The 71,780-nt window shown below is 42.6% G+C and overlaps 2 protein-coding genes across 3 annotated transcripts; one reads left to right on the forward strand and one right to left on the reverse strand.

Annotated features, from left to right (window-relative positions):
* Nucleotides 1–1,753: 1,753 nt before the first annotated feature.
* col5a3a (collagen, type V, alpha 3a) lies at nt 1,754–54,094 on the reverse strand. Of its 2 annotated transcripts, XM_068578452.1 has the most exons (66): nt 53,966–54,094; nt 39,733–39,900; nt 39,242–39,458; nt 38,696–38,858; nt 33,880–34,002; nt 32,012–32,440; nt 30,909–31,028; nt 30,699–30,815; nt 30,548–30,601; nt 30,399–30,440; nt 29,257–29,331; nt 28,988–29,071; nt 28,759–28,815; nt 28,394–28,447; nt 28,212–28,265; nt 28,026–28,079; nt 27,406–27,459; nt 27,100–27,153; nt 26,502–26,546; nt 25,158–25,211; nt 24,918–24,962; nt 24,650–24,703; nt 24,011–24,055; nt 23,581–23,634; nt 22,878–22,922; nt 22,476–22,529; nt 21,797–21,841; nt 21,627–21,680; nt 21,405–21,512; nt 20,425–20,478; nt 20,031–20,084; nt 19,881–19,925; nt 19,618–19,671; nt 18,713–18,757; nt 18,538–18,591; nt 18,358–18,411; nt 18,081–18,134; nt 17,870–17,977; nt 17,459–17,548; nt 16,337–16,390; nt 16,036–16,143; nt 15,612–15,719; nt 15,135–15,188; nt 14,874–14,927; nt 14,657–14,764; nt 14,466–14,519; nt 11,795–11,848; nt 10,500–10,553; nt 10,314–10,367; nt 10,116–10,223; nt 9,947–10,000; nt 8,666–8,719; nt 8,417–8,470; nt 8,142–8,195; nt 7,922–8,029; nt 7,715–7,768; nt 7,541–7,594; nt 7,343–7,450; nt 7,208–7,261; nt 6,639–6,674; nt 6,137–6,190; nt 5,744–6,035; nt 5,413–5,525; nt 5,077–5,145; nt 4,000–4,233; nt 1,754–3,849 (listed from the first exon to the last, which is right to left on the reverse strand). In XM_068578452.1, exons 2-66 carry the CDS (start codon nt 39,854–39,856, stop codon nt 3,703–3,705), a joined length of 5,439 nt encoding a protein of 1,812 aa, XP_068434553.1. In that variant the 5' UTR covers nt 39,857–39,900; nt 53,966–54,094; the 3' UTR covers nt 1,754–3,702. The 2 variants fall into 2 exon arrangements, with proteins under 2 accessions (XP_068434553.1, XP_068434554.1); XM_068578453.1 differs by lacking the exons at nt 30,399–30,440; nt 30,548–30,601; nt 30,699–30,815; ... (5 more) ...; nt 39,733–39,900; nt 53,966–54,094 and adding an exon at nt 29,962–30,021.
* A 3,598-nt stretch (nt 54,095–57,692) lies between these two features.
* Nucleotides 57,693–63,808, forward strand: rdh8a (retinol dehydrogenase 8a). The gene is made up of 6 exons (XM_068578638.1): nt 57,693–58,091; nt 60,214–60,375; nt 61,497–61,676; nt 62,189–62,282; nt 62,383–62,566; nt 62,724–63,808. The coding sequence occupies exons 1-6, from the start codon at nt 57,986–57,988 to the stop codon at nt 62,949–62,951; spliced, it is 954 nt and encodes a 317-aa protein (XP_068434739.1). The 5' UTR covers nt 57,693–57,985; the 3' UTR covers nt 62,952–63,808.
* Nucleotides 63,809–71,780: the final 7,972 nt, after the last annotated feature.

The raw sequence follows: 71,780 nt of genomic DNA on the forward strand, positions 1-71,780 counted from the left end.
TGCCTTTAAACATTTAAAGATGCATGCATAACTCAGCATTTCTCTGTAACATCTATTGAGGTTTTCTCAGCTGCTTCGCTTAAGTGTTAACTCTTCAACAAAAAGAAAAGATTAAATTATTACAGGACTAACATGACCAGTGTAAAAACAAGTGTAAGCTATTCATCACAAGTAACTGTTTTCACATGTCACGTATACATCTTTCTCCCGTTACAAATGATTTGTATATCATTTAAGTACATGCATAAAATATCAATTACGAAGCTGTTTTTGGGTCTGTTATCCTAGTGGCCCGACCTAAATGCCCAGTCTATCCCGGCCCGCGCTGGACCTCTGGCTTTTGTCAAATTATCCTTGCCACCAGTCCTAATAACTTTCCTGGCTGAAACCCTGCTTACTTGACAAACGTTTTGTTTTCTACAGTCAACTCTACAACAACCGTAACATTAATCAGCTTAGAGACCCCTGAAAGAAAGAAAACAGTACACATTTTCTGCATCATTTTATATATGTTTGTATTTGTGTGCATAAAATATAAATTGGTCTCACACAGGACTTCATTTCCATGGGATTTCTACAGGCTTTCACAAAGCTGAGCTACAGGATCCGCTGGATGAAGAGCTCTTCACGGTGCTTCACTAAAGCTGGTTTACCACTACACATTGGAGAGACTGTAAGTCAACGGTTTGTTTGTCATGTTTGACAACTCAATTCTGAGCGTTTATTCTGGTATATTAGTCTATCGCCGGTCTCAACAGAGGAATTAAACACATAGCACCGTAAAGCTATCTGAGAAGGCTCCGCTCTCAGCAGAGGAAAGGCTCGACTTTGGAGACACAATGTCGAAGGAATTATTGGAACTAGAGAGTAGGTCGTGAGCAAGGGAAAAGGGCATAGTGCCGTGGAAATACCATATTGACAGTCACACTGCTCTTCTGCTAGATCATTATTCTGAGTTAGTAGCAATAGATGACCTTTCCTGGTCAAGAACTTAGTGTGGTTAAAATTCAATGGAGTGGAAGGCAGCATGAAAGGAGAAAAAAAATAACATAGTAACCTTTTATTCTGCCATTGACGCTAACCTTGAAGAGTGGGCCCCGAAGGAGATGAGCGCCTTGTACTTTTATGTGAGAGAGAATAGGCTTCAGAGTTAGTGTGTGTGTGTGTTAGTGTGTGAGTGTTGAGCATGCGCAAAAGTCTGTGTGAATGGAGTAAAAAGCAATTATTGCATGTGTGTTTGTGGTATTGCACCCGAGATAAGTAGGCAGGCAGAGAGCGAGAAAATTAAAAAGGTATAAAGAAATTTGGATTGAAAATAAATTAGCCATCGGGACTTTTACTGTTTCTTCTCTTTTGTCCGTCTCACATGAACACCCATCAGAACAGCTGCACCTCTCCCAAACTGACCAAATCTCTTGGGTGCATTTCTTATCCTCAGCCATTTCACTACCAACCTCTTCTTTTGTTTTCGCCACACACGCTTCAGTCTCCTCCCAGCTCTCCCTCTTGAGGACAGAAACAGAGCTAATTGAAATAAATGAACTGGGGAGCAAATCAGAGTTGATTACATCGGCTGATTGCGAGCTTGTTGAGGGAATGTTGCAGAACCAGTCGGTAATGAAGAGCCTTGTTTGTATATTACGCTCTGACTGGACGTTGTAGGCAGCCCCATGCTCTCATAGTTATTGTTCCAACCTGGTCTGAAGAGGACAAACATCAGAGAGCAATTTCTTGTTTGTTTTTATTTGCACATTAATTTTTGACAAAATACATTTGTTTTTCATTCAGGCTTCAGAATAACTGTACAGTATATAAAATTAGTACACCAAACACTATACATAAGATGGGCAGTGCGAGACAGGACAGGAGGCGAGGAGTTAATTGCGAGAATGTTTAAACGCCATGAAACAAATAGAACAGCGGGAGTGAATTGCTAAATTACACACATTGGGCACACAGTCTCCTGTTTGAGTAGGAGGAGGTAGACAGAGCATTACAATTTAATTTACTAAGGGAAAAATCATCCATTCAATAGAATTCACATCCATATGTCCCGTCTGTAATATTTCACGTCTCCCATTTAATCATTTGAAGAAGTCTCTGGTTCAGCCGACATACAAAGACAGACTAGTAATAGTGTTATCTAAACACAAATCCTGGAGTTGCTGTGAATAATGGAATAGCTATAATGGCACCTGTGGTAATTCTACTGGGATGTGGGGACAATTCGGATTCACAGCTCTACTAATTTCAAAGGTAACCTGGAAATAATTCTCAACATGTTACACGATGACACCATTACCTCTTCATGCTGTAATTTCTAGTTTAGGTCGACAGTTGTCTGTATTCGTTTAAGATGGATTTTCCCTTTAAAGCGCTCAACCACGCTCTGAACTGTCCCTAACCTCTTTTCACTGGCCCTGTAAAATTGGCACCATCCGCCAGAAGATGTGCAAAAAATTCAGTAGACTAGTCCCCGGCCTCTGAGGGCGTCTCGTGCTGCTGAAAGAGCAATAACCCTCTCCCTCTCAAGTCCTATAATCCTGCCCACAGAGACACAAAAACACAGTGACACAAAAATAACAGAATCATCTTTAGCACCATTAAAGAGCAAATCATATCCAATGAACAGCAACATATTCCGGCAAAATTTCAACACATGAACAAGAACAGAGAAACTGGAAACCTCTGAATAGGTGAGACACGTGAAAAAAGGTTATGTCAGCAATGCTTTCAAAAGATGGGTCTCTTGGTATAAAGAACTAATGCAGTTAAGAGTATTTTAATCAGCATGCTCTTAATTCTCGCCCTGAAATCCCCAATAGTTGCTGAGGTATGTCATAGCAAGTGTATACCACAGTAGAAGGCTGTTAGTCTGACATAAACAGTACTGTAGTCCTTGAAAAGATGGAGGGCTCAAAAAGCTTATTATCAAGCCCATAGAGGGAAGCAGTCCAATAAAGGAAACAACCTTATCCGTTCAAGTAAGTGTCGGGTTCAATAACTAGCAACGCCTATTGAATACTAATCAATGTAATTCACTGAGCAAACTGCAGTTGAAGGGTAAAAAGGACAATATATCATTCCTGCACACAGGAAATTAATTATGGTGCTTGTGTGGAATTAATATGCTGGGCTAGTTCACAACTGCTATGCAATTGTCATTATAGTGAAATCTGAGCATGCAAATGAGGACGACAACTTTTCTGATTTATTCAGCCGCAGTCTTTGTTAAACATTAGGTAGCAACTAGTTCATTCAAGGTCTGAAAAGTCCCACTTAACTGCTCCATACCACAGAATGACAGACGGCTCCTCTCCGGGAACATACAGATCTGTCTCGTTTATGTCAAGTGTTGCCAAATGGTCATTGTCAAGTGGTGCTGTCCTCATAATTCTAGAGGATCATTTACTCAAACCGTGAAAGAAACATATAATAAAAACATTAACAATTAAATATATTTAACTGGAATATTTCCCTTTGGTAAATGTGCTTTGTTTCCACTGGTGCACCTCCTCGTTCTCGCCATTCTTCTTAATGTTGTAAAGCTATGGAACCAATCACATAGTCTTACATTGTGTACCACAAACCCACCACATACAGGAACATGATATAATAAATATTGCTCGGGGGCAGCGGTAAAAGTCCAGTTTCTTTAAGTGAAAACTTTGTGCAGGTCTCTTGTTTGTTGTTGGCAAGATGTTAACCGTTGAAGCATACTCGTCCAACTTGGAATCCAAACTTCTGGTTGCTGCTGCCAAAGTCTGCTGGAGCCATATCTATAATGGGAAGCAGCTCTGCTGAGGGAGAGTCAATCTCTAGTTCAGTCCTTTCCTGACCTTTGCGGAACTGAAAGAGAAAAATGAAAGCCATTATTATAATTTTCTTGGCTTAATAGGACTAACTAGCCCCTCCCCTTTCCCCCATAAACACATTAGTTCCATTCAGGCTAATTCTTATTTGTCCAGCTAGTCCCTTCCCCTGGCATGTGCCACTGACCTGGCATCCATCATGCACTGCTTTGATGAAGGGGCTTTTGGCTTGTGTCACCTCCTCGTCATTGCTGCCCCGAAAGCGGAGGGCACGCTGATAGGAACGAGAGGTGCTGTCAAACCAGCCTGCCGAGTTCTGGCAGGTGTAGGTGAAGCTCTGCCTGGCCGTGGCACTCAGTAGTTTCAGGAAGGTCAGCTGAACTACATGCACAGGGTTCTCATCCCTGTCACTGTAGGAGAACTGGATGACACAGATACAGATACATTAGTGTTGTACAAAGGCAGATATATTATGCACTATAAACCCTGAATTAAAACAGTATTGCTTTGAAATTAAATTAAATCTCAGAATGATTAAAAAAAAAGTTGTTTTGTCTGAAAGAGACAAATCCACAGAAAAACCTGTCTGAGCCTATAATCTTGGACAAATATGAGTTATAATTTGATTTGTATGACTGACATTGCAAACCTACCACCCTGTGCTGATGAAGGCCTTTACATCAGCAAGGGTAAAAAAAAGTCACAGCAACTTCTCTTCAGAATCCAAACATGAAGGGAAAGTAAGAAGTCGGGAAATTAAGGAAAGAAAAAAAACCTTCAGCAGATCCAAGGACTCTGAGAAAGTCAGTGAATTGCAATTGTGCTGGCAGCTCTATGATTATCTGAGAGTGTTATGAGACCTCTGATCAGGTGCACATGAAAGGCCAGTGCTCTGAGCGTGCTGCCCTGCATGCTAGTCAATGAAAGAGTTGACAATGGCACGTTGTGAGTCATCCAGAAAGCTGAATTCAACTGCTGGAAATAGCAAATCAGCTCTCTCATTGCACATCATGGCCTAATAAATTGATCCCAAATTATACAAAGTGCAAATATACAAGTAATAAACTAAAAGCACATGGATGGACACACGGATGCAAGCCGACACAATCATGCGAACCCACTCAACAAATGCTTGCACCTCAATCATATGGATGAATAACATTCAAGCATTCTCAATTAGGACGAGTAATAAAGATGAAAGAGACTGCCTGGCATTTGGAGCCAGCTGATATTAATATGAGGAAGTTAGACATTGTTTTTGTACCTGCTTCCCTTTCCTGTATTGGCTGTACCAGCTTCCTGGCTTCTCTTTGTTCCACGCTGCTAATTTCACCTAGAAGCAGAGAGAGAGAGAGAGAGAGAGAGAGAGAGAGAGAGAGAGAGAGAGAGAGAGAGAGAGAGAGAGAGAGACAGAGACAGAGACAGAGACAGAGACAGAGGGAGGGAGGGACAGAGAGAGAGACGGAAAGAGAGAGACGGAAAGAGAGAGACGATGTTGAGTCAATTTTCGGCTCAAGGGATATAGGGAGTGATTTTTGCTCTGATGTTATTTGACGAGGTCGGCTTTGTAAAGGCTGACGGCAAGAGATTGGAGACTTACATTCTCAATCCTCTTGTCAGGGTAGAGACATGTCTCTCCATCAGCTGTGAAGTTACAGTAGACCTTGATGGAGTCTCGGTGACAGCCCTGGTTAGGATCAATCCAGTAGTCTCCTACAAAATGTACAAAGAAAGGACATCGATCGAGCACCTGATGTTGATGTAAAGAACAAATCGGGGGTTGTGTGTTGATTACATACAGTTGGTGGTATGATAAAGAGCATTTTGACTTAAAATGGAGGTTTGCTAGAGGTTGTGTGCAGTTCTTTCATTGGAAATCTTCCTGGATAAAACATTTAAGGTGTTAAAATGGAAGCATTGTCTTTGCTCACCGTCTTTGTAGTCCGGTTGGACCATCATGAGCTCTTTGCAAGTCCGGGCAGGGCTCTCAAAAGATCCCAAGGGCCTCCTCATCACCTCTACTTCTGTTTTCATGGACGACAGGATAGCAAAGACTTCTTCCATTCCCTCGGGGTCCTCCAGAGGCTGATCTCCCTGGAGGAACTCCAGATCCACCTCCTCCTCCCTGAATGGTGCGGCTCCTCCTGCCCCATCCGAGTGCCGATGTCTCTTCCGCCTGCCCTCTCTGATTGGCAGAGGCTCAATCATTGATGCGGGGGGTCCCTAGAGGGAGCAGAGAGAGGTGAGCAAGATATGACAGGGCAAGAAAGAGGATAAAGCTGGCACTGGAGAGGGCCATTATGTGGATCACTTGCGGTACTCACTGGGGGACCTGGGGGTCCAGCGGGGCCTCGATCTCCTCTGGGACCCACAGTACCCTGGAGAATAAGAGAGGACACAACTTTGTGTCAAGCATGTCTCACCTGGAGCCTCTCTCGCACCACTTGGCTAAATCCTAGCTTTATCCCAGCAGATATGGCTGCTTTATAGGATTATCCAGCTGTGTGCATCAGCACTTTGTGGTCAAAGCCTCTCAAGACACACTATAGTGGTTTTCATAGCATCACACACAACAGAATCAAATCCTATTAAAAGGGCGCGATGAAAAAAATTCCACACAAGGAAAGCATGGCTGTACAGTGTGCTTTTCGTTCCAAATACATGCAGTAAACACAGTAGAGCATTATGGTTGTGGGTCATGGTACATTTAAGCCAACAACACACTTTTTCTCTCTTCTCTGGCATATGTTCCCAGCAGCTGCTAAACAAGCTGAGGTTTGAGTACAGCGGTGGCAATGTATAAACAAGACAGATGACTGAACTCACTATTTCTCCCTTCGATCCCTTCTGGCCAGGTGAACCCTAAGAGTGGAGAGGAGGAGTAAGTAAGCAGTAAAAACATAATAAAAGTACATACACTTAAAAACATCTAATTAGTCAAGTAAGAAATGTAAAGTACTGTCAGCTATTCACCAGGCACCTGCCTAGCAACAGGGCAGGTTAGGGTGATTGATTACTACATGATAATAACAAGACTGTGTGTTCTCTGGACACAATGGTTCTTACTTCAGTTTTTTTTTCAGATGAATCAGCTGCTAAATCTACGACCTATAAATTGTATTATGAAATTGTATTGCCTTTAATATGTTCTTCTCTTGACATGTGTGTTCTGTTTGTTTTATAACTGCAAGATATTTGCTAAAGATTCACATCAGTATTATTCGTATTCAGCAGACCACAGGTATAAACTTAATGTGGTTCACTTCAACAATTAGGATTTCAAAATACTGTTGAGTTCTATTATGAACAATTTTGATCGGCAGATTTCACATAAAATGTTACTCAAATCATACACTGATCATAGAAAAGAATATATGAACAGCTATGTGACTTACTGACAGTCCAGGTGGTCCCAGTGGGCCAGTGGGACCAGGTGTGCCGTGTGTACCCTACATATAAAGCATTTCATGTTAGTGAACTGAACATCCTGTTGTGTAGAAGTATAACAGATGCCTTGCAACCTACTGCACCTCATCTCCTTTAGGCCCGTGTGCACCCTGAATCCCAGGAAGGCCTCTGTCTCCCTTCTCGCCAAATTCTCCCGGGGGGCCGATTAGACCGATCAACCCACCATGACCCTGCAGACCGAGACATAGTTTATCAGCATTGTTTCCCAGGATTTAAACTGGTGTAGAGTTTTCTCTCTCTCTCAAGGGCTAAACACCCACTTTGTCTCCCTTGTATCCAGGGTCTCCTTTTAATCCCGGAAGTCCTGGTGGCCCCTGTTAATAATAGAAGATGCATTAGTGGGCCAATATGCACATAAAATATGGTATTTGGGTTGGGTTACAATTCAGATTTATTAATAGCTCTCCATTAACTGGGAACTATAAGGATCTTACTATTGGTCCTGGTGGTCCAGTTAGTCCTGGTGGCCCATTTAACCCTTGCTCACCCTAGAGAAGAAACACAATAATTCGAGATTAGCGTACGTACGTATATGTAAGTTTGCAGAACAATGATTAAACGCAACCAGTAACATGAACATGTTCTGAAGATTGTCAGTGATCAGACCAATGTGAACGAGGCGTTTCACATTGTGTACTGACCGCTGAACCTGGGATGCCTCGAAGACCTTCCGGGCCAGACCTTCCAGGATGTCCTTGGGGTCCCACTGGGCCTGTCTTCCCCACTGGACCCTCAGCTCCCATTGTCCCCTACAGAGCAGGGAGATGGACAGACACACACAGCTGGGCGTTATGAGCAGAAGGGCTTTGTTGGAAGGCACCACACACAGCCACACAGCTTAGCGCCAGCTGTTATCCTTACCTTGGCTCCCTTCATGCCTTGCTTCCCTTCTTTCCCCACAGCACCTATATGACCCTGAGGGTGAGAAAGACACTGTCGATTGCCATGATGACAAAAGCGACTTACTGCAAACAAACACATATACAGTAGCTACACAGCCATGTAGGCACACAAACATATAAAATATAGCTTTAAGGATATTTTGAATGTTATGTAACGTGACTTTGAGTACCAAGAAAAGCACAATATATATCAAATGCATTATTATTATTATTATTACAATATGCTGAGCTCACCCTCCTTCCAGGAGGTCCTGAAGGACCTGGTTCTCCAGAGGCTCCTGGAGATCCCTTCAGAGAACATAAAAAAGGACTTAAAACAGAAACAAGTTCCCATTCAGTCACCTAAAACTGAGAAGAATGTCAAGCCATAAAGATGAAGAAGCAAAACCTCAATATGTCACAGAGAATACTTCACGAAGCATACAACAGCTACTCGTGCTGTCAACATGTGCAAGAAGTGGGAGAAAAACAATCAACGCTTACTGCTTTGCCAGATTCTCCATTGTCTCCTTTAGGTCCCGGCCCACCATCTACTCCCTGGATATTAAAATGTCATAGAAGGAATAATCAAACAATGAGTTCATGACAATGTTGGGAGATGGTAGAAAAACATGAAAGCATAAAAGCATAAAATGTAACTTGCATAAATGCAATATGTCAAGTATTATATAATCATTCCTCAGCTAATATTAGCTTATAAGGCAAAACGGAGGAGGGAGCTCTCTCTCTGTAGTACATGAACCGCAGCACAGAGGAGAACAATCGGATTTCACAGCCCTTAGGGGCTGGACAAGAGCTTCAGGCTCTTAGAGATCAGACAACCCATTTTTCAGCTCTTTTAGACTGGACAAAAAGCTTTGTCTATTTCAGAGGACGAAACTTAAAGCGGTGAAAGCTGACTTGGAAAAATTCTGAGCAATTAGGACTGCTTGCATAGATCACTGTAACTGTTTCGTTGAACTGAAATTGAAAGTGGCTTGATGAGAAAAAATAAAAATAAAATAAAACCAAGTGTCTGAGACTCAATCTGAAGACTCTAGTTCTTTACAATAGTCTAACCTTCTTCCCCTTTCTTACAAAAGTCTGACACAGAGGTGACGACCAACTCTACCAGAGGAGCTTAAGGTAAGTTTACAGGGTAAAGGCTTGGCAGTGTTGATCATAATGGTGAGAAAAATAAAAGAGGCAGTGATAAGCTATAATCAAAATCAGAATCAGAAACCATTTTCTGCCAGAAATGTTTTCACAAACGAGGAATTTAAGTTGGCGGAAGGTGCAACATTTGATGTGAGACATGAGTCGAGACAAACAACAATCAACGACAACACAGTGCAATGTGTATTAAATTAAGTATAAGGTAAAGATAAAGTGCTCAGACAACAAATAACATGAGTGTTAAAGTGTATGTTAAAGTGACATGTGTGTTTAAGTGAAAGTGTATGTATGTATGTATGTATGTATGTATGTATGTATGTATGTATGTATGTATGTATGTATGTATGTATGTATGTATGCATGTATAGACGTTCTACGTAAATTACGTAATCACTTAGGCCGGTTGTTGGGGTTGCGTCCTAGCGAGAAGGCCCAGAGCGTACTAGCTGTGAGACATTCTCGGGAAGGCAATAATTCTGAAATCCTGACAATTAGACTGCGAGGTGAGATAAAAGGCTGAAGGCTGTGAGGGACACTACTCCCTCCGGGATGGGTTGGACAGCCGACCGTGTTGGGTGTGAGCGGGACTTTGTTAACAATAACACTCACATTGTCGCCAGCTTCTCCGGGAGGTCCTGAATCTCCGGGGAATCCAATAGGGCCCTTTGGGGACAAACAGTGAGAAGCATCATATACAGTACATGGCACAGCGATAGTAATATCTGAACTGACAACCAGGGCCAGAAAGAGTTACTGCTCCAGAGAGACAAAGACTCACAAGGTTGCCTTTGGGTCCGTCCTCCCCTGGTGTTCCTCTGGGTCCTGCAGGCCCGGCTGCACCGGAAGGGCCAGATTCACCCTTTTCCCCCACATCGCCTGCAGTACCCTGGGACACCGACATTTGAAATGGCAATTAATGAAAGGGCAAATGATGTTGAGCAAGACAAGACAAAAAGATGGAATCAGCGTGACTTACAGCAGTGCCGGGCTCTCCAACGGACCCAGGGTTTCCAGCTTCTCCATCCTCACCCTGGAAGAGAAGGAAAGTACAAGATAAAACCCCACAACACGCTGACGCACAAATCCCACACACCCAAACCACCTCTCATCTAATGTATGTGCACGGGCACACGCTGCGTTGTTGCTAATGGGAAACGCTGACCTTTTCTCCAACAATCCCATGCTGACCAACTCCACCAGCCATTCCAGGTAGGCCCTGTAGCGGGAGGAGAGAAAACAGCTTGAACCAAAATATCATCCAGCGGCAAGTTTGAAATATTCATTTGATTTTTTGAAAATCAAGTTCTTGGTGCAGTATCTTTGTGTTGCGGCTTGTCAGCAGTTCTGCTCACAGAATGCTGGAACTGGAACAGAATTATCACAACACAGGGAGAAATAATGTGTCAGGTTTGCTATAGCGTCTGAGTCACATAGAGGGGATGCTATTTCCCTCTCTGGATCGGTGTGCTTCGCGCGTGATCGGTGCACGCGTGTTTGTGTGTGCACGCACACGTCAGTCATAGTGCTTTGTCTTGAGACAAACCCAGTAAAGCACGTCTTCGGTAGAGTGCACAAACATGAGAGCTGAGTGCAGCCACGCACTACTACTACCCTGCTGCTTTCGCATGCTTTCTTTCCTCGCATGTCGTCCAACCATTTCACTCTTTTCCACAATTCCACTATCAATCCATTTATGGATCCCATCCTCTCTGCAGCGCTGCATTTCCATGCTTCCTGTGATGAAGCAGCAGCGTGGCTCACACAGATTTCTGCAGCTTGCTGCTGAATAATTGACCCGTGTGAGAGGCTGCACAAAGACGGCCATTACTCGAGGTAAATATAACTGCCTCTCAGGGATGATAGTCTAATACTTCTTAATGATTCATAAAGCAGTAAATATAACTCTCTCCCAGGGATTATATCCTAATACTGTTTAATAATTCAAGTTTCAAAAGCAGCGGATGATCTGTGGCAGGAAGTGTTCAAATAAAGAGACAGTATATGAAGATGAGAGGCTGGAAAATATAAAATATATGTTGTGTGTAAGGATAAACTATTGTTTAGTTTGAAAATGACATAATGATTTCTCCCATGTGTGAAGTGTGTAGGAGAACTACAGTGACTGACCCCAAAAAGTGAAAGGCCCTATCTGGTGCCAGCTACTGTAGAAATATGGCGGCCTCAATGATATATATATTTTTTTAATCATAAATACTTGCAAACATTAATGCATTATCTTAGAAAGGCAAAGAAATCAGAATTTTTTTTTCTATAAATATTTACAGTTTTTTGTTATGAAGTTGGATATGAACAGTTTGTTGATATAATTTGTTCCTCGCAGGGTAATTATCTTAAAGTGTTCCTTCTTTGTTCAAGGTGAATATCTATGTAATACCACCATATGCTCACATTGAAAATCAAATAAATCATTTTTAAAAGTCATGCTGTACTCTGTACCTCTCCACCAGCGGACCCCTGAGGGCCTCGTGGGCCATGCTGTCCTGGAGGCCCCTGTGAAGAGAGAACATAAATGTCTCATTAGGATACCAGTGCAGACAATAAAGATATACTGAATCAATAAAACGCACAGAGAAACACAAGCTGAATGTGAGCATGGCCGGTGTCTCTTAACTTAAGTGAGTGTTAGAAGTCAGGCCATGGAGGATTGCTTATGCAATGGTCCTAGTATCTATGATCATTATCGTAGTGACACGATGAAGACATCTAGACAGGTCATTACCCTCAATATGACACATGCTCTGATTCCTCCCTCCCTTCCATCTCTCTTATTAATAAGAAACCTCTAGTCTGTGATGTGCAAGCCTCAGTAACATCATGTGATTTGACTCGTCTGTGCTGCTCAAGAGAGAGCGGGAAGCAATTAATCCCAACTGCGCTCGGCTTCAGTTTCAGTTGAGTAGATGTTGAACTGTGCTCTGAATCACTCTGAAGTCTTGGAGGGAGCCTTGTGTTGTGAAGACACTGAGACAGAAAGACAGACAATCTGCCCAGAGAGAGACTGTGTGGGACTAGAGGAAACATATATCCTTCTGGCGGAGAGATATTCAAGCATTAGAGGGGAGAATCCTGTGATCCGCAACGCTCACACATGAATGAAACTTCCCCACTGAGTCTTCAGCATCTCTTCTTACTCTCTCTCTCTCTTCCTCTCTCTCTCTCTTTTGTTTTGGTTCCATTCTGATACCCTCCCTAATCTGGTTGTGGAGAAGAGGGGCTATACAGAATCTTGTTGAGCGTGTGTTCATGGTTGACAGCGTTGTGAGATGACTGTCACAAAGGAGGATGCTCATTAGACAGCCAAGGCTGAGGCTAATCTGATTAGCAGCTGTCACACCGTCTTCCTGCTCACAATCAGTGCTCCGCCTCTTCCTTCCACTCCATTGCTTCACTGCGTCCTCTGCGTCCTCTCTGTAACTCTCTCTCTCTTTTCTTTTTGATCCTTTTCCCTAATATTACACATAGAGGAACACCTCTTCATCCTGTGGGCTGGTCTCTCCGGCACATAAAGCCACCAACGTTCACACTCGGCCTTGAAGAACCGTCACCCATTGACGAGGCGAGTTGAGATGGTTATAGGTGTTCAGGTTTCTTTCGACATCATTACTGTGGGTATCATTAATAACCAAGGCCAACAGACATAGACAAATGAGGAACACAATTAAAGAGCAGTTGACCGAGGTGTGTGCTTTTCAACCATGGCTGTATTCTCTAATAACACAACAGTTATTATAGACCAGCAGACCATTATATGATGGTCTATGGTTGAGTAGCCTTGGATACCACAGTTAGATGTTTTTCTCAGTTCCTCAATGAGGCTGATTAGATTGTTAGCTAATGAGAGTTGTCGAGTCTATTACAATGGAAACACAACTCTTAGTCATCTGTGAGCATGGATCGTCATGTTTATGTCTCCCACTGGACGATGACCATGACTGACTTTACTCTAAATGTCTTTCAACGCCTTTTTATACAACCAGAGTTTCAAAGATATTGAGACTAATCAGACCAGAACAAACTGAGCCCCGCTCAAGACCGCTGCTGTAGTTTTAAGGCGGTGGAGGATAGGCAGAAAAAATAGGCTGATTTACAAGTTTGACACACAGCAGCAGGATCAGCACAAAAACAAAACAAACAAAAGATGGAGCACTAATGAAAGTTTAAAGAGGGAGGTTGTCTGTGTCCCAGCCATAGCTCCGAAACTGCTGATACCCTGAACCTTTAAAATACTACGCTTACATTTCCTCATCTAACGAAATAATAATCATCCATGAAATTCCTTTTATTATTTGAAGGCAGTACAAGATGCATTCTATACTACAGTGTGATTGCATTGCAATGCTTTTCTTATGACAGGAACCTCATAGTTTATGGGCTGCATTATTTAGAAGCAGCGAGCCAAGTGATTACATCTAGTAACACATACATACTCCATGTGTTATTAAAGGGGTGTCATTCAAATATTGATGTAGGTACAATTTTATTTGCAGAGTATTGCACCCTCATGATCTTGACAAATTGTGTGCATTGTGTAATTTTATTCCAAAGAAGAGGTGTTGTCTTCTTTTTGCTTCTTGGATGAAGCTATCACATGAAATATTGCATGACTTAAACGTGCACCTTGTGAGAGTATCACAACCTGTAACACAGAAACATGGTACAGGTAACAGAAAACACTGAGCTGAGTAATTACCTACTTCTCTCAGACTAACGGCCTTTGTTCTACCAATACAAATGTGTTTCCAAATCACAAACATAAATACAGTGCTTACACACGCTCTGCATTACACCCTAAATAGTCCTCGTCAATAATTCATTGTTTTTATATCCATGAATTCATGCATGGAAATGCATGTTTGAATGAAGAAAAGCGGAGAAACACATTTTTTTTTTAAAGGTGTGGAGCGCTCAAGGTTTTTGGAGAGTAAAGAGAAGTCAAGTCGATATCCAATATCAGACAAGACCAAGACAAGTCAGTCATACCAATCATGAAGCTCAATGTGCGATATCAGTAAAGTGGTGTTGATAACAGACTTGAGACTGACATTGGACCACAGCAGCACACTTGAGATGAGTGTTTTATGTGCTGGGATTGCTGAGCAGTACTCACCATGGAGCCAACATGCCCGCTGTCTCCCTTATCCCCTGGAGGTCCCGGCATCCCCTACAAATGAAGATATGGTGAGCAGCGCGGTCCCAGGCATGAAATGAAGACAGAGATAAACTAAAGTATGAATGTAAAAATAGGGCTGAACCAATGGAGATACAGTCTGTTTATTTGGAATTGATCGTAATTCTTACCTGTAGTCCAGTCGGACCGGATGCTCCCATAAAGCCTCTGAATCCTTCATCTCCTTTCGCCCCGTTCATGCCCTGCTGGCCTCGAGGACCCGGCTCACCATCTGCACCCTGGAATACACAAATACAAGGTCACCACTTTTAACACTGCGCAACCTAAACCATCTTATCACACAATGGTATGTTTCCACACGATGTATTCAGAGTTGTTGTAACATACTGGCAGTCCTGGTTGGCCCACTGGTCCTTGACTTCCAACTGGTCCTGAGGGCCCCTAGAGAAGCGGAAGGACAGTTCAGTGCACATTCCCTAAAGCAGTGACATGATGAAAACAATCCGCTCATTCTGACAGATGATGCAGAGTCCAGGCACACATTTATTACAGGGAACTGCAGCCCGCCGAGTCAGTTTGTCCTCTGCCTGGTGGTGATGCCAGGTCATGGTGTGCTGGTAGAACTATTCATGTAGAAGTCATACTCACAAACTCTCCTTTGTCTCCTTTACTGCCCTTCTGGCCTGGTGCTCCTGTCTCTCCCTATAGATGAGAGCACAAACAACGATGAGACCAAAAATCAGCAAGCACTATACAGCAGTCCAGGTTGGCTGTCCAATCGTGGAAGGATTACTTAACAGGCTTAACCAGGCACAGGCTCAGGGGGCAAAGTGTTGGGGCCCGCGCTTGCTTTCACCTCCGCAATGTCATCTTAAGTCTCAATGTCATCTTAAGTCTCATCTTAAGTCTCATCGTAAGTCGTTTTGGATAAAAGCGTCAGCTAAATGACATGTAATGTAATGTAATCTTGCATAGACATGTACCAACCACAATTAGACGCAAAATAAATACAAATATGGAGAAAAAAAACAACCATATATATATATATATATATATATATATATATATATATATATATATATATATATATATATATATATATATATATATATATATATATACTACCTTGTCTCCATCCTCTCCTGGAGGCCCAGGAGATCCCGCAGCCCCTGGCAGCCCTGACGGTCCCAGTTCCCCATCATGCCCAGCAGGCCCCACAGGCCCCTTCTCTCCCTAGGGAACAGATGGGAAAACAGCACACATCTAGCAAATGCTATATTACTTATTATACTCATATAGCAGCATGACACATTGATTAATGTTTCAAACCAGGAAGGCAACTCGCAGGCTTGATCACATTCATATATTTTGCCCCTGCTTTTCTTTCTCTCAGTCTCCTTTGCCTCCCTCCTGCTCTCTGTCGCATAATGACACATTCCAAGGCGAGAGCACATGTTATTTATTACCCGATGGTGGGAGGTGATGGGACAGTATGTGTTAACGGACATTGTTGCCTATGAAACAAAATTAGCAATGTTCCAAATCTTACTGGCTCGCCTTTCTCTCCCGTCGGCCCAGCAGGGCCCACGCCGCCGGCCCGTCCTGGCTGGCCAATAGCGCCTGCCGGCCCAGCAGGGCCCCTCTCTCCAGTGGCACCCTGGAAATAAGAGGTGATAGAGAGATGAGGTGAGGTGTCGCATGATGCACTCTTTGATTTAATGTGGTGGTCACGATCCGTGATCACCATGGAAACAGCCTCCTGCTTCATATGTCCTAGCATTTTATTGAACATAGATGCTGGCAGAGAGCAGGGGATGGGATGGATAGCAATTTTACAAAATAAGACTTACGATAAGTCCCGCGACACCAGGTAGGCCCTCTCCTCCCTTCAGACCTGCAGGACCCTGGAGATGCACATAAACAGCCTTCACAATCATGCGACAACCACACGCGTTACAAGATTTACCATCAGTGAAGTAAGTTTCCATGCGCAAAACTCTTGTGTAACAGGCTGGATTTGAACTTTGAGAACTGTGATCTGATTGAAAGCTGCACAAAGGGTCTTGTGTTGACAGCAAAGATTGTAAGAAGTGGACGTAGTCACCGTGACATCACCCACGCATTTGTGGATGACATTTTTTAAGCTCAGAGTGTCACGGGAAGCCACAGGTGGCTTCTTGTTTTATTTTGGAGTTTGTCTGTTTCCTCTGTCTCCCTGATTGTGTTTGTGCGTCTCCTCTGATTGTTTCATTCCGTACACCTGTCCTCAGCCACTCCCATGTGTGTCCCCTGATCGTTTATGCCCCACACCTGTGTTTCCCATCTCCTATATTTACCTCCCTGCTTGCCCTTGTCCCCTGTCAGGTTGTCGTATGTTATTTGTAGTTTGTCATTCAGGACCGGTGTGTTTCGTGCAAAGTGTTCCTGCTGGTTTTGGGTTCCTGTCTTTTTTTTTTGTGTCTATTGCATGGACCAAGTAAAGTGCTTTTGTTTTTTGACCTTGCCTCCTGTCTGTTACTCTGCACCTGAGTCTCTGTTCTGCCACACCCTGTCGTGACATGGAGTTTGGTATCGTCATCTTGTTATTTTTGCAATCATGGCGCGAAAAACGCTGAATACGACATTTTAGGCAAAAAAAACATCACAATTAACTGTCATGTATTCAAATGGCACAATATGGAAGGGTTAAAGTTGTAAAACTAAAACACAGACCACTCCCAGACACGGCAACTCCGTGGTAGTGACCTGTCAATCACAAGGAAGTCAAGCCCTGAAGCATACCCTGTTTTATTGTCTATTTAACTCTAAATGGGACTTTAATTGACTAAATAAACGTCATGCTGCATTGAAGAAGAGTTGAAACTAGCAGTTGAGACCATAAACTCATGTTTACAATGTTTACTGCGGTAATAAACCTCCTGGTTGACAGTGAGAGATGGTGAGGATGTGAGATGTATGAAAGTTGACGCTACCATTGCACCATGGGTCCCTCGGCTCCCTCTGAAGCCTTGCAGCCCAGCAGGGCCACTTTTCCCTGAGGCTCCTGGTGGACCTGGGTCTCCCTAGAAACCACACATACACACACATGTGATTAGATAAAAGGCAAGTAGCGAGCAGACAGCAAGCCCTTATGCAGTCATAAATCACACCAACCAGCAAGTCACACCAAGAAGCTCCATTTATCTTTTATGAGCCATAATGCACTCAACACTGCGAGGTTTCCTCAGTTATTTATTAGCAAATTAGAGGGTGGGATGAGACCCGGGAGATAATATATGCAACAGGCTGTGCTGAGAGAGTCCTTCGGCTTTATCTAATATCACAGTAATAAGGTGTTGCTGGTAAGTGATTATGATCCTGACATCATGATGAAAACTACTCACTTTGGCACCCTCCTTTCCGGCAGACCCCGGTAAACCATGCTCGCCCGGTGGTCCTGGTGATCCGGGATGGCCTCTGTCTCCAGTTGGTCCCGTCTCACCAGATTTGCCCTGAAAACAAACAAGTTACACGACACATATCACGTAACAGTTATTTAAATACAAAACTGTGTGCATGACAATCAACTAATACATCATCGGCTGATCCTCTCACCTGTGGTCCAACAACACCCGAGGGGCCGGGGGAACCATTTTTGCCTTGGAATCCCTGAAGAGTAAGATTAGCGAGTCAATAGGATGCACACGGGGCCGCTAATGTTAGAAGATGCCTCCCAATGCTCTGAAGTAATTCTGGTTTAAAGTCATAGATTTTTTACGTCTTTGCTGCGTCGACACCTGCAGTATATCATGCTGACTGTCAGCTCTCTGACAAGTGAACGCTGATAAAAAGATACTGAATATGTCGCCTCATTGAGATAAAAGTGACTCACTGGTTCCCCTCTCTGGCCCGGATGACCCGGCAATCCATCTTTTCCGGGTGGACCCTGAAAGAAAAGCCTTTTCTTACATCATTGCCATGAACTGGGCGTGTTCAAACTTGAGCATGAGGTAAAAATGAGTGATGGTAAATCACAGGGCGATCACAATACAACACATCTTAGCCCACTCACATTGGGCCCTCTAGGTCCTGATTCACCGTTCCGTCCCTGTGGTCCATGGGGGCCCTAGGAAACCGCAACACAGATTGTAGTTTCTGCTGCTTGTTCTCTACACGATTCAAGATCTGTGGTCTTGATTAGACACAGTTTGCACAATATATTCTCTATGAGGCAGGCAAAATATTACCTGTTCCCCGGGGGAACCTGGAGAACCGTCTTGTCCAGCAGAACCCTACCGGTTGGACAGGGCAAAAGACACGAAGACACAAAAACATGAAGCACTCAAGCATTTCCACTTTTCAGCCCACCAACACATCGTTAGCTTTCCCCAGACGGTCTTTGAGGGTGAGAGTGAAAGCTGAGGCGTCCCCTGCCAGACAGTCGCTTCTCACCGCACCAGATGGCCTGTCATCTAGACGCGAACAGCGACATCATCTTCCAGCTCGGCCGGCGCATTCATCCATACTTAATGAGACAGCCAGGTGTGTGTTTATGTGACTGTAAATGTTTCTGCATATGTTTTTCTTTATGTCAGTGTGTGTGCGTGTGTGTGTGTGTGCATCAGTCTAAAGGGTCTTTTATACTCAGGTTTTACGCAGAGACGCAAGACCCGCAAAGGCCCTTTGCGTAGTCCCATCGGCCATCTTGCGTGCGTCGCCAAAAATTTCTGACTATCCGACAAAGCTACGGAAGCCGCTCGCAGCCTGCAAGACTGTGATTGGTCTGCTTACCACATCCTTTCTGAGTCTCGCATTTCCGGTTTCATAACATAATACCGATATTTTTAAAAGTCATAGCAGAAACACAAACAATAGATCCCGTTAAAGAACGTTTGGCTGAAGAGGTCCGCAAATTCGAGCATTTATATAACCCGTCTGACGGAGTATAAAGACACGCAGATGGCGGTAAATTCCTGGAGGGAGATATCGGTGAACGTCGGTGTGCAGGTCGACTCTAAACTGTCGTTGCGCCACCTACTGTTCTGGCGTATGAAAAAGGCACGGGAACCATAAACCAAAACGAGTCCGTCAATGCAACTGCGTGGCCAGCCGCAGTTGTAGTTGCAAGAGTGTATATCGCCCTTAGGCTCACCTTTTCTCCAGGCTTTCCAGTGGGCCCATTTGCTCCTCTTCCTCCCCGGGCTCCCTATTGGAAAACAAACACAACACTCTGATTAGCACATGGCTAACTCATCTGGAGGTGGAAAGATAAACGTCTGGTGAAAACACTGCAGTGATGCAACAGAGTGCCCCCACAAGTTGTGGTTAACCTATGGTATCTAATTAGAGCAAATACAGCTTCATACAGAGAGAAAACACAGTTGTTGTAGGCTTGGCAGCTATAGCTGTACTCACATTAGCACCTCTTTGGCCTCCGGCCCCTGACTGGCCAGATGGACCCTGTATTGTAAAGGTCAACAATTATTCATCAGCTCCCATACAGAACAGTTTAAATATTCTGGAGCAGCCAGAATGTGAAAAAAAAAATGCCACCGCAGTCCTCACCCTTCGTCCTTTCTCTCCTGAGACCCCGTTCCCACCAGGGAAGCCAAGTGTTCCCTGGAGACAAACGTAGAGGTTAATCAGCCTCAGCCATCCATTTATCACATGTCACCCCTGATGCCTCATTATCGTATAATTAACTACTGTATCAAATTAAAGCAAATCTAATCCATGAGCCCAATACAGCCGTAAAGACGCCATTCATCAACATGTAATGAATTGATGTCACTAATGAACTATTAATAAAATAGACTTTTTTAATAAGCTATTTATCATCCTTTATTTTTAATCAGACAGGAAACAGTGCAGCCAAAGACACATCTTGCTGGTTAAGGCTTCGATAAAGGAACCAGAGGACACATTAACTGATCATAATAGCTCGTCAATGCTAAATCACCTTAGAACCTCGTCTTCCAGGATATCCTGGCAATCCAGGCACACCTAGTTTACCCTGCAGAGCGGCAGAGTAAGAAACCAGAGAAATATTAAGAAAACTATGTAATTTAGATGTGTATGACATACTGCTGACTATGCATGCACCAAATACAGCAGGATGTCTTTAAATCAATGCATATAGTGATGACAGAAAGAGGAAATGCTTAAATAATGCACACTGGTTCAGTGGCAGCTTTGCCCTAGGAATGGGCTGTAACCAGCTGTAATAAATGCACGAGTATTAAAAGCCATATGTTCACTATTTCAGTCATTTTCAGACACTTATGCTATAATAAAGTTTTGGCACAGCTGAAAACTGAACTAAATAAATGCAAGTTGTTGGTTGCACTTGCTATAAATCTTATCTTAGATTAGTAATAATGGGATCATTATTTGACAATGTGGTAATATTAATGGGGTAATAACCTGATAATAATGAGGTATTACAGTGTAATGTGTTCACGTTTTACATTCCATCACCTCCTTCTGTTTCACTATAATACTGTTCAAATGATATCTTTAATGCTGGGATTTGTTACCCAATTGTGATAGTTTCTGTGTAATAAGAATATGGTCTGAAAAATACTTAACTACCTATTTACACAAGTATTACAGGTTATCATGATGCCTTTTGAGATTTAGTTTAATCTAATATTACATAATCAAATTAAATAGAAACAGATAATGTGTTTACAGACAACATGTCACAGCCTGAAACATGAAACATATCATTTGTAAACCTTGAATCAAAGAGAATATTTAGGGAGGATGAATTTCAGCTTTATAATATGGAACATACCAATTTCAACTTAATAATAATAATTTCCAAAAGATTTTTGCGGTGTTGCACTGATATAATTTGACAGCTTTTTGATTTCCCTATCCTCCTCTTGTGTTCTAACCCTCTCTTGTAAAGTAAATCTTTTTTTTTTTTTAATGTACCTTCTCGCCAGCTATCCCAAGAGTTCCTGAATCTCCCATGGGTCCTATTTGGCCCTTTGGCCCCTCTGGTCCATCCTCTCCACGAGCACCAGAAGCTCCGTTATCACCCTATAGTCAAAAATGTTTGTACACGGGAAGTGAACATTTGATTTCCACTCCGAGACGAATACCAGAAGAAAAAAAAAATGATACCGAGACTTGTGATTTGTGGGCCGCACTCACCCTGTCTCCCTTGATGCCCATATCACCTTTAAACCCGGGGAAGCCATCTTCCCCCTGTGATGCAATGAGGAGAGGTGATAAATGTCAGCATTACATTGTAACTCATGAACTGTCCCACCAGTCACTATCCACAGTTTAAAGAATAAAGACTCACTATCTGTTCCACTCACCTTCTCTCCTGTGCTTCCCTTTAGACCTCGAACTCCATCTCCTCCCTGTAAAAAAGAAGAAAAACACTTAACCTAACAAGAATCTAACGTCACTCTCAAATCTGCTCTGAAGAAAAGACTCTGAACATCACATGTGGAAAAACACAGTAAAAACATCCTATCTTAAAACACTGAACTGAAATATAAGTGTGTATTGATTTTCTGTTGACCTAGCATTGCTTTGTATTGAGTAGTTATTGACCTCACAATAATTTCATACTGATGATTTCCAACCAGGTCAGGCTTCCCCTGGAGTATGTTGAGCTAAGCTACCAGATAAGATACCAGATGTGTGACTGTGACAAAAACAAACACCAAGCAGGATGCAATTTCACGACAGCCCCACTTGAATTACTCAATTTCAAAAGCACACTCAGTGGAAATGGACTGCGCCCACACCACCGCACACAGCTCTGCTTTATCTGACTCTGACATCTCTCCCATCCATCAAATGTTCCCCAACTCCGTTGTTAGCAGTCCCCTTCAGAACCAAGGAGCTTTTCCTCCACCTGTCAGCTGTCAGTCACCGACTCAAACAGCTTGTCCGTCACATGGTAGACATACTAGCAAAATGAAATGTTGGAAGGAATGAACATCTGAGCGGCAATACTCATGAGATCATGATGCATTTATGTCTCACCTTGACTCCACGGGGTCCTGGGTACCCGAAGGGCCCCTGAGCGCCTGGTAAGCCCTTCATAAAAAAAAGAAAACGGTAGGCTTTAGTCTTAGACAGCAACCATGCATTCATCTGACAAAATTTGAATATACAATTGCACTCAGTCATTGTATCCTATCCCTAATTGTCAATAAGCATTGACGTTGCAGACGAGCGCATGCCGCTGACTCTAATGAGCTTATCGTCTTGCACAATAAAGACAATGACATTGTAGGAACGCAGCGGTTATATTGATAAGAGTGAGCTTTATTGCAACTCAATGTTAGTGAGTTACAATAGATTGCAAGAAACACCATGCTATTGCACTTATAATATCTTTCTATGGCACTACAGGAGACAAGCCACAGATAGGCAGTTACCCACTTGGATGCCTTTCTCTCCCGCGGGGCCCTCTCTTCCTGGATGACCCTGACACAGGAACACAGGAATCAGATTGACTTAGCACCACTGCAAGTACATCCTTACAGTATCACTCCTTCGTGGAATTATTCAACTGCAACCAACCAGTGAATGAAAGGAAATACCAGCGGCACTGAGAGTGAAGCACCATAAAAACGTCATTGTGTGTCACAATGCTTTGCGGAACAATTCAGGGAGCATCAAGTGAAACTCATTCAAATGTGTCCGACTGCAATCTAAAGAGATTCATCCTTAGAGATGAGTAAAACCTTCCTATTAGAATATTTGTTTGTTCTTTTTTAAAATGTCTTACTGCTTTGGATTAATTCCAGAATTGCCTCCTGTATAGCATACTGGTGAGGCTGGTCGTCTGGCTCTAATTACTACGTGGTGTATATAGGGTTTTGCTTGTGTAAATGTGTATGTTTTTACCCTATAAAAGAAAAATAATTTTAAAAATGTATTAACAACGTGAGCCAAATGTGCAGTCTCTTCTAATAAATCAGTTGATGTTGTGAAGCAGTGTCACTGGAGCACAGAGTGGACTGATAACAGCTCTCTATTAATACGTGCATAGATACTGGATGGGCAATGGTAAAAGCATGTATACATGCATGTTCATGTGTTTGAACTAATGCATTCAGTTATACATTGTGTTTGTACTTACGGTTGGGCCATCAATTCCTGGTAGACCCAGCATGCCTTGCTTCCCCTGGGGGCCCTGCATAAGACAGAGAGAGGTATGAATACTGAGATGAGCTTCAGATATGAAAGCGTACTGGTGCCTAAGAAACCACATTTCCCATTTTGCTGCTCCTCCAACCAAACATATTGTATTCATGACGAAGTCCACTTTTTATTTCTTTTATCAGTCTAGCCTCATGATGCGCACTGGCCAAAGCTATCCCCAGCGTCTGTTTTGCCTGTGTGTGTTTCTTGTGTATTGATTTCCTGTCTAGCCCTGTCTCGTCTGAATGGGAGCCAGAAGTGGTTGGGTCGTACTGTCTTGCTCCACCCGCCTCCCCAGGGTGTGCGACGACAGGGGTCACGAGGTCACAGCTTTAATTTTAAAATGAAGTGAGAGACATGCTACATACCTTCTCTCCTGGCAATCCAATGGGACCCTGTGGACCAGACAAGCCCTGGACCGGAACAAAGCATCAATCAGGTTAAGTGTCACAAGACGAGGAGAGTTGAGATTTTGTTAGAGTCTGTGTACATGTGTGCTTCTGGTATGTGTGTATGTACAAGTCATGTGCAGAATGTGTGTGTGTGTGTCCTCGCTGGAACGATTGTAGACATGCTGGTAAACTAAAAAATATGTCTAAATGCGTTTTAAATGACTGCAATGTCTCTAACGACATTTTAAAATAACATTTTACTGCTGTGGGGTGAAAACCATGTATCTCCAAAAACATTTTTTAAATGAAGTAATAAAGACAGCCTTGTATACGGACTACATTTAAGTGTCATGCATTGCTTTTATGTGCGCAAAAGGCCAGATCATCGTCTACACCTCGAGAAGAGCAATTAAACCTTTAGTTATAGTAAAAATAGAATTGAAACAGAAAATGTCTGTGCCACAATAACATGTCCGTGTGTGTGAGAGAGAGCTAATGTGTTGTTCAACATGCAAGTGATGGTGCATATTTGAAGCATGTCTACATGACTTGAAGACATGTATTGGATGTGTAATGAGTGGATTAACTGTCATTACATTTGTGCTGGTACAGTACCTGGGCTCCTGGATTTCCCTGTTGTCCGGAGGGCCCAGTCTCTCCAGAGGGACCCTGACAACAACAAATAGTCACACACTCTGCCTCCACATGAACTTTGTCATGCGCTCATTATCACATGACTGGGTAACAGGTTCATTAGAAGGCCACACTAATCCACTTCGGGTGAACTTTCAGTAGCTGAGATCATTTTGAAAAAACGGTTACCCTCATGCTCATTTTCATACAACTATTTTTAACAGTAGGCAATAAAGATAGCAGGACTGACCAGGTTGCCCTTTGACCCTTGTACTCCATCAGTTCCTCGAATACCCTGAGAAATACAAGATGTCAGAAAAACAATGGATGAAATGTCAAATGATCAGATTAAAAAAAGAGACAGAGTTTAATCGCCTCCTTGTTTATCGTCAATGGCATATTGATGAGTCCAGACAACAGAGGTCCCTTTATAGAGATGAAGAGACTGAATAGCTTCTAATCTTCAGCAATCAAGGCGATGTTGACTTACCGGCTGACCAGGTGGGCCAGGTGGCCCCCTTGGCCCAACAAGACCCCGAGAACCCTGGAGACAAAACACAGCAAATAGTCAGGAGCCAACCTGCATTCATGATGAGATGGGTTCAGTGTGGAATACTAAACCATGAATCCAGACTAAGGAGGGAGAGATGGGATGGAGAGAGAGAAACTGGGAGAAACAAATCATATATTTTGTGTGTGTGTGTGTGTGTGTGTGTGTGTGTGTGTGTGTGTGTGTGTGTGTGTGTGTGTGTGTGTGTGTGTGTGTGTGTGTGTGTGTGTGGGCACATCTGGTTTTACATGTGCTAGCTACGGAGACTGCACTAGCCTGTCTTTGCACGAGTGTTTGTGCGCTCTGTTTTTGTCAGCCTCCCTCTTTGTAGGCTGGCCAAGCCACCTGTTCCAAAGCCACATCTGTGATCTCCAGGGAAGTGATTGATATGGAAATATAATCATTCAGGCCAGGATTTTTATCTCTTCCCTTTCCGGGTCTGTCTCCCTCTTTCCTCTCTCCTTCCCTCTTATCTCTTTCACCACCAACCAAATGTCTGCCTCGCGTTTGTCTCTCGCTGCTTCACTTTTCCCATCGCTCCCTCCTCTCTTTCATCAAAACAGCCAACTACTCTCCTTTGTTGTATCTTTGTAGTTTAACACAGCTTTCCTAATATGTCTTATGGCACTCTATTCCTCCCTGAACTGGGTGATCCATTTGAAGGGACAGAACCCCGCTGAGCCCCAGCCTCACCTACTGGGAGGAAGATAGAGAGTGAGTCATAACCAATCAACCAGTGTCCGCCGCAGAGCTCCACAGAAAAGAAATGACAGCTTCTGCAACAGTGCTCTAGACATCGTTGTGAGTTCTCTACAATCCAATGTTACTTTGCTGGAAGAAGAAGACACGTTATGCATGTTACGCCATTATATATTATTCTATCAAGCTGCACGTCTTTCCCGAGTGACCTTTCTCTCTTGAATATTGTGTCTAAAATGGTTTGATTGTTATTTTAAATGTTGTTTATTGTGTGCAGAGGGTTTTTAAAGTTCTCCATGTAAAGTATGAGCAGTAGATGTCGTGCTTGTTTAAGTTCTTCTGTATGATTTTGGCTAAAACTGACGCTTGAGTTTAAATCTAGTGATCTCCAACGATCCCCTCATGGTTTGTTGTGGAAATCGTCCAATTCTGTGATTCTGTACTGAAAATAAGTTGTTTTTTTGGGTGAGCGTATTTCAGAGAACCCAAAGCAGGGACTTGATAAATACATCCACTACATTAAGTATATTCTATCTAGAAAAGCAATGAATATTTCATTATGTCGCTCCAGATAGTGTTACTCACAGGTTCGCCTGGTTGCCCTCTTGGCCCCAAAGGTCCATCAGATCCCTGAATTAACATAGACGGAAACAGATTCAACACATAAATCTCTTGCACCTTTCTAAGTCCACCTCAGCAGTGGATACATTTATATCCCCACAGCCATAATCTGTGTAAATAGCTCATTAAAGAAATTCACTGCCTGACAGTTAAGGCTCAACTATCTTCGAGCAAAGACTAATAGAGCGCTTTCTCAAATTTCCCCCACCTGAATGAATTGAAACCATCTTGACAGCGCTTCTATCTTTCATATTTGTAATTCTAAGTCAGGATACACTGCATAGCTTTCATGTTTTTTTGCTAAACTTAAAACTGCATGAACTATGGCTAGTGTATCATAATTATATTCAAGAGTTTATGACTTAATTTCATTAAAGCCTGCTTTGATCTGTGGTGCTTGGCCATCGAAACAGTTTGTAGAAATGATTCACTGATCTGGAAAGTTTTTTCCCTGTTAACCTTAGATGATGGGGAAAATCAGAAAAAACAGAGCCCTGCTGCAGGATATGTTTTCGAGGCTTAGTTTGTTGCAAATACATTTTGCAAAGTACTATGCACTCACCTTTTCTCCTGGCTCTCCATCAGGCCCATGAGGACCCTGCTTCCCTCTGTCCCCCTACAAGATAAAAGCATTAGCCACAAGCCTTGAGATATTCGGGACTGCTCTGTTTATAGCAGAGCAGACTCCAGCAGATGCTTTTTAGTGTAAGCCATCATCATAGAAATCACAATAACCATGATCATAATGTGCAAACAACCCTCTTCTATATGACGTGTAAGGTGCTGATGCATGCTGCGCTAGCACGCTCAAACCCCGCTGACTAAATAAATACAGTGACAATGCTTTAAGTTACCAAGTCTGACTCACTCTGTGTCCCTTGTCTCCTGGGAGACCTGGCAGGCCGTCAAAACCCCTGTCGCCCTGAAAAGTAAGCAAGTGCATTAAACCTTGAAAAACACACGCACACGGTAATGTGTAAACATTTGCAGAATTGTTCTGAAAGTCTCCCCTGGCAAAGCCTCCCATCTGCTCTGAGTATGTGTTAGGGAGAGGCAGTTTTCAGATTAGCTCGAGGTCTGGTAAAATGCTGCTTTGACTGATAAAGACTCTGCTGTTCTGTCAGACCCTGCATCAAGGGAGCCTGATTTATTTGCTAAGCTCTTCCTGCAGCTGTTAAGTATTGAGTTGCCTTGTTGTCAATACATGAAATAAGCTGGGAGCTACCTTTAGTGTAAGCACTTGCAAGTAGGGAGAGTCTGTTATCGTACAAGACCTTGCTGCAGAAACATGTGTGGTATTGTCATGTTCATGGAAATTGAACATTTATTTCATGAAAACTGAACACCAAACAAAAGCAATATGGTCTAAAAACGGGCAATGTGACATTCATGCAGCTTTGAACCTGAAATAATATCCAAATGAGCACATACAAAATTGCTGTAATGTTCAATTTGTTGAGATTATCACCCCTGTAATGCAGATCTTACCTTCGATCCTGTTTCTCCTGGAGCTCCACGACCGCCGTCCATTCCCGCACGGCCCTACGAGATTCACAATCCAGTTAGAATAGATTTTGCTTTATAGTACTCCATGCACGATTACCAGATATGCATTCAACACAATATGCAGACATATTTTCAGTGTAGAAACCTGCAATACTCAAAATAGCTCACTCTCTTTCCTGGCTTTCCATTAATTCCTTGAAGGCCTTGCAACCCAGGTGGCCCCTATATAAGAGAGGATTAAAAGAAGACAAATGGAAAGAAGTGTAAAAAATAAAAAATAGAAGGCAGGAGGACAAAAGGAAATAAATGGTGTCGAAGAAACTAGTGATCAAAATAATGTCTGCTCTTACAGGAGGGCCACTTTCTCCACTGTCCCCTTTGAACCCAGTGTTACCTGGTACTCCCTGTAAAATAAAAACAAGCATTAATTTAAGCCTTACGTGCTGCACAGGAGCATCTTAACTCTTTGCTGCACTGTAAGCACCAAACAAAGAAAAAAACGCTGAGAAAAAATGTTGTTAAATCTTAATCATCTGATTATTTTTGCAACCCTGCAAGGATTTCACAAGCAATCTGAACATGCATAATGATGAGAGTAGGGTGGGAGGGAGAGAGGAGCTTCTGCCTGGTCAGGCAGAATGTGAAGTTGAGGTCAAAGGTCGCAGGAGCCCTTGAGGTATGATGCAAATTGGTCAAGGTCAGAGGAGAGCCTTACCAGTGGGCCTGATCGCCCTGTTAGACCCAGTGGGCCTGGGGGTCCCTTCAATGACAGCTGGAAGAAAAAAACAACCGGGTGGTTTATGTACACTGCGCAAGGTACCTTTGACTTTTAATATGCGATGGATTCATCTTCATAAAGCTTGAAATAACAACGTCAACAGTCACTGGTGTGACTTCATGGTATTGCATAATGACACCAAAGTGCGTGTCTCTGGGAACTGTACCTGGGTCTGTTGCAGTATAGCCTGTGCTTGTGCCTCCTGGGAAGACACCACTGGTCCCTTCTGGGAATCACCTCCATACTGGAACTGGAGGCAATGAAAAAGAGGGATCAGTTCCCACTGCATGATTCCCCAAATGTAAATGAAGTTCAATCACACAGCCCCCCCTTGTGGTCATGCCACCACACCACATTGGGAATAAAGTGTGCTCTGTGTGTGTTTGCGTTTGTTGTGTGTGCATGAGCATGCATGAGTGCACTGTAAGATCTTACTGGTAGCATCAACAAGGTTCCTGGAGGACCTGGAATCCCATCGACCCCAGCAAGACCAGGACGTCCTGGGGGACCCTGAAAAGGAATTGAGGAAAGGGATAAACGTCAGCTCCTGTTCCTATGGAGGTGTGTGTGTGTGTGTGTGTGTGTGTGTGTGTGTGTGTGTGTGTGTGTGTGTGTGTGTGTGTGTGTGTGTGCGCGTGCATGCCTGTTGTCAAATAACTGACATTTGTTTCTCGGAACAAGTAAAGCAGAATATGTTTAATGATCTTGTCTCTTTGGTGAACCTTTTTTTACTTAACTTTATGAACGTATATATAATAATTTTAAAAAATGCATAAAATCTAGTAAATCATTACTCTGTTTGCTAATGTAATCCTGAAATTCCCCCACTGCAGGACTAATAAAGAAATATCTAATCCTACATCAATCACTGGTGGACAGGCGTCAGTGTGTTAAACAGTGTGTGTGAGTTCCATTGTGATGAATCACGGACAAATGCACTTATCCGAGCAATCACACACACCAAAGAAAATCAGGTCAGAGTCAACATCAGTCCCTGAAGCCAGAATGTTCAGTTCAGGAATGGACATGTTTCAGTGTGAGGTCACAGTTGAAACCCACAGCTCTGTCCCACAGGCGAAGGGGTCAGACTGGAGGGAAACTAACCCACAGGGCCCAGGTCCAGGCCTAAGCCACACTCACCAATTCACCAGGATCTCCCCTGGGTCCTGGAGGGCCTTTTGGTCCAGCGGGCCCCGTGAGGCCCTGTGAAGGCAGCATTCACAGCACTCAAACACACATTGAAGAACAACAGGGCTTAGTTTTTAAGGAAATTATAATCTTCTACATAATATTTTAACCTCCCCAAATGCTCGACAATAATCCCTTTTTATCTTTGAATCAAATCAATCCCCTCATGATGTGTGTATAGCCATCTTGCATTGCATTACAGTGCAGGGGTGTATTGTTATTGTGGTTTTCTATTCCAAAAACACCACATGGCATCCTGATGGCTAGAATCCAAAAGTCTCTACATTTTGCAGCACATCTGGATCGTTCCTGCTCTTGTAACATTTTGCCACATCCTGTATAATCACAGACACACATTGTGTATCTGTGTTCGGGCTAAATAGGCTTACCTGTGGCCCCGGTAGACCTGGCGGTCCTTCCACTAATGTACCCTAGAAAGAAGCACAGATGGAATGAAATGTACATTAGGAGAGTATCAACTCATTCCCATGCTCATAACTAAGGCCACTGGGCTATTCATGATTTGTTAGAAGCTCACCGGCTCAATAATAGCTGCCTCTCCCTTCTGGCCCTTCTCTGCTCGGGGGTTAACCTGAGGAAGAGAAATAGGTGAAGAGATGTGGATGGTTAGAAATCACTTGACACAGGCAATTGAAGACGTGACCACTCACTTGATGTATGAGATTTACCTCTCCATCCCACGTCTCTGCTCTTTCCCGCTCTGCAAATCCAAAGCCGTCTGCATACACCTCGTACTCCTCATACTCTGCCTCTGTGTCATTCTTGTAATCTTCATATTCAAGAATCTGTGCGGGAATCAGGTGTAGTGAAAACCCAAATAAACTCTCAGTGTGTTTGTTCTGAGGCGAAGGCATGTTTTGCATATGCATTTAACCTACCTCATAATCAGTAACATTCGGTCCTCCTGTTACCGTGGAAACTGAAGGATCATCATAGAGGTCTCCATAAAGGTCATCGCCATGCTCCTCTATAACTGGCGTCTTCACCGGCTTGTCCTCCTGCAGGCCAGCACACAGGCTCAAATGAGTCACAGCAAAGATGAACCAGGGGACACTGAGCTCTTCTCATTAGCGCCCAGCACTTCCAAGGAAAGGCCCATTTTGTAACACACAATATGCAAAGCGGGTGGGTTTTCCAGGAATGAGTTGATTTGCCGGCATACAGGTGTGCAGTTAATTACAATACTGAAGTGTAATTAGCTGATGGATTATATCCGATTCTTGAGGCATTATGGCAGTGGTGGCAACAGCTACAGAAACAGCGTGAGCATGAAAAATTAGTTCACTTGGAAAATTAGCAAAAAATAAACAGTAAGGAGACAGACACAAACAATTTGTGTCTGTTGCAGTGGTACGTTTTTAAATGTATATATATATATATATATATATATATATATATTATTGCCTCAAATTATGTCTGTATTTTATGTCTGTATTTTAGTTTTAGACAAGAGAGAAACATTGTTTTAATTCCTCTGTATGTTGGTGCATCTTGAGAAACTGACAACCAAGCTGACTTTGACTTTGAAATTAATTGGATTTAAAACAAACGTAAAGGTTGGATACAGTTTTAATTTAAAAGATGTAGGTGGTCTCTGAGCGTGAATGAACTGTATGCATACTAATTCTGCATGTTTGAATACAGGAAGATATAAAGCCAACTGTATGCACCATGCATACCATACCTTTAGGATACATGGTATGCATGGTATGCATGTAAGACAGCATGTTCTACAAAAAACACACAGGCAGGCATACAGTGAGACCATCAAAAAATGTAGGATGCGTACTCCATGTTTTCTGGAAGGAATGTAGTATGTAGAGGTCATGATTAGGATTGTGCTGGTTAGTGGTGGTGGTGAGCAACTGGAGAGGGGAAAGGTGCTCTCTATGGTTAGGAGGTATTAAGGATGTGATCAGTTAGAACTGCAAATAGCAGGAGGGGGTCGGGGTGGAGGGCATCGACAAGTAAACTGGTCTACCTCCTCAGTAACCTTTGGTTCAGGCATAGCGCTGGGCACCACAGTGGGGGCCTCAACTGTAGAGTCTGGTTCATGTGTTGCCATCTCCAGTAGGGTCTCGTCGAGCACTTTAGTGGGGATGACCGTTTCCGGTGTGCTCTTAATTTCTAGCAAATCTGTTGGCTGAAAAGGTTCTTGGGATAGATACTCAGGGACTGCAGTGGACACTCTGAGGAAGCCATCCTCGAGACCTTCCTCTTGATGTTTTCTCTTTCTGGATCCCTTCTTGCCCTTGCCCTTGCCCTTGCCTTTGCGTTTGCCTTTGCCTTTGCCTTTGCCTTTAGAGCTCTTGTCCCGCTTCTTTTTGCCTTTGCCGTCCTTTTTAGATTGCTCCTTTGGCTCATCCAGGTGGTCACTTTGTGTCAGGAAATCAGACCTGTGTTGGGAGTCCTTTTATGAAAAAGGGAAGGCAAGTTGAGGGACCAGGTGGACAACGGAAAAGAAAAAGAAAAAAGTGAAAATACAATGAGGGAAACCACTGTATGTAAAGTGATGCATACAGGTGACAACCTTAACAAGGTCAAACACTCCAGTGAGTTTAGCTGGCAAAAACCTAAAGCCAACTTGAAATAGGAAGGAACAAACAAATGTAGAGTCGTTTCACCTCAATGCAATGCAGAACACATATTTGCTTTAGTGGTCAGAGGTCACCCTGTCTACGATCCTAAAGAGGTGCTAATTCTTAGTTTGCTCTTGCAAGTGAGCAAACATGGCTGTGTCATCCTCCAGAGCGATGTCCATTGCATGTCAGTGATATACTATATGGCCTGAAAATGTTGCTGAAGGCCGAGTTTGAGAAAGACATCAGTGGCGTGATTTATATCCACATGTAAACAAGGTCAGTGTGTAACGGAGAATGATGGGAAGTAGGTCAGTGGGGTGACAGATGTTGACATGTTTTGGATTCAAAGCTCATTGCTCAGCTGCCGTTCTTAAAAGCCAGCTGGAGGACTATCGACATGGCCTAACTGCCATTACAGAGCCATCTCGGGAGCATAATCAATGACCAGGCTCACACATGTGCATACAGACACTTATGCGTTCACATGGGTTTGTGTGCATTTGAGTGTATGCATGTGGCTAAAACTGTGTATTCCTTGAAGCCCAGTCACACTCACACATTGCCTCCAATCCTCTGGCTGCCTCCGTCCTCCTTATCTATATCTTTCACACACCACCAAAGAAATACACAGTCATTTATATCCATGATTTATTTAGTTTTTTATGCACGCCGATGAGGAGGGGAAGAGCTATTATATCATGTTTGAGTTATGGCCACCTGGTTCGATGTGTGTGTGTGTGTGTGTGTGTGTGTGTGTGTGTGTGTGTGTGTGTGTGTGTGTGTGTGTAAAAACGAGAGCACACCTGATCTTAAGAACGCTCCACTGCTGGCTGCATTTGAATAGAAGACACTTATTCTTTGACGGATGGCCTATTTTGTCTTAATCTCTCAAGTCTCTTTTTGCAAACACTCAGTCATTTGCACTGTACTTAGACTTCTTCTTGGCTGGAGCTGTTGGCTGCTTGCAAATCATGGTCTTAGGGACACATAGCTCCATTGATGCTCATGCTTGAGCTCCTTTTACTAGTTGGCTGTGAAGCAAGGGCTTCTGCAAGTTCACTTTAGCTCATTATATTTCTTAAAGCATATTAAAAAACACAGGGCCTCTAAAATTTGAATTAATTGAGGGATCTGAACCGATGTGCCTGCAGCTAATTAAGGTGACCTAAAGCTGTACTTCATTCTAACAGCTGTCTGTAGAACTGTTTGAAGACGTTGTGTGGGTCTTTCCCAGGAGGAGTTGCTTCCTGTTGGTGGCAGTACTGACCTCCTGCAGGACCGGGGATTTGCCGTTGTAGGGCAAAGCAGAGTCACAGTCTGGTATGTAGTTTACACAGTAGTCAGCAGCAGCCTGCGGGTCCTCCTGAATCAGTAGTTGCTGAATATCTCCCTGAAATAAACCAGAAAGCAGACTGTAATGATAGGCAAGTGTAGCATATAACAGCAGGTAGGGTAGGCATGTCAATAAAGCACTGACAGAAACATACAGCACGGTGAAGAGCTATTTCAAGGACCAGACAACTGAATGTGTGGCACTAAAGACACACAAGAACAACCAGTACTGGTACAATCGCTACTGACTATTGCTTTTTTGTGTTTCCATAACTCCTTGGGGCTTGATTGTGTACACAAAACAGTCAAAGAGCTTTCTCTCACCTCCCTGTCAGGACCTTTCACTTCCCATCCCGCCCCAGAGGCGGAGCAAGTGTATATACAATAACATGCACAGAGACTGCCCTGCTGGGTCTTATGTTATCTTTAATGGCCTTACACTCTTTATTATCGCATTATTATGATGACATAATGCGTTGTGGTGCTGAGATAACTAGTCAATTCATTATCAAGTGATGTATTAAAGCATAAAATTGTCAAGTAAAATAGCAAACACAGGGTTTTACAAATGATTTTCTCTCTTACAAATATCGATAAAATACATATTATTAAGACAGCACTATTTATAAAACAAGTTTGGCTCAACTACATTTTAATGGTAATTTTATAAGTTATGAGTAAGTATATTCAAACGATCAATTGATCGTGAAAATCCCTGCAGCTGCAGTGCTTATTCTCGGACACGCAAGTCAGAAAGAAATTCAATAAAAACAAAAATGCAGGCGGCCCCATGGCACGATGTTTGACAATGTTTAGATTACATTAACGATAAGAAACTGACAGGACATTGCAAACATATTGCCTGGTAAACTGTTATCTGGGGACAGCTGGGCAGCCATTTGCAGTAAATCAAGTCAGATTAACTGCTTGATGTTGTGGTAATTATAGTCTCATTGTAATCTCTTTAATAAGGCTTTAGTGGCCAGAGGTGAAATAAATCAAAACATATCGCTTCTCCATTACCCACCAGTAGCTCATATGTCTTCTAATACAGCTAATGCCTTATTATCAGCAATAGAAGTCTATGTAAAGTCTGGATCACGATACAGAAAACTGTAAAGGAATGACCGTGGACATTATGCTTTAATTTATGACATCAAACATGAAAAGAGTTGTTATCCACTTATCCTTTTTTTCTTACTGTTTTAGCCAAAAGCCAGTGCCAAGCAACGGAAATGATTGCACTCCGAGGTGAGAGGCAGATAGAAGGAGTGAGACAGAAAGGCAAAGGGGAGTTAATCCAAACTAATCCAATCTCAATTTGAGATCAAAGGCAACACTTTCACTGAGACGTTTTTCTGTTTTTCTTGCCTAGCAGGGGCTCTCTCCTCTGGAAACACACGGCGTGTTAAATGCTGCTCAAAATCATGCATGCTCTGCCGTTCTACATTCAGGATAGCAAGGACATCTGAAAAGGACGTGCTGAAAAGGAATACACCTCAGCTGAATCCATAAATGTCTGATGGCTCGCAAACATCCTGCATGAGGTCCCACATGGTGCTGGTGGCAAAGAATAACTTTGCTCTTGTGTGAGACAAGACCAGCTGTGGGTGAAGAAGGAGCATCGAGCTCACCATAATCAAACAGAATTTTCAAAGCTTCTCATTTGCTGAAAGTTCAACAGATGATTATGACTCGCCGAACATCTGATCACAATCAGACGTGAGTATTTACAAAATATGACGACTTTAACGGACTGATTTAAAGTGCAAAGACAATGAGATGACTAAATCTTCAAATAACGCTGCGCTTTATTGACATGCGTGAAATGTCTTGGCTTCGACATGCATGTACAAAGAGACAAAAACCTCCTATTTCCAGTCCTCATCAAGATAGAAAGGGTCTGAATTTCCCAACAAATAAACGTCGGGCTGGATCTTATCTGAGCAGTCGGTGTGTTGGAAGCACATACAAAGAGCACACAGCTGCCAAGGAGCACAACCAGGCTTGCGGACAGCTTGAGGTTTGCAAATGCAAGCAGAGTGTTGGGTTTGAACTCCAAGCTTGTGTAGTTATTTGTAGTGCAATCTGGAAGCAATAGAGACATTACACGGCCCCCATGCTCCCACGCTGAGCTCCATGCTGGGAGAACTGGGCCGGAACACCAGCCTCCTCCCCCGGAACCAGGGCCTGGGAACAGAGGCCCAGAGGTCAGCCTGATTATTCTCTCCTCCCCTGGTACCAGCCTCACCCGAGATGGACCCGGATGCTTCGATATTCGTAGCTCTGACTACACACTGAAACGCATATTTAATATCACACGTATCAATTGAAAATCTCAAACCGATGGCTCATTTGAGGATTTCTCACTTACTTGACAAAAAGCAAGATATTAAGAATGAATTTTAGATCATATTACGTAAAAACTTTGATACACAGGAAGACCAAAACCACAATTGATTGGGCTTAAAAATGGATCTGAGGGCTTTTCAAGTCATTACCAGAAATATTGTACCATCATCATATCTCAACACATTAGACGCTGTATAAGGGCATGGGAGGGTTTTTGAAGCGAGGCCAAAAATGAAACAAGCTCTATTGCTTCTGAAAAGAGAAAGTTATAGAGCCCACGAGGAGGCACATTTCTTAACTGAAGTGGGAAGGGTGAGAAGGGAGTTGAGAATGTAACTTAAAGCATGGGAGGGGCAGCTGAGGTTAAATTAGGTCATAGGGAAAGGTGGGGTTTGGAAAGTAGTTATTGACTACACATGCAAAACCCAAAAGCTGTAGGTGTTTACTTGTCAGGGCCAAGAACTAAGGAAGGCTGTGGTTTCTGTCTATGAGGCAAATAGGGAGTGATCACAACCCTCCCTCTTTGCTCTCTTAAAGTTTATTAGTACCTTTTGCAAACTGTGGTGTGTTCTCTGGACACTGAGGGATGATATGCACTCTTGCAACTACAACTGCGGCTGGCCACGCAGTTGCATCGACGGACTCGTTTTGGTTTATGGTTCCCGTGCCTTTTCCATACGCCAGAACAGTAGACACACCGACGTTCACCGATATCTCCCTCCAGGAATTCACCGCCATCTGCGTGTCCTTATACCACGGGTTATATAAATGCTCATATTTGCGGACCTCTTCAGCCAAACGTTCTTCAACGGAATCCATTGTTCGTGTTTCTGCTATGACTTTTAAAAACAGCGGTATTATGTTATGAAACCGGAAATGCGAGACTCAGAAAGGATGTGGTAAGCAGACCAATCACAGTCTTGCGGGCTGCGAACGGCTTGCGTAGCTTTGTCGGATAGTCAGAACTGAACTACGCAAGGGGCCCTTGCGGGTCTTGCGTGCTTGCGTCTCTGCGTAAAACCCAAGTATAAAGCAGATTTGAGGGGACGGAGAAATTTGACTGCACCTTATGCCTCGGTCAATCTTTCCTTTGCTGAGCAGACAGACCCTGAAAGCAAGGCAGGGGAAGGGGCTTGAGCTGATCTCTATTTCATGCTGTGGCGAGAGATTTACCGTGGAGCCTCATTGGGAATGACAATGGAGCAGGGCTTGCATATTGTCATGGGAAGCACAGAGAACGACTTAGGACAATAAAGGTTACTGCTGAGAAAAGGAGTTGCGCTTAGTTTGGAGCGTCTTGCTCCTTCATGTTTTCCCAGCATACTGCTACACATGAGGAAACTTTGTTAAATGTTCTTACATGTGTATGTCAATTTAAAAAAGGAGCAAATTATTAATTTAGCATTAATTAGGCAGTAACTTAATCTGTGATACTCTTCTGCTGCTACTATGTGCTAAAAAAAGTGTACAAAAACAAGAAGCAGGTATTTGTTGTGCAAGAGGATGACATCACTAAACAACGCACATTCACAGTCAGTCTTAAAATGTCTAAAATCCAAATGCACAGTCGCTCAACAGAAATATACTGACAAGTCAAAGAAGCAAAGAAAATTTGTAATTTCTCCGCTTTGCAATGGAAATTCTGAGGCGGGGCATGTCTGAACAGCCTGTCCCCAACTTGGGAAACATGTGGTTAAGTTAATGTAACATAAATTGAAACAAGATAAAACAAAAAATGCTACAAAACTACATCATGGTTTGGCTTAGAGATGACTAACACAAAACAAAGGCACCTCAAAACTAGCACTTGGTTATGCTGATGCAACAAAAGTATAAGAAGAAGCACAGCAGTCTCCTGGGGGAACGAACAGTTTGTTATGCACGTTTCTCTGAAATCTTTGTCTCACATTTCTGGTATTTTTAAGATCTCGACAAGACTTTAAAATATGGATATGAGCGATGCCAAACAAGTGCTGTAGCATTAAGGGGTTCTCTAATCGGAGCAACGCATTATCCAAATCCTTATCTGTTTTTTTGAAAGGCTATAGAAATGTTCAAGTCAGCAGCAGTGGTGATAAACGCACTGAATTGGTTCAATCATATAAGCGTGAGAAAGAATAAAGGTCGTACAAATAAAAACAAGGTTATCAGGATGTACCTTGTCAGAACGTTCAGTTAATATGCATTTCATATTACCTCCAGTGAAACAGTCTCCTGGGATTAAAGTCCACATGATACTGAATACTCATATAGTCCCTTTTCTTGAGCTCAATGCAGAAATACGTTCAAATGTGTTAAATGTTTTGATCCTCTTCGGAGTAACTACAATGCATGGTCATTTAAAAGTATGAAGTAAATCACTTGCCTTCAGAGGCTCCCATACTTAAATAAGGTCCTACCTCAAATGCATCTTTGTCCAGCAGCCGTGTCCCAAACACTGTGACACCCTCTGTGCTGACTACAGCGTTGTCCCCTCGCAGCAGATCCAGGGTCTGTTTCCACTGACAGTCCAGGTAGAGGGTCACAGACTTGTCCTGCACACTGTAGGCTATCCTGTGCCAACTGAAACCACACAGATATTTGCAGAATCAGCAATGCAAAGAGCTGTTTCAAGTCAAGAAAATCGGAAGTGCCTTTGAGCCTGAGAGTGTGAAGGATCGATGTCCTTCACTTCTATGAACAAGATAATCACAAGTCGCATATCTCAAGTGCTTCACAAGCATCTTTCGCTTCAGGTCACTCAAGGTCAAGCACATAAAGTGAGCTTTATGAATCAGCCCGAATGGGAAAGTTATACTTGAGCAGTTAATATAAATTACACAGTGCTGGTAAACCTGTTCTAGTGAACACACCACAGATACAATGTTCGATCAAATCAACAGGGAGGCAGAGATGTCATTCATATCTGCTCTAATGGAGATGTTACAGGCCCTCAAACTACCCACTTTCCATCAGCCAGGTTGATCTTTTTGAAGATGGGATACAGTTCTGGTGTGGGCTGTCCATGTTGGTCCTCATAGAGGAAGACGGATGAACGGCCCACTTCGAAGCCCAGCTGCTGAACGCCCCGTTTATCATACACTGAAAGTAAGAAGAACTTGGAGCCCTTTTTAGCTCGCACTGTCGCCATCATGGAGAAATTCTCAGGAAATATGGTTGAATCTGGAAAGAGAGGAGAGGAGCTGTTACAAGAGAGAGAAGGGAGCAAATATTATATAACATGCAGGCACCACCCGCTGCCAGTGGGACCTTAGTAAAGATAATAATGATGAATAATATTGCCCATGAAAGCAGTGAATACCCACAAGGAGGGGAAAAGGGAGATCATAGTCAAATCTCTTAATATTTTACAGAGGGAAGGATCCCTGTCAAAAGTGACACATTCCAAGGCTTTTGCCATTATTAGAAGTCCTCAGTGGAAAAATAAGTCCAATACCAGGGAAAAGTTGTCGTGTTGGCGCACTGAGCTGAATCTTTTTGTCTATCTTGTAGGCCCGGTCCGGCTCCTCAAAGCCTGTCCTGCTGGTGCAGAGACCAGCCTCCAAGGACACCCCCTCCATGTTCTCTGACAGCTCCAGCACTTGCAGAACATCAATGGGATCAGCTGGAAACGGAAGAAAAAGGGAACAAAATAATTTGCACATTTTTATAGAGCAGATAGAAAAAACAAAGTGGTGCGTTTTGTTTCATGCTCACAGACTGCTGCTAATTATGTCGCTTTAAATAAGACATTTATTCTTTTTTTTTTAAGGCGGATGTCCTGCTTCCTTTTTATTTCTGTTTCTAGCATTGTATGAACAACTATAAAAAGGATGTATGATAGGGTGAAACTTGTGGCAGATTCCAGCAGCATCTTTTTCTATTATGTCAGTGTAACACTTAAACTCTGCCAGTGTGACAGCAGTTTGTTGTCTGGCTCAGTTAAGTACTGGTTGTTACCGAGCTGAAGAGCAGGGTTTAGTGTGGCTGGAGGCTTCCTGCTTCCTCAGAGTCGGAAGAGACGAGCTCCTCTGAGATGTGGCGGCAGGTGGCCAGGCCTCTGTGGGTGTCATTATAGGATAGGGGTGGTACACAGTCTAACCCATAATCCTACTTCAGCACACCTGACAGCTGACACCTGCACCAGCGAGCGACAATATGTCCGCATCGCATTCATTACAATTTGAACACTTCACTGGCACAAATAAGCACTCAGTGATTACAATATTCCTGCCATTAAAACATCTGTTCAAACAAGTCAGCTATAGTTCTGTAATAAACCTTCAAAGCTTGAAAAAAAGACAGAAGACAACTAAAAAGAAACATTTCTGTCAATATTGTTGTGTTTGTTCTCAATGTAGTTCTCTTTGTTTCAGGTGTTTTCCAAAAGTGCATGTAAATATCTGGTGCAATCCTATCAGGAGATAGTATTCTCATGAAAACTCTTGAGACAAGTTGGCTTTAATTACAAACAGGAGAACAGCTTCCATGATGTGTTAAGATATTCATTTAATCAACAAATGCCTCTGTAGATATGAGGTTTCTCCCAGTATTGGCTCCCTCATTACAATGAGCCTGAGCTTAATTTGCAGTCTCTGGTCATGTTATCAGATGTCCTCTTAATAAAGTGAGCATCAGAGTTTTGTGTGCTGCCAGACTCCTACCAGCTGCTAGTGAGAGCCGGTTCAGGGCAACTCAGTACTTAGCATTCCAGGCATCTGAAATGAGGATCCTAAACCCAAATTGCCTCCTGTAGCTCTTGCCGCTCATACAGAGCTGGCTTTTTATTCTCCTTGTTAATTAAACATGTGGAGAGAGTGCACCGATGCCCAGACGTTGCTTGCAGGAAAAACACCACGTTACATTTTATGGCGTTATTTATTTGCATAGCAGAGGACATTTATTCCAAGCAGCTTTGGGAGCTCGCCCTCGCGGTCCCCTGGCATGGCAACAGGGTTGTAAACAGGTTAAGATGTGAATTACAGCCAGGCCCCAACGAGGAAAAACATTAGGCCCAGATCTAAAGGTATTTAAGACCTCGGGGCTTGGATTTGAGTAATTTGTATAGTCAAAGTTATATATATATATATATATATATTAATAAATAAGCAGTGGTAATTAAATAATTACAGAAGTTGCTAGCTTCCAAAAACCAAAGCTTTAGGGGGTTATATGTGCAAGTGGCACCAATAACCTGGCCACACACAGTCTTTTGGGATTATTTTCTATTCTGCTCTTGCCATTGTGACAGTGAACAAAGACTGAAATGTCAAGGAATAAGGTATTGACTTTAAAAGGTCACAGACAAGTCACCCACACTTAAATCGCGACACTGACATTGTTTCTGATTTCACATTCTCACGTTCACATCAAGGTTTTTCGGTCTTTTGGCCTGATGAAATAAAATACATTGACAATTCTGGTTAAGTTGACCAATACAGTTGTTTTGGTTCCAACAAACAAATGACATTTACTTCAATAAAGTCATCAAAGGGCTAGCTGAATGCTTGCCCCACTGAGTCTCTTTCATTCTTACAGCTAAAAGCTGAAAGATGCTAAATTCGATGTACAGAGCATTAATACAGCAGCAAACAACTATTTGCGATGTAGCTTGTGCTATGTTGAGAGCCGCTGAGAGGCAGTAGAAATGTTCCCAATCTCATATAAAGCACCTTTAAATACACGTCTGCCTTTCTGTCAAAGCACTTTGTTATTCACAACAGATTAATTAGCATTTCACATCATGTCTGAGTCCTAATCTTTAATATTTGTATTTAATTCCAATTGAGCTCTTTGTAGCTCTGGCCTTGACTCCAAATCAATTTCCTTTGGGGTAGCAAAGTTTAAAGTTGGTGTTTTAGTCAAAGGTTAGAATCCAATAAAACAAAAGACTCTCTCTTTCTACAGTAAATATCTATCTTGTTCTTTCTCTACCCCTCAAACATACTCATGCACAGGGAGAGAGGTCATAAGGCAGTGATGTTTGGAACAGGCTGGATAGTTTGAAATTGAAGCAGCATGGGTTTAATTATACGGGATCCTTGGATTTCTGTCAGCCCATCCGGAGCAGCATATGACAAAACGGTCAAGAAACTAAATAACACAATTAACTTTTCACCAGAATTGATTTATTTCAAGTGATCCAAAGATGAGACGTGAGTGCCACCCATAAATGAACCTTATGAAGTTCATTCCTGCCTCAAATGCTGTGAATTTTATAAATAACCATTGCCCAGTTGTTCCAGCTACGACCTGTCAGGAGACGGTTGACCTCTGACACTCTCAAGACAACAGAGAACAGTCAAGACGCGCAACAAGGCCAAAGGGAGAAATCTGAGACAAGCAGCACAACTTCTTCCAAAAAATGAACTGCATTCACAATGATCTGTCAGTCAAACGTCCAGCAAATAATAGGCATCCCACGTCCAAGTGAAAAAAAAAAACTGGTGTATAGAAAGTTTAGAAAGCTGATTCAAAGAATGTGGGAAAACTCTGTGCTGGACTTCTGAGGGTGCAAACATCAACATCTGCTGCAAGCAACAACATCAAAAGCTTGATGAGTACATGCATGACGCACATAGAATACAAACAAGTTCCTGTGGAGTATCTTGTATTTCACTATATCAATACCACCACCGGTGATTCTGGAGTCAAGAGGAAAACCCCAGGCTTGTGGCAGGTGGTTATATAAAGTCTGGATCCATGAAGCATTCAATCAAATGCATCTATTCCTTGCTTCGGATCCATTCGTGTCACCTTAAGTTGTGTTTTACCTATCCTGCAACACTGACTGATGCTTGGCTTGCATCTCATTGTGGTAATCGTGTCCTTACAGGACCTCACTTGTCAAATGATGTTGCTTCTAAAGAAATGAGAGGATGAGCGCGAATTAAATCAACACGCTGGCATGGCCACTGACAGAACCTGCCACCTTGATGGTGATTCTGTCGTCCCATGAAGCACGGTGTACCCACCGCTTAAAGATATGGCTCAACGTGTTCGAAATAGCATCGTAGAATCTCAGAGGACTAATGACTCAGAGTGTTTTCCAATCACACCAAAAGGTCAGAGTCCATGGGAACTGGGAAGGAGCTGAAATATCCAGCAATTTCACAGACATCTGGCATTTCAGCATTTTTTTTTTCTTGTGCTGTTTTCAATGAGACAACCGTGTCTGTCCAGCAACAGAGCTGTCCACAATCTTCCTGACAGACCAGAGCTAAGCACTCCACCTCACAGATTATGCTCTATGCCACGAAAATGCCATCAAACAGTCTCCATCTGTGAATCTTCTCTGGCTGTGTGACACTTGACACAGACTCTCCATGCCCAGCGGTCATACAACTCTGCACCATTTAGTCATACATGGACATAATGTGCTCTGTGTTTCGAAAGCAAATGTCTCTGGAGACATTCTTCATGACTCATACCACCTACACTCTGAACTCAGCCTGAAAAGACCCCTCGCACACACACAGAATACCACTCTGTCAAATACGATTGCGCATGGGAACTGGGGAATTTTAACGAGAAATGAAGCCCAACTGAATATGAGTGATGACAATTTCCCATAGTATTTGGGACCACACCCTGAGATGAGGGGAGAAAAAAAAGGAGCTTTCCTTCTGAAATCCCACTCTCTGTCAAAAAATTACTGGTGAGGGGGCATTTCTTCAGAAAACATTTTAAATGCAACAAGCTGCATCACATATGCTGAGTAATAATGAAGAATATGTGACACATCCAGTGGGAGAGGTTGAATAAATGAAAACACAGTTTCTCCCGCGGGCTCCATGCAGAACGGCCTTAATCTAATTAGCGGTGGGTGTGACCTTTTGTCTGGGTCACTGCTGTGTGTGGACAACAACACTGTGAGGTGAGGAGCTAATACACGCTGAAGATGTAGCACATGAGCAGTCAAATAAGATTGAGAAATAAGATTGCTTGCACTCACATTCACACTATTATGACCAAACAGCCCTCACAAGCTGTATATATGTAGCTCAATTATGACGCCCACAGAGGGGGAAAAACAGCACTGGGCCTCTGCCCAAGTGAAAATTTCTCTCTGAATCCCTCTATTATTTTAGCTGTCTGCTCTTTTCTTTGTAAAAAAAAATAAATGATTGAAACAAAGAATATGTTGAAACACCTATATATGACAAAGATATATTTACTGTAAAATAGGGACATTTGTTGGGCTGGAAGCTCGCAACCAGAGAGGCAGCAATAGCTATCGCACTGAATGTGCTTTGTGGTTTAGGTCTGCTTTGAGTTATCGCTCAGAGTTTAGGAGCAAGTCATGTCAGTGGTTGTATGGACAACTGCTGGGAACGGCTTAAATCATATTCTGATGGGTTATGAAGTCACGAATATTATTAACAGACGATGACAGCGATGGTGAAAGTGACCAACAGTGCCTCGCATTAATTCTTCAATACGTTTTAAGCACGTAGTATAACAAATTGTTCATAATACTACATTAATATTAATACAGTTTTTATACGATCATGTTCTCTTGTCTGTGTGACAGGAAGTGATACAAGGCCAGGCTATAATTCCCTGATTGACTGTTTCCTCGTGAGAATGAAATACCCGCTGAATATGGGTCAGTGTCGTGTTACTTTTGGTGTTGAAACTGCAAGATTCTGGTGGCATGTGTTACACATTTCCTTCCAACTCACATCGGCACCACATTCTTGAATCTCCACAGTTTGTTCTGCTCATGTTTGTGCACCACATGATGGGCCGACGGGCCAAAAGCTACTTGGCCCATAGAGAAAACACCTGCCCCTCAAAGCCCAGAACTGGACAGACCCTCCACAAACACATTGTACTTCTATACTTGTGAGGATGTTCTTTTTATTGCTCTGACAACAGCAAATCCATTCCCTAACCGTTAGCTCCACTGCGTGCTAACCTCGGTCCTTAACCTTTCCTGAAATTGTCTCATTAAACTCATGTAAAGAGGTGTGGGGAGAGTTTAAAATGACCTGACGCTGGAACATCTTTTCTCAATCTTTCTTGATCAAGTCCTTATAAATATGAAACACAACACACCACTAAAACAAATACTTACACAAGTGTGCTCACACAATTTCTAATGGACATTTGCATACATACCTCAGGCACAAAGGATTAACATGCAAGCTTACACATGACCAAGCCCATTCAAGTTCCAACCCCAAGCTGTCATTTAGTCTCTCAGACATCATAACATTGAGGCAGCTATTATAGTGCGTAACGCCAGAGCTGATAAAATCAAAGTGTAACACTAAATGCTACACACATCATGTGTCAGACAGGTATATACACATGCTCCTTTAGAAGTTCTGCTCCTTTGTGCTTTTGAGGGACAGTTTAAAGACATTCTTAACAAGTCGTAGGCCTCTCTGTGTTCGCAGTTTAGTGTCTGAAAGACACTTGGCATGTTCAGAAATGTTGAATGAAATATGAGCCGGGTCGCAATGTCACTGAGGGTAGCATACTGTTTTCACGACTGCAGGCTCTGGAAGGAAAGCTTACTACTGTGGCCTCTACTAAAAATTAGCATGTAGGCCACAGTAGTGCATGTGATGGATGAATCTTCTCAAACTTTTCTGAGGCTCATGAAGTAGGATACAGAGGCAGATGACATGTAAGGAGACGCTGTAGCGAAGTCAGCCCCTCTGATGTCTACTCATTGACATTCTACAAGGAGCATCTCCATCTCGAAGCATCCAGTGATCAGAAAGCCGTAGAGGCTAGAGGGGAAGGGAGTTACCGAGTTTCTGGAAGCCAGATGTGTGTTGGATACTATAGATTGCAGTCCAATGCCATGAAGTGTTAAAGCATCATTTCGACATATTAAAGACTTGGGGAAACTCCAAACTGTTTGCCTCACCAAAAAAACTGAGAGGCAGTTTGATATGACGCTTGCAGCACAAATAGGGACACACATCAGCATGTCTGACTCAGACATGCTGATGTGTGTCCCTATAGTTTCAGACAGTCTGACACTTCTGATGTCTAATGTTTCCATTACAGAAACACAGACTCACAAAGCAGAGGAAAATGCTTGAGCTGTAACAGGCGTACAATTCCTCTTTTTCTGTTCTCTATCCTGCTAAATTTGGCTGCCTTTTTCATTTGTTTTCCTTTGCCACTAATTTGTTGCTGGATCAAAGGCGAACAAGGCTTGCTGTCCTCCTCTGGGAGTCTGGGTGCAGAATTGGCAAGGAGGCTTGATCAAACAGGACACAGTGAGGGGGCTGCATGCACGATTTCCCCTCATAGAACCAGTCAAGGATGAGGCGGGACATGAGCAGGAGGAGAACGATGATGTAAAAGAAGAGATAAGGCATATACAATTAAAACAAACACTGCCTATTCCCAGGAACAGAAAAAAATGAAAAGAAGGAAAAAGAACTGCGCAAAAATGTGTTGAGACAAAAGATCAGAGGATTCTAACTGAAAGTAGCCGTGGACGTGTGCAAGGATTTCTCACTTCCTGTAAGCAAACATGACTACAAAGTCCTCTCATCTCTGCCGAACACACACAGAAAGCATATGGGAAAACATTCTGGCACTGTAATACATACACACACACAGGCACCCAAACACATTATCGAGCGCATGCACGTAGCTAAGACTGCCATATCGGCAGCACCATATGTCCCATGCACTTTTAAACCATCTCAGCCCCTCACTTCACAGGCCCTCATTAGAGAGCAGTGAACGCCACAGCCGCTGTGTCACTTGAATGTGATTATGTCAGTTGGCTCTCTTTCCCCTGCCATCGCTTCATGTCCGCCAATTCCTTACAAATCCTGCCAGCCATAAAGTGGGTGCATGTGGAAAGCCACGAGCGAAAAAGAGACCACAGGGTTAACTCCTGCTGTTGAGGCATGTCGCTCCATCAGGGAGCCTCTAAACCCCAACACCTGCAATGAAATAGTCTGCTGCCAGTTGGAGATAGTAGGGACACGAGCACAGGGCATTGAGACCTGTGTGGGTGACAGATAGCAGATGGCCAAATGACATGCAGTATGCATAAGATGATTGTTGCCGGCTATCTTGGGAACAGGGAAGTCTCGAAATGGGTGCAGCACTTGCTGAACAAACCTGAAAGTGCAACAAGTGTGGCCACCAGGACGCTGGCCCTCTTCTTACAGGTGGATTAATACAAAGAGAGTCCAGGTACTTCACTGCTACGTGACACAGAGCGACTAAAGTGTGTAAAATATGAGCTGAACTAGTAGAAAATGTAAAGTATTTAAGTGTGCCAGAATAATCATAACTAAGTCAGTAAGCGTGTTAGTGCTAAGCGCATTCACCTAGGTCCTATGTGAGCAAGGGCACATAAAACAGATCCATGACAGGAATTTTAATCTACTCTGTTCGGTCAGTGTGCAGCCATCCAGCTCTTTCTCAAGCCAACGTTAAACCTGTTCACAGTAAACCGACGCTGGTCACAAGCAAACGCAAACGTGACATCATGCATCTCTCTCCCCGAAGTCGCCGCACGTCCTCCAGCTCACCTGACGCAGGGAGGAAGAAGGACGCGTTCAAATGCAGAAGCTTTGAGATGTGTTCAATTAAAATGCGAGCTTACGGAGGAAACACTAAATCAATCCGACTGTGCTCACCGCCCAATGACGCGGATAATTCATGTTCAGGCAGAAAAACAACTTCAGCATATTTTTGCATATGCAGGTTTCGGAAGAATCCAAAGTGAACTTTTAAAGTAAAGATTATGCTTTTTGCGCCAATAACTTTGGTGGCGGAGGACCAAGTGATGTATGAAGGTAAAGGGGACAGTGCATCATGCAGCTATACTTTACCAGCTCGTGTCGTCGTTACGTGAAGAAGGACAACAATAAATAGCGGTATTCTCCTGCGCGACCTGCTCCTTGTTAAATGCTCCATCTTTCCACGCGGAGACCCCCCCTCTGCCTCCGCCAGCAGAACTTTACACTGAAGTTATATTTGTTGGGAACTCAGCAGCCATGCGGGGAGAAAAGGAGAGGAGCCAGTCTTGTACTTCCACGCTTGATTGTTGGAGAAGTTTTTTGTTGTGGTGGCTTCTCTCAGTTTCGCTCTGCCCCTCTCATTCAATTTCTCCCACTCACCATCATCACTCCCTCCCTCTGCTCTCCACCTCCTCCGCCTCTTCCCTCCCATATAGGACGCTCCGAGGACGCATGGATGAGATTGCGTCTTAAATCATGTTTATTACTGGCGATAATGTGTGGGGTCTGACTTCTTGCTGGTGGTAATTACCCACAGAAGTGTTGAGAGAACAATGCTGTCAACCTGTCAGCTTTCTGATTTCTGCAGTGGCACGCCTGTGATGAAAATAGAGGTGATCAGGATGAAACAATGACGAGCATCATAACATTAATGATGATTATGATGGTGATGCTCTGATACTTCATAATCTATTCTTGTTGTGTGATTCTGATGGTGTTCCCCTCACACAGAAGATCAGAGATTTGAAGCTGGAGGGTGTATCCAAGCTCTGAACTTCACTGAACCTGCTCTGGTGTTTTGCAGACCAGGGCAGGTTATCTCCACCATCAGTCTAATCTCAGCCTGACATTGCTGAAGCGTTTCTGTGATGCTTGTTCAGACTGGTGCTTGACCACAGTGAGGCTGCAGGCTGCATCACCTCAGGTTAGAGGTCGTGGACTACTAGTTCAGGGGCAGGCTTAAACTCATTAAATAAAACAACAAGGAGTGTGGCTAGAATGAGTTCCTGTTTCTACACAACAGAAACATATATTTTGTGCATGTTCAACTTCATCAAACTATTGAAAATACGTAATTGGGTGTTACACCATCTTGTAATGAACATGCTTTTACATGTATAACATAAAAGGAATGGATTTTGCATTAGGTTGCATGAAGCTAATCATCTTTAGTGCTTGCTGACAGCTATGAGCTGAAAAAATTGATCACCTCTTAATGCTGCCGGTGACATCTGTTCCAATCATCGGCCAAAACTTAAACTTATACTGTGACAATCACCTGTGAAGGATAAATATTACCCTGCCAGAGGCCTAATTAATTCCAGAAAGACTGTGGTATTCTGTTGAGGCATGCTCCAAGATAAGACGTGTGAGGACCTTGTCTAATTGGAAAATTACCAAAGATAACGTGTCTAGAGTCCAAGCTACAACAAGCCTTTTATAAAGCAACTGCTGTCCCAAAGAACGTTCAGAGAAAAGAAGCCAAACCCTAATTTCTCCAGGGAGCTGAGTCTCAAACAGAAAGAGGGAGAAACACGTTCATTTAAAAGTCAGAATTCTCTCTTTTATCCAAAGATACTGCTCCATATTGTTCCAAGCCAACCCCATCTCTTAGCTGAAAATGATTAAGCACCATTGACATCAGTGAGGATTTAAATTCAAAACATATGAATGCTCCTTCATTGTATAAAGACCTTTTAAAAAACACGTTTGGTTCAGTAATAAAAATAAATCCGTCTTAAAATAAGGGACCCTCTATGAAAATTAAAGATACATTTCCTCAGCCTCAAAGACAGTAAAGTGATTATGCGGAACATAAAATGCTTTGTAGTGAGTGACAGAAGCAGGTTTGATAGGAATACCCAGATAACTGAACAGATTGCGGTTGATCTGGTCGGTAAACAATGAAGCCCTGACCTCCCACCGTCTCCCAGTACCAGCTTAGCCAGCCTGAGTCAGGGCCGCATTCCAAACAGCTTTTAGCAGATAGTTACTAAGAGTCCAGTGCGTAGTCTGAGCTCTGGGTGAGAAATATTTCCACAGCATGTGCTGTGTACCTTTGTGGACAACGTACAGATAACCATTCTTCAAAACACAATAAACAATCAAACAAAGAAAAACTCAGGTTTCTAACGTCCAATTAGTTTTTGTTTTATAAATCCAGAAATAGACCTGACAGCAGACTTTGAAGTTTCCACATGACTGCCATCAAAAATGCATCGATTGAGCCTGGGACCCAACACATATTCAAAATATTACACAAGATGTGCAGGAAAATTCCAATTAAAAGTAATCCGTTTGTCTAATGCCTGTTTGTCAACATTCGCTAATCAGACGTATGACGATATATGTAAATAAATTCATTTGACTTTTGATGTAAACACATAAATGTTGCTAAACAGAGTTGAACGTGGAGAGTAAAATCGGATCATGCTCGCTGTCTCTTTATTCTGATAACCAGCAGAATCCAATCGAGCCACATTGTTATGTTCACACTAACAAATCGTGTGGAAACACCAAGATATCGTTCTCCATCTGTGTGTTGACATTTTGTGGATATGCTGTTTGAAAAGTAAATAAAAAATCATATCAAGTTTGGCAGGAGATGAATCCATCACAGATTGTGTAAAAGGAAAAAAAAAAAAGCTTGAGAATGTCTCTGTATTTTAGTTTTAGTCTCTTATTCTTTGGAATTAGATCCATGATACTTTCAGTCTTTAAGTTTGAAGATTAGCCCAGAAACATGGTGTTACAAACTGGAAGTATCTCTCTCTCCCTCTGCAGGTCATTCTGTGCTGATAAATGATGGTGGGATTTCCTTATCATCAAATCACTGAGCAGGTGGAAGGTGAAGGGAAGTAATCTGTCCTCCCCACATTTTAGACCCTGTGAGATAAAGTGAAGCCTCATTAATCCTCATGAGGACCTGAAGAGCATTTAGAATTATTGCTCCTTGTGTCGGAGAACATGCCAGAACAAGGCAACAGGCCAACTGCCAGGATAAAATATGCATGCAAAGTTGAAAAGGAAAAGGCAGCTGACTCTCTCAGCTTGCCAAATCCTGAGTTATGTACAGTATGCTCAAAGGGGAAACCATTTTTTTCTATGCAATTATAATGAAAAATAGCTCAGATCACTGCTTCCTAATGGGCTTCTGATATATTTTAGTTGTATATTATCTTACTTTCTGTCCTTACAATATAAGGAAGATCTTAAGATGACTGTGAATGATGCTTGTATCTCAGTTCATGTGTGTGTCTGTGTGTGTGCATGTGTGTGTGTGGAGCCTGACAGCTTGTCAAATCATTTCACTATTTACCGCAGAATTATGGATCAACCTTCAGATAACAGACAAATCGTTCTGCACATGCAGATTCTAAAAAAACACTGTAATACATTTCACATGGAGGAGAAGATGTGGTCTCTTGGCTAATGTTGAAACAAATCTGGTCTTTAATGCAGGATTGTGTAAAATGTGGGTTTTGACAGTGAATTCAAAACTGGAAGAAACATCTGACATCCTTAACTGATCAAGAGTACAAGTATAAACACAGGAAACACTGCTTGTAGGGGAAAATGAAGGTCATCCTGTCAGAGGCTGGTGAAATGCCCATATGTAAAAGCACCTCAAGAGAAATGTGATTGTGCCACCCACTGACTGCTGATAATAGTATCTCCATATATCAGAAAGCATGTGTTCTTACAAAAGAGCTTACACCAAACCACACCCTGCGATACAAATCTATCCTTCAACAGATATTCTGACTGCCTGCAGTACAAAGTGGGGGGCAGAATCTACACAGCAGACAGGACAGGATTGGCAGCTCGGTATTTAATCACCACTGCACTTCCCTGAACCAATTATGGTATTTGGAATTCGAAAAAATAGTTGAGCCGCGTTGAAAGGAGCGAGATCTCCATCAGCCGTGTTTTCAGACGTATTACTCCACACAGTCGGTTGCTTAACCCTGCTGCTCGGTTGCCAAACCAGGGAACGGACCATGAGAAAGTGTGTGGAAATGTTCTGTTTTTGCACTGGGCCAGTAAGGGGAAGTGCCAGTCTGGTGATAATTATGATATTTAGAGATGACGGGAGACTAAACCAATTAACATCTAAGGACCACGTCTGTTCAATGAACTCAAACAAGTAGAAATAAACTCAACCAGCCACTCCCCCTGCAGTGTAGCCTCCTCTATACTGTTAGATTACAGCACAAAACATAGTGATCATGTTGCGATCTCTTAATAGCAAGGCACTTATATTGAAAACTGTTATTTGCAAGGTAAAATCTAAATATGGTTCAAAGCAGCACTTCTTTGAATGCTCGTGTGTGAAAGACAGAAGTTCTTCGTCCAGCTTTCTTGCAAATATGCAAGGAAACTCCTATGCATTACAGTCATTATAAATGTACTTTGCTCTCAGTGCAGAGTAAGCAAACGGGTCAGAGGCGTTTTGCAACATGGTGAGTGGGTTTTAACGCTAAGTGGACAGCCCCCCTAGGACGCCATCTATGTTGAGTGTTTGCATAAGATGAGATGTAATTGAGCATGCTGTTTCTCTTTGAATTAATAACCTAAAAGTGGCAATGCCCTGTATGTTGTAGCTTGTTCCCATTAAGAAATGTTGTGCCACAAAAAACGTTGCTTTCACTTCATGAAATAGCGTTCTGAGTCCAATCTAAATTTCACTGTATTGTGATTAATGCTTTTCTGCAGGCATGTGCCGGAGACGAATGACGTATGATGAGATGTAACCGCTTCTCAGAACGGTATTAACTGGGACTCAGAAATGGCACATCATGATCTCCAGAGTGCCATGGCTCTGAAAGCCCTCTCTGTGGCGTGTTCATTGTGCTATGTCTGCAGCTGCAGCAACAGTTTTAACTCTTTCAGTTGCAGCTCGTGGGCCACTTTTTTTGTTAGCACTCTCTCTCAATTAACTGTGTTCTGTCTGCCTCCACACCCCTAAACCGTCCCAGCTAACTCCTTTCTAAACCATTCTCTCTCTCTCTCTCTCTCTCTCTCTCTCTCTCTCTCTCTCTCTCTCTCTCTCTCTCTCTCTCTCTCTCTCTGTTTTTATGTCTCCCTCCCGCCCACCGACCCCCAGCTACTCTTTCCCTTTCGTCCCTTTTATTCTCATGAAGTTTGCATTCCACACCTCCTCTGCAGACTACACACAAAAGAGCAGAAAGCGCCACTCCTGACCTGTGGCAAACATTCCAGCCCTCTCGGCCCTTTCACACAGCCAGAGTGCCTTATTCTTCCAGCCAGAAAACCAGTCTCTTAGCATGGAGATGCCACCAGTAGGAGGGCCTACAAAATGGAATGGTCAGTGTGATGTACTTGATAAGGAATAATATTTCTGTAGAATGTTTTGTAAAAAAAATAATATATATATAATAATAAATTAAATAAATATAAAATATTTAAAATGCAGTGTACACATTCATTTTATTTAACAAATAGTTTGATGTGCTTTGAACATTTAGGACGATACCTAATCACACAGCCCATTTTTAATTAGGATAAGTGAATGCAGACAATGGCTTTATAGAGTCAGCAGTGAAGGTTGCAGCAGGAGCTCTTGTATTCTTAAAGTCAGTACACCGGAAATTGACTATTAAGCTAAAAAAGTAGGGCTAGAAGAGATGTCAGTGTCATTTTCTGTGACTTGGACTGCAATGGAGAGGTTACAGATTGATGATTTGAGCTCAGGGGCACAGCTGGAGTGTGCTCAGACTAGGAGACAGAGGGAACAGGTGAAAGCTCTGACCAAGGATGTTGAAATTGCTATTAAGAGGGTTGAATACTACAAGCATAGAGCAGTAGAGGAAGTGGAGAGGGGAAAGTTTGAGGTAAAAAAGAGAGGAGGATTTACAGCAAGACATTAAAAACAGAGGTTTGGTGTGGAAAAGCATGTATGGGCATGTGTTATTCCTTCCTCTTTGTCTCTTTCCTCACCCCTTCCGTGTCTTAGTGCCTCAATCTTCTGAAATTCCACAGCAATAGCTTGGAGGCTGTAGACATCACTGGTGGCCCACCCCTCCTCATCTGCAGCCACAGCACCTGTCCACTTTCTCCAAAAACACAAGGGACACGAGGAAAAACATGCCAGGAACGGCCCTTATTCCAGCTGCTGACTCTGGCCGCACCATGTCCACTGTTGTCCAACGTTTTTACAACTGTTGGTTTTTTTTTTAAAATTACACTAATGTTCAAAATATGAAATTGCCTGCCAAAAAAGCTTGATTTGTTCCAGTCAGGTGGCTGAGAGGCCTACTCTATGTTTTGAATAGTCTTTCATGCTTTTAGATTCTAGAGTCTTTTTTTGCTTCTTTTTTTTACACATTGGTGTTATTTAGTATGAACAGGTTTTTTTTTATGTCTGTAACACTGCAATTGTTGAACTAAGCTAATAATTGAAAGGGCAAAAATAACCTGGAATCTGAACATCAAAATGTTTGCAGATTTAAAAAGAAACAGACTTCAGTGTCAAGTGTACAATGATGCCAATAAGCTACAATATTAACAGCTCTATTGCTTTAGAAAAGCATTTATTCAAAGTAACAATGGGAATGGGCAGTTACTGTGGGGTTACACGTTGGAATGAGATCCAAACATATGGACTGACACGATGTCTGTTCATTCTGACTGCTTACTGGACTGCAGAGGGGCCAAAGAAATATGGAAATATAAAAGGGTCCGGTTGCATCCTGTGTTTCTGTAATGATTTCTTTTTTTTCTTGGCTTCTCTTGCCTGGAAAACAAAATTAAAGTGACAACAATAGTCTCCCCCTTCATGAAACACTGTTGGGACATCATCCACTTAATTCTTCTTTCTTTGGGGCTCAAAACTATTTTAAATGTAAATTATAAAAGGATGGAAGAAAAACATCAACATAGCATCTGATTCCAAAATGTAACAGCAGTGTAATTAATTAATAATAATATATTTTAATCAATAATGATATAATAAAGGAGCAAATAAGATTAATGAAAACTGGCTCAATAGCTGTAGGGTTACAATACTTGGTTGTGATGAAAAAGGGTATGTTTAATGCTCTCACAATTAAAGAGGAAGAATCTCTTAAAAAGAATTGTTGCTCTTACATCAATTGAGGTCAGGCTCGAACACACTCTTTTCATATATGACTGCTATTCTATTGTTATTATATTGCTGAACTGGTTATTCTAAGATCGTCAGCCAAATGCCTAATATCTGAAAAATAGCTAAATATAAATATATAAACAAACATGTCATCACAGCAGTGCGTGTTGTTTTTCCCTCTGTCAGCTCTGATTTAAAGCTGCTTTATCTGACAGTGCAAATTATACATTTATTATCTCATTGTAAACTTCTGCTTTCTGGTGAGAGAAATGGGTCATAGCTTAGGGACGTTCTCAATAAGCAGACATCAGCTTTGTGAGACAGCAAGAAGAAATTGGGCCTAAACTCTATGTAAGCCGACAGCCCGCTCTCTGTTGTCAGCATAACAGACAGTTTATCACGAGCAGTGATGATTGGATGGATTTTTTGTAGTTATGTATTCTTATACGTTTAGTTGTATGCATCCCACGCTTGACATTCATTTTTTCACAGCAAAACTACACCTGTTTTGTCGGCTGGTTACCGTCTCCAGTCATTGTGAAAATATCTTCCCCTTGGGAGAATCATTTCAAAGTTGACGAAAATGTCTGCTTTTGACGATAGCTAGAGAAACCTCAGTTTCCCCTTAGAGGATAGAAAGCTCAGGAACCTGTCCTCTCCCACTATTCCCTCTGTTTCTCTGTCTGTGTGTGCGAATGGATCTTCTTTTCACCTCTCGTCTTGTCCCTATCGTGACCTTGATGCTCACCACTGTGTTAACATGTTAAAATGGGAATGGGGTTCAAGGGGTTAACCAGGAGGGAGGATTAAATCAGGTGGGACCTTATTCATTATAGTATGCTTGTAATAGGTTCTCAAGGGCAGAAATGGTTTGTCAGACAATAATCATAAATAGCTTGCAAGGTTTCAGTTGCACCAGTTGAATACATAATAAGGTGTCCTAAGCTGGGTGGAAAACTTCAGAAAATACACCCAAAACTAATTTTACCTGTATGTAGCTACATATATCAGCCTAATTAATATGTAATGTGTAATCTTCCTTTACACAAAAGGCACTTGAGCCAATAAGATGGATCAAAGAATCCTGTTAGGTTTATTATTACGCACAAAGAGGAACCCAAAAGGACGACAATAAGAAAGAGGTACAAGGAAAGTTCAGTTTATTTGGTATGCAGGCCGGGTCAAGGGACATCAGTGACTGAGGCAAACACATACAAGATGGGCAGGCAAGATCGGGCAATAAGCAGACAGGACCATAACGCTGGTAGAAAAACACAAGACACTGAGGCAGTAAACAGGTGTGAGTCGAGGCCCTAAATAGTGAGGGACTGATGAGGTGATGTGCTGCAGGTGAGGTGGGGCGGAGGACCAGGTGAGTGGAATGAGAGCTGACGCTGTGGGAGGAGCTAAAATGACAGGATGGTTTGTAAACTGGCAGGTGGGATGAAAACAATCTAAGGTGTGGTGGAATGTGTGACAGATCACATCAATCCAACTGTTCCAAACAGAATCAGATAGACTAATTGTTCCAAATACGTAAAAGCATTAAGAATGTATGCTTATGTGTTTTTGATTCGGAAAACTGCAGCACTTGTGCTTTAAATGTCCATCATGTAAAGTTAACCGGTCATGTGATAAGCAGATGCAAGAAGTGAAACACATCAGTCACAGATTGCTTTTAACAACTCACTTACTCACTAATCTGTCCAGATTGCTCTTTGGACCATGCAGCCACTCATCCCCCATCTTGGAGGTTATGATGATTAGTATTAGAGCAAATGGAAGTCTTGCAGTTTGCATGTGATTGCGTCACATTTAGCAACAGACTCTGACTCTTGCGCTGTGCCTTTCATCAGAGAAAAAGAAGCAAGTCTGGTTTGTTATCAGCGGCACTTTGACCCCTGACAACACCTGTCAAGAAACGGGTCCACTGGTCACCGTGACATTGCCTTACTAATGACATCATTATCTAACCAAACTGAGGCATGGCAGATAACCAACCGCAGACCATTCTTCTTGCATCCCTATATTCAGTTCATAATGGGATTACAAAGATGCTATTAGCTTTGTTTTTTTTGATGAGGTATTATGCAGTCAGTAAGCCTTAGTGCTTCTTACATGTGCTGCACCGTTTCTTACCGCCAGATGGCAGTACAATGCAGCGCTTTAAGTTACTATAAACGCTCCCTTCTAAAATAAGATAGGGATGACTGGTTTTATAAAAAATAAAAAAAATCATCTAGAGCCGAATAACAAGCTTAGCAACAGCAAATGGCATAATAATAAAATTAATAATAATTATTTGTGAATCGTTATAAAATACTACGTGCAGCTCAAATATTGCTTATTTGAAGTCCTAAAATCAATTAACTAATTACAGTATAAAAGATTACACAATTGTTGAAACATTAAACAAAAAGGCGTTGGGTAGGCCACCGTAAGATAACATTTTTGAATTATTACTGCTATACGTAACGCCACCAGGTATGACCAAAACATCACGTGACTACTGCACGACTAGTACAGTTATTTGTTGTTGGGGTCACCAGCTCAGAAATCAAATAAGCACTGCCCCCTCAACACAACACGCACGTGCGCGCATGCACGCCCACACGCATTTTTGCAGGACTTAACCTCATTTTCTTCAGGGGCAGGCGGCACCTAACGAAGTTTAAAATCCAATTTGCAATGCCACGTCTCTTTCTGGTTTGTGCTTTTATTGAACATGTGACTGAATTAGAGGCTCACATGGCTGCGGCGGCTGCACGATCCGCTTTAGTTCGTTAAAGTCCGGTGATCGGTAGAGCTCCCTCTGCAGCGACCATCCAGAGCGAGAGGACCGCTGCTAAGTGCGGCGCCCACCCGGACAAATCATGGCGAACAGCGGGCAGAAAGTTGTGCTGATCACCGGCTGCTCCTCCGGCATCGGGTTACGAATCGCCGTCACGCTGGCCAAAGATGAAAAGAAGCGTTATCATGGTAAAAGCGCTTTCTTCTACGTTGTTTCTTTGATCGGATCTATGAGTAGCAAGTATAACAGTGTGTGCTCCGCTTCAAAAACCTATTCCGTGTTTACTTTTCCCTTCAAAGCTCTGCAGCAGCCCTCCTTTACGCACAACGTTGTGTTGAGTTTCACGCGCAACTCTGTCTCGTTGGCAAACAAAAAAAAAAAAGTGATGTGTTGGAACAACTAACCCTATGATATCGGGTCCATAATTCTTTTCTATGGACTGGAATCCAGTCGCCCCTTTGGTTCAACAATTATCATCTGAAAGCGCAGTTTCCAGTCTCGTTCTCTGCAAGGATGCCTCTTTCCAGGCGGAATCATAAAAGGAGTCTTGTCAGTTCTCTTTCAAGTGACTTCTCCAGCACAAAGCCCCCTTTTATCGCGCTGCATTGTAGACCGCCTGCTCCGGTTTAGTGCCGTGTCTAATGTGCCTATAGTCCCCTCATTGGAGCGAGTGTTGAAAGGGGGACAAAGTTTGAGACCTGTACAAGCGAGGGTTCACTCCAAAGCAAGGGCCTTGTTTGAAGTCTTCATTGGAGCACAGAGGAGTTAGAGTGTCCCACTTTGACATTGTGGGTCTGTGCGTCTACTCTCCTGCTTCCCAGCCATCGCTGTGTCACTCCAAAAGCTTTTCCATGTCGTGGAGCCTCAAGACAGAATTACATTAAACCACCTTCCCACCCCCACACCCCTGTTGGTAAGAGTTTGCCTTCAGACCCCCGTTGTTGTTACATTATGCAGAATAACATAATTAGCTGTAGGCCTAGTCGGGTCAGTGAGGTAACAGTGAAACCCATGATTCCAGCAGGCATCTTAGCGTTCACTAATTTACTAATTCAAGCTGTTTTTATTGCTGTCCTTCAGGGACCACTGGGTACGGGTTAGTTCAAGTTTCTTTGGGGGCCCTCGGGGTTCGATGGGATTTATCACCGTGAAATTGATGAGCAAAACAAAAGTGATTAACTGCTCCCATAACAGCGGTTTGAGCAGATTTTCTCTTCACAACGTGACCTGCTTTCAATAAGGCCACCTCTGAGCAATGAAGCTGATCAGCTCATTCCAATGGTCTTTAGAGATTAAATATTGCATTGAGCATAAAGTAATGATTAGTTGCAGTAACCTGCACCAAACTCAAACCTCCCAAAAAGACCTCAGTGTGTGCAATGCAATGTGGTTAAATCAAGAATGTTTAAGCAGCCCAAGAGTAATTCCTGCAGGAGCCCGAAGAACAATAGATCTCTTGTTCACTTCTAAATCTCTTTGTTTCTGCATGGACACAGTTTTCAAATCACAAGATTAGACTTTATGAAACGTCATGACAGGGCTAGCGTGTATTTGTTGGGTGATAACACTTACACAACGACATTCTAACAAAAAGAAAATGGGCCGAGTTTAATTTTGAAACATGTCTCCAGCACAGCAATTCCTCTTTTCATCTTACGTATGCAACCCTGTCTCTGTTCAGACAAGAATCAGGTAAGAAGTTTATCTGCGAAGGACAACAGGTAGAGCCAGAGGGATAATGTGCAAAGAAGAGGTTATTTACTCCCACTAATTGCCATTGTGCAACAGCACCGTCTCTCTCTTTCCTCTGTTAGAAAGCACCAGTCAGCAAAGTATTAGCACAACATACGACTTGGAAGAAGCCATGAAAGCCGAGTCAACACTCTGCTGATAGCTGCTGTCACTGGCCATGATAGATTCCTGTGCTGTATGTGGGTCAAAGTTCAGAGGAAATCAATAATGTGTCCTGTAAACTGAGAGGCGTGGCCATTCCTAGGAACTCTGACCCACACATCTGACGCTGTCATTTAGAAAGATCAAAGGCTTCATTATTAAAGTCTGTCATTTTATCAATGGGTCACGTTTTCTTTATTCTCTTTTACTGTAACTACATGAAATATATATCTATTTTTTAATGACAAATCAGAAAATGACAGAAATTGACTCAAATAAAAGGTAACATTTTGCGCCATTTTGTGCCACTGCATGAGCGTAAAGAAGCGTTTCCTTGTGCTAAAAAGACTGTTTCTTACGTATAAGGCCACAACATTGTACAAGTGAAATAATACTTTCCCCTCCTCGGTTTCTCAGTCATTGCCACCATGCGGGACCTGAAGAAGAAGGACAAGCTCCTGGAGGCAGCTGGAGACACATATGGCAAGACCTTGATGTTGCTTCCACTAGATGTGTGCAGTGACGATTCAGTCCAGCAGTGCATCAACAATGTGAAGGACCGCCATATTGATATCCTGAGTGAGTGGGACACGCCTGAAACCAGGCCTGCGTCTGCCATTTGACCCCTTCCCCAGCTTTGAATGACAGAGCTTCTTTGATTTGATTTAAACGCGGGTGTATACTTGTGTTTTGGTTTTCTTTTAGCATACATTTTTAGATCAGTGGATGGCATTATATCAGGATATATCTTTAAGATCTTAAGAAATGTATTGCATAAGTGTCTTGTCTTTGTGTAGGAATGCTAATCTAATCCATAGAACACTAGCCATGACCCTCCCCGTGATAGTAGCCTATATTTAACACAAACAGCAATGTCGACCTTCCGTGGGAGAGGGAAACAGCAAACATCTAACATACTTGTCAAGTAGACAAGCAAACTATCACAGTACAGTGTTATTACTGTTATAAAGCCACAACCTGAGGACCTGTTATAAGTAACTGCAATGGTTTTGGTGGCCAATCTCTTGTAGCACTGTCATCTGTGGTTCTGCAGTCTTGAAATTCCAGTGGGCAGATAGATTCTGTACCAAAACAGACCAGACCACCATACTGATATTCTGAGTGAGTGTGTGAAATGTAGCTGACACTGAGTCTGCAGCTCTATCTGCCCATGACACCTTCTTGTTCTTGTTATTTCTCTGTTGTGTTTTCACTCAAAGGAAAACAGAAGAAACCATGTAAACTTCACCACGTCACCAACAATTTACCTGGGCCTTTGTTGTTGATCAACTAATTTCATTGTAATTTGGTCAAATATGTGATGCATGATTAAACCGTCTCGTTGTGTTTGTGATGTTAACATCTTTTGTCCGGATAAAGTTTCTATTTATGAACCTGCATCCATCTCACTCTGAATTCAACATTACACCCCCCTTCACCTCATTACTCAGGACCCAGAGGCCCTTCAACATGGACTGGTGTTACATCACACCTCTCTGTCGTTGTCCCACATTGACACCTGGTGGCCATATCAAGAAATAGCATCTGTCATCTATCAATGAAGATCTGTTGCTGGAGAAAGGCCATCAGGGGGACAATGCAACATCACTTCTTTCCGTTAAATCAACAATATCATAACCATTTAAAAGATGATTTCACGGGCGGGTTTGTCATCTCCACATCTGTGTGTTTCCTGTCAGTCAACAATGCAGGTGTGGGCTTGCTGGGACCCGTGGAAAGCATCAGCATCGAGGAGATGAAGAGAGTATTCGAGACCAACTTCTTCGGTGTAGTTCGCATGATCAAAGAAGTGATGCCAGACATGAAGAAGAGGCGTTCAGGACACATTGTGGTCATGAGCAGCGTCATGGGTCTTCAGGGTAGGTTTTGTGTATACTGGATATGTATCTATGTATGTATATATTGTATTTCATATTTGTATATGTATGTTTATAATTGATTGCATTAGTAAAGTCAGAATTCAGTTTATAAGACTATGAGAAACAATCTCATTGTGACCTGCTCTTTGTTTTAAATCTTGACGTAACCTGTTCAATTCTATTGTTTTCCAATAGTCCTGAAAATGCTTGCAAGCAGTTTAAGGTCAAATAAGGATGCTTGACATTTTGAAACTGAAAATATGTGTTTTGAATTGCTTACTCTTATTTGTTACATTTCCAGTAAAAGTCTGCTTGACTGACTTGTGTTGCAAAGTTGTGAGTCACATGGAAGTAGGCTGAACTGACTATTCTGTCTGGGAATGTGACATCTCTCTGTTACTTGATTGATTTGAGTTTCTAAGGCCTTTATGTCCGCTGTTAATTGAGTACTGTACAATGTGAATATACTCTGCAGTGATGCTGTCCTTTTTCTCCCTGTTGTGTTGATTTAGGAGTGGTGTTCAATGATGTTTACACTGCCTCTAAGTTTGCCATGGAAGGTTTCTGTGAGAGTATGGCCGTGCAATTGATGAAGTTCAATATCCGGTAGATTACCTTCTCCCTTCTGTTCCTCCTTCACATCTGTCTTTGCTTCTTACTGTCAGTGCTCCTTTACACCGGTCTTTCTATATCTGACTCCTCACAGGTTGTCCATGATTGAGCCTGGCCCAGTGCACACAGAGTTTGAGACAAAGATGATGGAGGATGTAGCCAAGATGGAGTACCCAGGAGTAGATGCTGACACAGTTCGGTATTTTAAAGACGTTTACCTGCCGTCATCCATAGATATATTTGAAGCCATGGGCCAGACGCCGGACGACATAGCCAAAGTAAGAGAAAAGGTTTCTTGCTCAAATCTTACAAATGTAGCTCAGGTTTTGAGAATCAATGTTGTGTTTTTGTGATCACTAACTGGTCCAACATATTCAACCAGCTTGCACAGCAATGAAATTAGTCTAAACTTTATTTTGCTTCTCGTCTCTCCAGTGCACTAAAAAGGTAATTGAGTCAAACAGCCCTCGCTTCAGGAATCTGACCAACAGCCTCTACACACCCATTGTGGCCTTAAAGTACGCAGATGAGACTGGTGGCCTTTCTGTCAACACCTTCTACAACCTACTCTTCAATTTTGGCCCCCTCATGCACATCACCATGAGCATCCTCAAGTGCCTGACATGCAGCTGCCTGCGCAGACGCACTATCTCACCCAACTGAAGAAGATGACGACCTGCCTCTTACCTTGGCACTCCCTGTTTGTTGACCCGCACCAAGTTCCTAAGGCCTTTTCCTGAGGATTTGGGCTCAACAGGTAGACTAGAGCCAGTAATCCAGGAAAGGGGAGGTGCCTTTTAGTTCAAAGACACTACCATGATAAGCTTTGCCAGACATCATGCACAATTGCACAAGTTTCCCACAAAGATATTGTATTCAGGATGACATCATGTTTTCATACACAGAGAGAAACATATGTACCTAAAATGCAGAAATACAAGCACATGTTGGATTATTTTACACACATACTATAAAGCTAAGGCCTTGCCTTAGTCAGATAAACCGTGTTTATATAGTGGTTAGATGTCTGTATTGTTTAAATGAAAACTCACAGACATGAGATGCGAGCGCCATGGATAGACAACAAAGCACAAACAATGAACTCTGTTACAGAGAGAAGCAATACAATTATAGAGAAATAATCCTATAACTTGTAGTCTAGATAACTGTCCACTCAGGCTCACCAGAGTTATAAGATGTATGACAGAGACCGAATGAATTTATTTTCTTTGATTGTTTTGTGACCTTAATTTCATGTTTTTAGTGTACTTGGTCATAACTGCTGTTAAATCATATTTTTTAAATATTTTGATAAGCTGAAGGTTTGTGAAGAGGTGGGTCAGATATTTTAAATCTAGCTTCTTGATTTAAAAATAAATACAATTTCTGATTTACCATCAAAAGTATTATTTTTGTTTTTTAAGGATATTAAGAATAAAATGTAACCACTTTGACTAATATAGTTTCTTGATACCTTCAAGTAAGTTCTCGTCTCTCTCTCTCTCTCTCTCTCTCTCTCTCTCTCTCTCTCTCTCTCTCTCTCTCTCTCTCTCTCTCTCTCTCTCTCTCTCTCTCTCTCTCTCTCTCTTTGCAAGACTCTTTGGCTACCAGTAGGGGGCAGTATTTCACTTGTTTCCCCTTGTTGTCAACCTGTGGATTTCACAGAATGATCAACCAGCCGAGGAGCTGTAGTGTAAAGGAATTTATCATCAGTGGCTTGAGATAGACAAGTGCAATATAATAAAATAGACACTGGTCTTTTTATTTTTTTTCTGCAGATTTGTTTCAATCATTGGGTTTGTTACAATATATATATATATATATATATATATATATATATATATATATATATATATATATATATATATATATATATATATATATATATATATATCAATAATACAATACTCAACACCAATTCATACTGATATATATATATATATATATACATATATATGTATATATATATATGTATGTATATATATATATATATATATATATATATATATATACATATATATATACATATACATATATATATATATATATATATATATATATATATATATATATATATATATATATATCATTGTTTGGTTCATTTGAATAGCTATTTCTTATTTTTTAGTTTTTTAAGCCTAACAAATTTATACTCAGCGAGATTCTGAAGCTTCAGGTGAAGACACACATAATGCCTCACATCATTGTTTTTGCTTATGCATTTTGTGCATTTCTTTCTGTGCACATATGCACACATTTGCATGTGTTTGCATGCATGCGTGCGTGTTTGAATGTGTTGTATGAGCATGTCTATGGGCCAAGTTAGTGATCTGTTGATGGATATAAAGAGGTCATGGCCTGCTCCCCATCAAAACCCCTCCCTTGAACCCCCATCCCTCACACACACACACCCTGCTTTGTGCCGTGTGAGAGAATGTGACCTGGTTCCCATCCCTGAGGAGGGGTGAACCCTAATGACGGCCTCCTCAGACACATTGCGCCGCACTGAGCCTCCCTCTCCAGCTGGCCCCCTCAGCCCATTGGGCCGGGGACCCCCTGGTCCACAGTGGGAGAGGCCTGCAGTCTGGCCTGGATAGCCCAGCCAAGAGTTTATCCTGTCTGCACACACCCTGTCCCATCCCATCCTGCCATGCCCTGCCGTGTCCAGACTCACCCACTGCATGAGGCTCATAATCAGACCACAGGTTGCAGACCTGTAGTTTATCTGCGGTGTACAATGAGTGCAGCGTCTCAGCTCTGTGTATGTGTCTTCATCAGAGGCGACAGCTCCGCACAATGGAACAAAGACGCTGTCAATCACAATCAAATGGGTGTGTGTGTGGAGGGTGGTGGGGACTGGGGGGGGTGGGAGGTTGGAGGAGGAGTCTGTGTGTCTTGAATGTTCAGGGGGATGCCAAGACCCAATGTTGGACGCTGAAGGCTAAGGGCAAGGGGTGGGTGGGGAGTTTTGGGGATGCGAGGGGGAGTTTGTCGCATTTGGGAAGATGAGAATTGGGGTGCCCGGGCCTGAATGGAAGACCTGTTTACTAATTGAATGAACACAGGAGTTACAGCAAAGTCTCATTAAACAAGAGGTCTTATCAAACTATTGTTGTGTACCTTTGTTTCACAATCAAGAACATAATTGCTGTACAATGAGGGCAGCGTGACGTGGTTAAGTCTTCCCTTAATTGTAGCCGTCACAATTACTAAGCCGCTAAACATGCATGAGCTCTGTTTTCGCCCTCTACAAACAAGCCTTTCACATTTTTAGACAGTGAACAAGAGTAGGAGAGGAGGAAAAAAAGGGAAACCTCAAAAGTAATCTTTATAGGAGACATTCTTTGAAACCTGTCTTCCTCGTGTATTGCTGTTGCTGATTCAGCCGTTTTACCGCATCCTCCTTTCACTGTCATCATCACAAGAGAACCACACCTAAGCCTTACTCAGAGGGTGATGAGACTAGGGAGTCAGAGATCAAACTAAAAAAACTAGCCGCAAAGGTCAGGGCCTTTTGAGAACTGAGTTGTGAAAGTGGGAAAGAGAAAAGAAGAGACCGAAAGTGCAAAATAAGCAAAGGAAGCAAAGGAAAGGACGAGTGCTGTGGGATGCTGCACTAAAAGGAGCTGATGTCTAGACAGGGTGCTTCAGCCTAATCCCAGGTCAGGATGCATAAAAATAAGGCTCAACTTATCTTTTTTTATTACTTCACTTGCTTTCAAGGATCCTTTCTGAATAATTCTAAATAGTGTCACAGAGCCGCCATATGACTTGATTTGTGGATCACAAATACATTCGATATTGACTGAAGAAAGAAAAGGTGGAGGTCAGCCACCATTAAACATGGCTGCATGTGACTGGAGATGTAGCCACATGGGACATATTACGATCCATGAAGCTGATCTGGGGTCTGACGAGAGCTATTAATCTTGATATAGTCAAAACAGGAGAAGCCCAAGTTGCCCTGAGGTTGGCCTGTGGCATTCGAGTCCATAAGGGCAGCAGAGGCCACAGGGAGAAACCAACACAGTCCATCTCTCGCTCCTTCTCTGCCTGTTCTCTCCCTCTTTCCTTCTCACTCACTCTCTCGGCTTGCCCTCTCTCTGAGGCCCGCTGTCTGTCTGCCCTGTCCTCTGTCCATCTCCATAACTCCGCTGTGCAGTGACCTCTCACAGACCCAACGTGGGTCACTTGTTTATTCACACATGGAGGGGGGCCAACATCTCTCGTTTTGAGGAGCGCCGCTTGTTTGCGAGGCCTTCCAGGATCTTTTGGAGGTCAGAACATAAATCAATAGAATCTTGGCTCTATGGCTGGCCAGTCATGCACATTGTTTTACCGACACAGGGCCGCTATTGTCACTATCATTACAGCATTAGCGTTGTCCCCTTTCCCTACTGCTCTTCCAGAACATAAACAACCCAGCAGAAATTTCCCGACTCCGGCTCAGCTTCCCCACTACCGTATCGTTTTGTTCCGCTCTTTTCACTCTCTCAAAACGACCAGTTCCAATGACTGTGAAACTCTGTGATTAAAGGGTTCATTCTGTGTACAAGCTTGATAATTGTCAAACAAGGGGATGATGGCTGATTGTGCTGGGCTTTGAGATGATGTCATTTAAGCAGGGGTAACATGATCCTCTTGTTTTTATTGTGGACAATGAGGTAAGATTGGTGTAAAATTTCACAAGAGGGGTTTGACAGGCAAAGCCGCTGATGTCAACGTGCAGATTTAGCTAAAAACCTGAAACTCCTGTTTTGTGGGCAAGGCAAGGCGAAGGGTATAATGTCCAAAAAACAACAACAAAAAAAGAGAAAATAAACAGATACGGAAACAGAATGAACTCAAACAAACACATTACTCATTTCTCATTATGATGTGCACTCACATTTCTTCCTGTAATGTATCATCTGTCTGGAGGTTTCTAACCCCTTCCACTAGGGATCAGCTGTTTCTCCCCCTCAATGTTGTAATTAGACGTCTGTGAATCTAGTGAGGAGAAGCATTTATATTTTTAATTTACAGAAAAATAAGCATACACTTTGACTTCTGGTTTGACCGAGACCAAGGAGGGAATATTTTCATCCCAGGGATGATTATCGTTTTAATTTGTTTCCCAACGATGGCGGTGTTTTTCTCTCATGGCATTGAGAGAGTGAGCTTACTGAGTATTTATGCTGATGTTTGTGAGTCAGATACAGAGAGGATTTAAAAGTGAGATAGTTGGGTAGATAGATAGATAGATAGATAGATAGATAGATAGATAGATAGATAGATAGATAGATAGATAGATAGATAGATAGATAGATGGATAGATGGATAGACAGATCTATAACAAGTATGCAAAGTGACTGAGACAGTTAGTCTTTGATAGACAGTGACCTCATCTAAGAGTCTGTAAGTATTGCCTTGCCTGGCAACCATGGCGATATCCCAGACATATTTCCTTGCCAGACAAAAAAAGTCTCTGGACTCCCTCACCACTGCCATGAATCTGATCTATTCACTGTCACCAACCATAAAGATGAGAAACCAAACACGCCCATGCCAGGAAGCCTGTCTCAGCCCAAAGAGCCCACATCATTGTTTATTCAGCTTGAGTGCATCATATCTTGGCAGCCAGGGTGAGGTAGTTAGACATTGAAAAATTCTAGTTCATAAGAACATAATGACAGCATACATTCAAGTATTAAACATAAGGAATAATGAAATTAGCTCTTGTGCACTTCTTCATGTACGCAAACTCCAGAACCAGAAAGCACGTTGGTCATCTGCTTCATTCATGCAGATGAACGGTAAACTTTGTTCTGCATTCACGGATCCACCAAGGCAGATTTCCTTTCCCCTCTCCATGAAAACAAAAGCATGCCTCCGTCTATTGACCGTGAAAAGATGTTCATAGATTGGTCCCCAGTGAAGAGATGTCTTTGTTGGTTATCTCCATTGGTGAGCCGCCTCCATTTGGCTCAGCCTAATCAGAACACAAACACGCCTCTGTCATTTGGCTGCTTTCCCTCTCACCCTCCATCTCTCCCTCTCTCCCAGTCTGTCTCTTTCTAACACACAATCACTACAAATTAGATTATATTTTCTCTCCTCAATTCATTTCCACTTTTATGTTCTACATCCTCTCTCATCCAAATGAGTGTGCATGTGTGTGCTCATGCAGGAGAAAGAAAATCACACCCAACTGTCGGTCTCTCTCTCTCTCTCTCTCTGGCCCTCCTCCTCCCACCTTGGCCTTTGATTTGTTTTCTCTCCTTCATCTCCTGTCTATCTAATCTACTCATCTCGATGGTGTGTGTCTCTCCCCCCGAGGCACTGATGCCCGGCATACATTAGCTCTGCTTGTCTGTGCACAGCCTGGTTTCGGTTGCCGGAGGGGAAGTGTTGCGACGTAAAGTGAGAATCCCTGAGGAAGAACACTTGTGCTGGATTCCTCATAAATATCGGCTGGTCACATCTTGAATATGTTTAAAATTACAGTTTCCTTACATAAAAGAGACACACGCACAGGCAATGTGGCTGCACCGGGACCGTTAGGGAGGAAGGTCTCCCAAACGAATGAGCCCACGTGAGTGATTTGGAAGGCAACTGAAAAAATCACCCGACGTTAGTGTAAAAACACAAATAGGCTTACACAGGTGTTTGTATTTGTTTGTACATCTTAGAACTATTTATAAAAAAAATTTAGCGGCCCGATTGGATCTGCAGGAATCTGTCTGAAGTTTCAATCTCCTTGGTTTCCTCTTGGTTTTCCAGTTGCCAACCACCCTGAAAATCATGTATATTAGGTTTTATGGTGCCTTGAACTGCTTCTGGCCTTGTAAAGGAATTAGTCCTCAAAAATTAAATGTGTATGGTTTATTCTGTTGAATTATTTTCTATGGTTTGGCTCCATACATAAATGGCAATAAAAAAGCATACCGACTGTCTCTGTTTCTGCTCCTTTTAAGACAAAATTATACATTCTGTAATGCCACATGTTGTTCGTGTTTTTAGGGTAATATGAGGAAGCGCTCTTGAAAAAACATGTGTTCTCGTTATGGTAAAATAAGTTAATCGGAAACAGTCAAGTGTGTGTATATGTGTGCGTAAACAATAATCATATCTCTGTCATTCCAATCACTCTTTAACTGTACCTTATACAGTATTCATATCCCATGTCTTGGAAATGAGTTATGAAAATAGCTGATAATGAAAACATTCTGATGGAATCAGAACCAAATGTTTTCTGCTCCGGACCTTTCTGCCAGATCCAGGCCCTCTTCATATTTCCCTCGACCTCTGGAGAATGGCCTAACTGTGACATTTGCTGAAGGTCATGTCTGCCATTATTACTGGACAGGTCCCTACTCATGTGATCGCCCACTTCCTTGGATTTCTTCCAGGAAAGAACAGAGTGATGTGTTTGGTCCGTGGTGGGAAAAGCATCCCGTGGAATGTGACTTTGAGAGACCCATGTGGGACCAGCAAGAGGGTCTTCCCTTTCTCAGTAAAAAGGCTTCTCCTCCTGAGGCTGTGGGAAGGTCATCGGTCAAATGTACCCAGTGCCCACTCTCACAAAGCCCACAGCTGATGTTGCAACTCTGTCCAGAAACCCCTCAGGACAGCGGAGGAAACAATCGGCCATACAGCTAGCTACACAATTCTTCTTGACAAAACACAAATGCGTGTCTGTTTGAGACTGTCACAAGGAAAGTTATGAAATATTTATGGGTTTTACACCTTTATTTTGACTTGAAATTTGGTCCCTCAACAGATGAGTAATCTCTAGTGAGTCAGGTAAGACTTGATGTGATCCTGCAAAGAAAGTTGTGCAAGTGTTCAAGGAGGACATTATGTACGCTGGGATAGTATTTGCATGACTGTTATGCATAGTGTGTATGTCCTTTTTCTGTTTTTAATGTTTCTCTCTTATAGTTTTATGTTCTGGGTCTTGTTGCCTGGAGTTAGTATTCTATCATTTGTCCCAGTGGAGCAGTCAGGGCACCTCACAAAACCACTTGCTTAGTAAAATCAAGGGTTTATTTTATGACTTTTACATTGCAGGGTCTTAAAAATTTTTTTTCCAATTCCCTTTGGATATAATTATTCATCACTTGTTCATGTTCAAAAACCCATCATCCCTGCCCAGTCTCTCGAGGTATTTTCAATGAAACATGGGAGAATATTCCCTCTATCTTGACCTCCATACCCCCCCTCTTTGTCTTCTTACAACACAAGCCCACACATGAAAATATTAAACAGATGAGTAGGATGGGAACAGCTCCAAGCGAGAGCAGGCAGGCACTTAGGTAAGCAGGCATCACTGCTCTGGTTCCCAGGCTGGATTGAATAGGGCAAGCTTTAGCTTGACTTCCTCAGTCACTGAGTAGAACCAGAAAAACCTGACAGAAATCACCGTTACCTGTCACCGTCATCCACTCGCTCTACACACTCCCTTGCACAAGTATGGACACGTAAACCGAGAAACTGTGAGCAAAACAACTATTTCTACAAAGAAGCCACCAGTGAGGATTAGATGCTCGGTCTTGTGTGAGGTTTTGTGACGAGCAGCTCTCTATGATTGCGTACAAAAGCGGTTTGAGATGCGTTGTGCTCACATTGGGTAATCTTGGAGAGCAGTGGATTCTCCCAGGCTTGTGGGTCCAGGCCCGTGCCAGAGTAATCTGCAGACAAACACAGACTATTAACTACTCGGTTTCACAGTAACCCTCAGCCCCCCTTTCCCGCACCCTTGTGCACACCCATATACTGAAACATACAACCACTTGCACAACAATTTCCACAGAAGACACACTGAGCTAGGCTCAAAATGTCTCTGTCTGTCACGTATGCACAGCTCGGAGAGGTCCAGCCTCAGTATTATCCTCCGTGACAGATTTTAGAAACGCAGGTCCGCTTAGCACTCAAACACACAGACAAAAGTTCTGGCTTCATTTCCATCGCTCCCCCTCTCCTCCATTCGCTCTCTGTATTCTGGCAAAGTCCCCTTTTGCAAATTAAACACAGATCTCCCATAGATGCTGGGCTGACAGCTCCAGCTACGTGCCAACACTACTAAACGTCTGCAGGTCAGAGGGTCTAGAACACAGGATTATCCCGCCTGACTCGCTTGAGCAAGACGAGTATTACAGTTGGCTCGCACTGTATATTCTTTTGTGTCCCTTGGATCCATCCGAGGGCCAATGGCAGATAAACACCGCAATCATAAGTGGACTGGTGATGTTGGCGACGGCGTTGACATTATAGAAACATTGAATTACTGACATCAACACAATGTTTTATAAACATGCATGCCATGCACAAACACACACACACACACACACACACACACACACACACACACACACAAATACACACTGTGTGCACACAAATACAAATATAAATCACCAAAAGGGTGGAGCTTCAAACGTGTGGACAGACGCATCCACATGTAGGGGGGGTGCGTAGCACCACAGCGTTGATGACGAAAACAAGTGTGTCTGG

This window comes from Clinocottus analis, unplaced genomic scaffold (assembly GCF_023055335.1).
Source record: "Clinocottus analis isolate CAN_PGR_092001 unplaced genomic scaffold, fCliAna1.0.p SCAF_16, whole genome shotgun sequence".
Lineage (NCBI taxonomy): Eukaryota > Metazoa > Chordata > Actinopteri > Perciformes > Cottidae > Clinocottus > Clinocottus analis.

Coding starts and splice junctions, on each gene's coding strand:
- col5a3a (XM_068578452.1), bottom strand. CDS start 39,856: ATGGAGGGGGTGTCCTTGGAGGCTGGTCTCTGCACCAGCAGGACAGGC. Junction 19,672..19,880: donor GAGGCCAAAGAGGTGCTAAT/GTGAGTACAGCT, acceptor GTTTTCCAATAG/GGAGCCCGGGGAGGAAGAGG. Junction 6,675..7,207: donor TGGGACCACCTGGACTGTCA/GTAAGTCACATA, acceptor CTCCACTCTTAG/GGTTCACCTGGCCAGAAGGG.
- rdh8a (XM_068578638.1), top strand. CDS start 57,986: ATGGCGAACAGCGGGCAGAAAGTTGTGCTGATCACCGGCTGCTCCTCC. Junction 60,376..61,496: donor CCGCCATATTGATATCCTGA/GTGAGTGGGACA, acceptor GTTTCCTGTCAG/TCAACAATGCAGGTGTGGGC. Junction 62,283..62,382: donor TTGATGAAGTTCAATATCCG/GTAGATTACCTT, acceptor GACTCCTCACAG/GTTGTCCATGATTGAGCCTG.